Consider the following 72,089-nt stretch of genomic DNA (forward strand, 5'->3'; position numbering starts at 1 on the left):
CATGCTGGCATGTCTGATGGATTTGATCTTTATCCACCATTCAACTATTCGTTTACAAACTGTCTTCCATTTTATTTCCCCCTTGCTGTATGCTCCAACACCTACCCTTCACCTTGGGGCTGTTATTGGTTGCGGTAAGTTCTGTTCATCTGTGTCTAGAATACATTTGTTTTGATGCCACATTTTTGTGCCTCTTTCTTCTACATACTTATTTTGTTTTTTTGGGTTTGATAGCCTAGGTATAGGATCTGCTTTGGCATCCTAATTGTTTTTATACTGATGTGCTTTTAAAGTCTGATTTACATGCTTTTATGTTCATTGGTTTCAGATTAATAAAATTATCAAATATTATCTTTTTCGTCACGTTAGAATTTTGGTGAATTTCATTTAGTTATAATTTTGATGAAATTGATAGTGTTCATAATATTTCCAGGGCGCCTTCTCCTGTATGATTGCTTCCCACACGAAACAGAGTGCTTATTGAGTATAATGCTTCAGCACCATGTTTATAGGCTCCCGGATTACTATTCCCCGTGAGTATCTCCACTCTTAATTGAGAGCCACGAGAAATTGTTTGTCAACTTTGGATTCCTATCTGAGTGAAATCTGTTATGCATCAGCACCAGTGCTAAGAATGAAGAGTAGACTGACAGAATAGTCACCCTGCAAGCATGGAACAATTTAAACCAGTAGGTTTTTACTATTTCATTCATTTGACAGCTTGAGAATGGGCACCATACTGTAATCGGTAATAGGGCCTTGGAAGGGTATTAAAGGTGACAGATGCCACAACCAAGTATACTAATAAAATCCTTGATGTATCTCGGGGCACTGTGTACATTATCTGTATCTTCATATAGGTACAAAGGATTGCATTTGCACCATTTTCAAATTGTTTTATATTTTAGACCTGGTTCCATCTGAGAAATGGACCAAGCTGAGTATCATGATGTATATTTTGTATAACTACGACACATTTGGTGTGGGACTGGCTCTCTTTCCCAAGGGTAATAATCAAATTGTAAATCTCTCTTTGCAGAAAGTTTAAAGCCCTGGTTGCCCTTGTGTTGCACACAGATAGGGCACTCCTCAGATAATTTAATTACCCGCACCAACAGAATTCACAGAAATGGAAGCCTGAATCAGTTATATATGTTCTTTCAAAAATATATGGATTTAATAATGCAAATGAGTGCTTGGTTTATCTCACCTTTGGCACACATTTGAAACAAAATAAGTGGCTACATGCTAATTGCTTCGGCTCCACAACGACATCTGCACAGACTTATGGGTAGAAGTTTCAGATTTTGTTGTCTGTTGTTAGAATACAGATAAATCATTGAAATAACAATGTAAAAAAACGAATATTCTAAGTACCGAGGCATATAGAACAAGTAAGTTCCTTATCGATAGCAGATTTTGATGATGCTTGTGTTAAAACTTTGGAAATAGTGGGCATGTTCCCCATTGTTTTCTCTGTAGTATATAATACTGTTTTAATACCATTGGATCCATTAAGATTTGAAAATGGACTCTCTGGAAGGTTATGTCCATAGTTGTTGCAAGGAAAGAAACTCACTGATCATTACCTTTTTATAATAATCACCAAAACAAAACAAAGTAGCTTCTATTCAACTACTTCCAGGAACCCATTATTGACAGCTTGTTTTCTAAGTAAACCTTTGTCATGTTCTTTATTTTACAGAACTGCAGACTATGGATGATGGTCTCTACTTTTCTTGATCATCATTGTCCCGCTTAGGCTCATCTTCGTTATTCTCCAGTACCTCAAGCAGGTACCCAAGATGATCGGTTGAAGGAAACTTGTTGAGATCTGCATAAGAGGATGAATGAAATTACTTAAATGCAAAGTGACAGTCTCTAGAGAACATGTCTTGAATAAGTGGGTATCCTAGGTTTATCTTTTGATGCCTTGGATTCTATTTTAGACTGTGGGAATCCATTAGTGAATCTATTCTCGAGGGGGTGAGAAACAACAATAGGTAGTGATGTTGTAGGTACATTTGGGTAAATATCCATTTCTTTCTTTACACCAGCTCTTTCCTTAGGAAAATAAATGTCCTTTATAATCAAGCCTTCATAAAACTAGCTGCTATCATATTTCAGGTATCTGGCTCCAGAATATTTCATGTATGGCAAGGTTAATGAGAAGATGGACGTGTATTCCTTTGGAGTAGTTCTTCTAGAGCTAATAACTGGAAGAAAACCAATCAATGACAAGAATCCTAAAGGCCAAGAAAGCTTGGTTATGTGGGTAGGGCTCTAGTGTCCTTGCTTGATTTGTATTTGATAATTTTGGATTCTTTTGGTTTCTTTGTCTTGGTTCAGAATCTTAATCTCTTGTAAATTTCAAAATTTAGGCAAGGCTGCTTGTTTTGTATTTGATAATTTTGGATTCTTTTGGTTTCTTTGTCTTGGTTCGGAATCTTAATCTCTTGTAAATTTCTAAATTTAGGCAAGGCCATTACTGGCAGCTGGCTCTGTAAAAGAACTTGCAGATCCACTTTTGGAAGATGCTTATGACATGAGGAAGATGAAGAGAATGGTCATTGGTGCAGCATGTTGTCTGAGACAGGCAGCTTAGTTTCGACCTCGAATGAACAGAGTAATTACTCTTATTCTCATTAGTTGCATATATATGTTTCAGTTTCTGATCTTATGTCAAATTTAGTTGCTTGAAGACATTTCCTTTCTTGTGAGGAGTTAGTGCTAGAATTGTTTTTTCCCATAACGAAGAATGACACATGAAATATCGAGTTGATATCCTTCTGACATAGAGTAAAGGGTGTTTAGACCTAGTGTTTAGGGTTGTAATCTAAACATTTGTTTAGTAGTTCAATTTGTAAAATCATCACCCTTAAACAGGTTAATCCTAAATGCTGATGGTGGATTATGGCAAAATACTCAAAGCCTCAATTGCCAATAATCTATTTTTCCATTAATGAAATATAATATTCTTTGAATATTAGCAAAAGAGATGTCTGCATGGCAGAACAAGCCCAATAGCGATTTAAGTGTATGTCTGCATGGCAGAACTGCATTGCGGTTGAACTTTTTCTAAAATTAAGTTGTATTTAAAGAAATATGGTGTCTAAAAAGCATAGAACTCCAAACATCAAATCTCTTTGCTCCTTGTAGGCTTGAACCAACATCTCTTCTAGAAAAATTCAACAATTCTAATTTAATAATCCTATCAGCCTCTCTTTGTACCTTTTGAGACAATTGCTAGTTCTAGATGGGACATATAACTCCAATGTGCTTTGTCCTCATTACAAAGAACACAAAAATATTAATACAGGGTATAACAACTATACCACTAGCACTGCAAATCATTTCTGCTCAAAAAGGGGGATTTAAATCATGCAGCAGCTTAAGAGGGGCAGGGTCCAGCTTCAAAAATAGCCTTACAATTGGACTAATCAAAATAAAATCTGATTCGCTTCATAGGCGTAGAGTAAACAGGTAGCAATGAGGTAACGTGCAAGTGGACAATTAAATCCTATTCAGCACAAGACCAGCCCTCGGCATACAATGCAATTGAAAGTCTTGTGTTATGAGCTCCGAACAAGATCACAAATGATATATTATTCACCAAATTTTAATCTTCCACAAAGAGACAGATTGATCCTCTCTGATTTGTCAAGCAAATAAAAAAATACCAAAATTATGCATAGAATCATCTTTGAACTGTAAACACTACAGTATATAGTAACCTGGGAAAGTGATGAAGCACTCAATACCATACAAAAATAAAATTCCTTAATAGAAGATTCCTTAATAGAATAAAACACCACTGAAAATTGTCAAAAGCTGCCAAATGAACTTTGCCAATCTTTTAGATTTACAGAAACAAAGTCAAAAAACCTCTTCAAAGCTAAGTGCTTACTACCAGCCACATCCAATAGAAAAGGTTTTATGGGGCCTGATAAGATCAGAACTTGCTTGACCACGGTAAGATAAGCACCGTACCTACCTAATGTATAAAAGAAGACTGATAAGCTGGAGGAGGGGCAAGCAGTCTACTGCCAAAGTGATGGTTGTTGTAATTAGTAGAGGAATTGTAAGAATCGGAACCCAACAACGAAGGCGCCATGTTATCTGATGGATACATATATGGCCTTGAGAGCGAGACTGGAGTCCTATTTCCAACACCATAGCCTGCTCCATTAAATCCTTGGTTTGATCTGTCATATGCATTTTGGCCCTATAGGTTGTAGGATGTAACACCTGGAGCTGCACCAGAATATTGTACTCTATCCAAAGACCTATAAAAGCTTCTGTCTGCACCATTGGAAGAAGCATAAAGAGTCAGAGTTCTTTCATCTGCACTTAACGGAGGCATACATACACCAGCATTTCCTCCATTAGCACGAGGACGCTTAGGTTGAGACTTAACAACACCTGCTGACCTTTTTCTGTCAGCCTTAGCTTTCTCTAGCTGAGCTACACGCTTTTGAAGAGGATCTGGTGAGAACTGCAATTCAAGTTTGTGCTCCTCAATGCACTTTATAACAGCTCTATAAGCAGAAAGCTCTTTTGTATTTACTTCATTCTGTAGCAGCAAATAAAAATATTGGTCAAAAAAGGAACTTCCGATATAACCAACAATACCAAGCCAAAATGATCATCACATAACAAGACATTTTGTATAACAGTAATACAATCGTACTTGTGCAATAGTAGAGTTATTCCCGCTTTTTAAACATGCCTGAGAAGCTTTCTTAGCATCTTTCAGATATTCCTTCAATAAAGGAACAGGTGCAAACTTCTCTGTCAGCCCAAATGCATGAGAAAAGTTGACTGCCTCAATTTTTTTTCAACAAAGGAACAGGTGCAAACTTCTGTGTCAGCCCAAATGCATGAGCAAAGTTGACTGCCTCAATTTGTTTTCCACTATTGACCAGGGTTTCTACAACATTTGCATGAAATTGTCACAAAATTTTCAGTTAATCTGAATATGTCACAAACATTTGAAATACCAAAAGACAGTTTACTGTAAAAGAAAAAACAATACAGACAACTTCAACGGATTTGTCAATAAAGATAACAACTATGCCAGCTTGAGAGCATTTTCGTAAGTAAATAGTTCCCCACTCATGAAAGGCCTTATGACACTTTACCATAGCTCATCATCTTCAGCTGCCTTTATTAATATCAACAAAATAACTTACATACAACTTTCTACCTCATAAAAAGATGTCTACCTAGTAGAGGCCACTCAGTATCTGCCTTGCATATGAAATGTTGAGATATAAAGAAAAGACTACCAACCCCGTCAACTTAGAAACCCGTTCACTGGACTAAACAAAAAAAGTTGGGAAGGTTTACTACAGCCAGGATTACCAAAATTTATCTTCAACTCAATCAGCCACAACCAAGTATAATGATAAAATCCACCAGTCCCTCAAAAAAACCAAGCTAGCCATGAATGCCAGAAAAACAACAAAAAGCCTATCTACCAAAATGGATGGAAATTTTGCCAGCCTAGCCACTGAGGCTAACATTACATAACACCAGCAAACCAAGCTGGAATTTTTGATTAAAGTCCAAGGGAACGACAGAGTTCAGGTGTCTGCCTGCACCGTGCAAATGCAAGAACAAGCTTGCATAAGTCATCTTTATCAAACTCCAACGCAATTCCAAAAGTAGCTAGAAGTTGCAAGAAGGCCTGGGCCTCCAACGAATTGCCATTGGCAACATCTCCTTCAAGGTTTATCTTCGACTTCCATTCATGTGCAATGCTTTTGGCTTTCTCCTTTATATTTAAGGGCAGAACTGGATGTTCAACACCCAAAATAGGATCTTCCAAAATAGGTACAAGAGATTCCAGTAATAATGTACAGGCCCGGCGTAGAGCCGGGAGCCCGGACTCTTTCTTGTCACTTGACTTTTGTTCAAGAGAATAAAACCCCTCCAAGGACTCCAACACTAACCGTGGTGGGTCAGTTGCAGAGTTTAATGTAGAGGGAACCTAATTTCAAAGCCCTATTTCCAATTGCAAAAGTCATTAAGAATGGGAAGAAAGAATTTAGGGATTATAATATCTGAAAATTTCTATTTTTAAAGTATTATAAAATGAGTTTAGATATTTATATAACAATAATAAGTGGAAATCAGAAAAAGAAAAAGAAAAGAAAAGAAATTGATTGGAGATAAACTTTTTATAATTTTGTAAATGTTATTGAGTTCCAATGCTCAAACAAAATATTTATAAAAGGTAATTCATTGGTCTGTGGATGAAGCAAGCATTTGGAGGCTAATTCGTGAAGTCTGACAATAAAAGAGGTGAAATTAGAATGAGTAATGATAAGACAGACATCCTTGTATAGAAATTGCAATGAGGTTCTTCTTAAGGTGACTTAATTGTATCACATTGATTTTGACATGACAACATCAGCAAAATGATATAGAAGTCGTTGCAACTAGTACATCTGTGTTTTGTGCATTAATCACTATATGAGATTGAAGGAATCTGGCGCATTCTCGATCAGAACTATTGCTTGATTGACAACAACATGAGTCTTGTGTTGTACAACAATTGTATAATTGGTGCATTAATCACTGTATGAGATTGAAGGAATCTGGTCGCATTCTCAATCAGAACTATTGACAACAACATGGGCCTTGTGTTGAAAAACAATTGTATAATTTGATTGTGAAGGATTTAAGGAGAAGTAATGTCGTTTTTTCTGATCCTAGCAAGGATTAGCAAATATACTATTTATTGGTCCCTGTGGTATACATTGTTTGGACCTTGTTTTCTCCCTTAATTGTAAGTGCATAAAAATATTAGATTCATAGGACAGGGTACCGTTAATCATGTGATCCAATGATCTTGGACGTTTTTTATTGAATTCTTCAAAACTTATTTCCATTTGATCTTCCAAAATGTGAAGATAGTTTTATTGGTTGGAACAATGCTACAACTTACAAGTTATAATAACAGAGATTCTGTTTTGCATAATGCTTTCCACCTTGCAATATTTTTGTGGATATGGTTAAGCAATATTCTCTTCGAGTAAAGAATAAATTATTGTGTGTAGAGTCATTGGGTTTACTATAGTAATGATCGTAACATTTTGTAGTCTTTTGCTTGTTGTTATCTGGTTTAGTGGTTGAGACAGTGCAATACCATGTTAATGACCCACAGTCAAACTTAGAGATCAGAGCCCTCAATTATAAGTTGGTTGAATTTTATGAGATTTATATGCAATATTAATTCAATAATTAAAAAAAAATATAGACTTAAGCACCCTAAATAAACTTCAATTTATACATCTTTAGAATCTCATTTATGCTACATATCTGCATCTTATGTACATTTTCCCATTCCCATGTCGGAATTGTTCCTCAATTTATGCCTTACGGCGTTTCCTTTGCAACATTTGGTGCAAATTCTAGTTTTTAGATGCGCGCACAATTTAATCATTGTGTTGCGTTCAATTCTATATCAGTTATTGCTTAGTTCGGCTAGTACAAGAAATGGTCTTTTTTTGTGTTTTGCCGTTGTCAATTTGGTTCAAAACTTCTGTATGAAATTTTAAAAGTGGTTTAGTTTGTAAATATTGAATAAGAGATGTTGAGAGTGTTGAATTTATTTATTATTTCAAAAAAAATATTCTGTAGTATAGAATTAAAGAGTCTTGTTTTAATAAAAAAAATTTACGATTGTGAAGTTTTTTTTCAAATTCCCCTTAGAGAGTCTTGTTTTTTTTTGACACTATTGGAAATACCTTAAATCTCATTCTTAGGAAGATAACCCATATCCTCATTTAGCAAACAATTTTGAATCTAGGCCTTAATATCTGAGAGAGCTATATTGTTTTTTTTAATTTCTAAATATACAAGTCATTGTTGTTGCTACTATGTCCTCAGATTTTTATGGAATTGAAATAGATGGAATTCTAATATAATGTGGTCTTAAGGCCACCGAACATCCTTTATGGCTTGAATGTATATAGAATATTTTAGCTATTGGGAACTTACCTTAAAATATATGTGATCCTTGCTCATAATGGAGGCCATTATCCTTCTTAGCATAATATGGATTTTTGGAAAGAAAAATACTTTAGAGGTGCATAATAGCCATATACCCTTTGGTTCTTTGAAATCTAGGTAAATAACTATCCCCTAAAAATCTTTATTAGAAACAGATATTGAATGTGCTTCATTCCCCTCCCATTTTATTTTTTGGATTATAATATTTTAGTATTATTTTCTAAGGTTATCTTTAAGAATATTAAATCATTTTGCTTAAGAACCACACCACATCACCTTTCTATTTTGGGGAGTCCTAATGCCCTTTACTCTTTTTAGTTACCTAATTGATATTCATGATGTAATTTATTATTACATGTGTGTCTTGCATATTACATCATTCATACCCATTGGTGCTTTAACACATAAGCTCTTTGGTTGGAATACATAGTCAGCTTGGCTTTATGTCATAAACCTTCCATCTAGCTATTTTTTTCTATTGAAACATAACGGACTTATTGATTTAGGTAGGGATCCCTTAGTTCATAGACAAGAATAAGATATCATGCATACTAATTCTAAAGAAAAAAGAAACAATGGTCAGAGAATAAAACATAAAACATATATACACAAAGATTTTGTGGTTGATCCAAAAAATGGAACTACCACATTGATTTTTCAATGCTACAATACATATATATATATATATATATATATATATATATATATATATATATATATATATATATATATCTCAATCCATTAACCCATGGTAGTTCCCTTGAACTAATCTAAAAAATGCCATGGACAGAAAACCATCATGACCAAAACCACTTGCAAAATCCATACGCCCATCTAATAAAATATAACACAACCCAACATTTATGTTTTATTTTACCTAAACTTTCAATAGGGTCACATACTAGAATATTCCAAATTTGATCGAACCATCTTCCAAACTTGATGTCTCTTCCATAAAATCCTCTAGTACACTTTTCTCTTTAAAGTACAATTTTTTAGTATAAGGTATCACTCATTATAGAGACTCTTTGCACTCATTATCACTATGTGCCACACTCCATTTATCAAAAACTAATCATCTTTTCATTATCTAGGACTGTAAAGAAGGATCTAGAATCCTGGTGATCTAGAAAGATCTGATCTAAAATCCTCCATGAATTTGGCTTCACACTTAACAAAAATAGGCATATTGGAATAATGATAACCCAACTTACACTAAATATAAAAATATTGGTTTTGAAGATTGGCATCACCCAGTTTGATATTCACTTCTTACGATAAAATATGTGTGATTCATCCCTTAATTCAAAATTCTAAGACCACGTTACAATTTTTTTCACTTGTAATTTCAATCTTGACCATACTAGAAATCGATATTCTTTTTTAGTGTTTCCCTCATTTTGAATTAAATGTTATGTTGTATTAAAATAAATATTAAGTTCCATCACTAGCTACATAGGAAGGTCATAGCAGACTCCTCTGCCTATATAAGTAAAGGAGAGATGGTATGCCCACATTGGTTCTAACAGAAATCTTAATTTTCGTCTTAGTGTGATGTCAGTTATTTTCTTGACATGTTTTAAGTTTTATTTTTATTTTTGAAAAATAAGAGGTGGAATTTGAATTAGGGATTTTGTTGCCTTGATATTCGTGAGATATTTAATATTTACTATATATGATGTATAACAAAAAAATACATATTTCCCTTTTACGTCAATTATAGAAAATCTACTATAGTAAAATTTTGTGTCTAACATTAGGCCTTCATCATTTTAGTCTTAGATACTCCAATTTGCAACCAATTGATTTTGTTTTTCCTTCCTTGGACTCCCTGCAACAACTTGTACTCAATTTTTCTTCGCACTACAATTAGAGTTAAGAGTGGAATCACCTCTTCTCTTATTATACATTTCCCACACTTTCTCCCTTGCAATTGAAGGTTTTCCATAAGCTCAATATTGAACTGAAAACTTTGATACCAAGTGTCTACCCTCTTGTTGTTTTTTTTTCCATTGAAACTTACTAGACAAATTCATTTATATCTCTTCCTTTATTGGTAGGAATATGATATCACCATTGTCATGTTAAAGTATTTCTGTTTTATTTTACCTGTGCTTTTGATAGGGATGCATACTAGAAATATCCATATATAGAATACATTTACATTAATGTTAAAAGGATAAATGTTTTAACTTTCACTCCCATTTTATCCTCTAAGTGATCAAATTGATATTGGTGAGTCTAGTGCATCATATTTGTTTCTCTTTATCTCTTTACCTATTAGTATATGGATGAATGGAGACCTTTATAGTTGGTGTGTTGTCATAATGGATGTATTTTTGGTTATATTTCCTCTCAAGCATAACTCTTTTATTAATTTGGTCCACACATTTTCACATTTTATTTATTTTTTGCAATCACTAGTCTAAAACTTTAACCGTCTTGTGTTAGTTCACAAAAACGTTGAGCTATGTAGCTTATGGTTAAGAAGGCTCAAGAAGTAATATTCCTTGGCCCTTAAAATTTGATGCATTCCATTATAATTTTTCATACCTTGATTCCTTCATGATAGAATCTATAGAACCTATTTGTCTAAAAGTTACAACTATACATGTGTGTTTTACCCTAACATGTGTATTAGGATTCCAACTTATAGTATATTATAGTTGCATTGATTAAATTGGAATATTTTCCAAGGTCCCCATCTATCCATCTTCCTTCAAGAGAAATAGTTGAGTTAGTTCTCCAACCAGTGCTTGTACACTAGAGCTCAGACTATTGCTACTTAAGGCAGTATAATTAATAATTGTATATATCAAATTTACACATAGATAACTATGTATCAACATACCATGGTAGACTTGATAATGTTACTGAAACATACCATTGCAAACTATGACATGGATTTGTACTAACAATGAGATGCATTAAAGTATTGGGTAGGTATTTGTGTGGGGTTAGGCATACTCCAATAAGCCCCTATATTTTTCGATCATATCAAAACAACTACCCCTCGTGTTCCTCTATCAATTTCCTAAACACTTCCTAGGTAGGTTCCTACATACATCTAACTTTTATTTAAGTTGTTGATAATGAGTGGGATGAATCAAACACACACCTATAGAGCATGTTATGCTCAAGTGCTACCACACTTATTTCAAAGGAACAATCAAGATCCTAAAGGAGACATACAATGGTTGGGATTTGTTTTTGCAAAACCATAGTGATTAAGGTGAAATGAGTTTAAATCTCTCTCTCTCTTATTATTTCATTGGGTACTAAGTTATATAAGATACCAGAGGTAGCCCCACCTATCGCCATCTCTTTGATCTCTCCTAAACAATGAACTGAGGTCATCTCTGAGAATAGGAAATTTGATTCCTTTCTCATTCACTCTCAAAGTAAGGGGAATGTTGTAGCCACGTCCATGGCCCTCGCCAAGGGTTCATCCAAGGAGTAGAAGCAAGCATGTGGATACACTCATGGAAGAAGAATACAGGGACATCTTCTCGTCACCCATAGGGGTACCCTTCCATTGTGAGGTCAAGCATTTAAACAATCTGAACCCGGGAGCACCTCTACCCAACGGACCAATGTATCGCCACTCCATTATGGAAAATGAAGAAATCAAGCAGCAAATCAAAATGTTGTTGCAAAAAGGGCAGATTCGGCCAAGTTCTTCGCCTTATGGGAGCCTGATTGTACTTGTAAGAAGAAGGATGAGACGTGGAGGTTTTGCATTGATTATTGGGAACTAAGAAAAATCACTTTCGTGATCAAGTATCCAATCCCACATATTGATGACCTCCTACACTAGCTTGAGGGGGCCAAGTATTTCAGCAAGATCGATCTAAAGCTTGGTTATCACTAGGTTCCAATAGATTCCACATATGTATGGAAGACAACATTAAAATCCAAGGAAGGCCTTTTTGAATGGTTGGTTATGCCCTTCACTTTGACAATTTCCCCTACTAATTTTATGAGGCTAATGCATGACATCTTGTAGCCTTTCAATAACTCATTCATGGTGGTTTATGTGGATGACATCCTCATCTTGAGAAAGTGTTTGGAAGAATACTTGCATCACATGTAGCAGGTCCTTCAAACACTTTGGTAGCACAAACTTTGTGCAAACTTGGAGAAATCCACCTTTGGCATGAGCGAGGTCCAATACTTGGGTTACATCATCGATGAGTGTGGCCAGCCCCAACCTCTATAATAGAGCATCACAACTTTTTGGGCCTTGCAATTTTTTATCGGAGGTTCATGTCAGGATTCTCCCAACAGAAGGTGTTCGTTGAGTTGAAGCACAACCTCTACTCTACATCAGTGCTCATAGTACAAGACCTACAACGACCATTCAAAATCGAGACAGACACCTTAGACTATGCTATTGATACAGTCCTCAGCCAACATGGGCATCGAGTGGCCTATCATAGTGAGAAACTTTCCGATACAATTCATAATTACTCTTGGGCATCGGAGAAGGTATGTTATTTTCGTTTATCTTGTTATATTTTCTTCAAGATTCAAAACCTTTTCACATCATGAGTTACGCATATGGTAGAAAATATGATAAAATATAGAAGGTTTATATGGAATATGAAATGACTAATAATTACCCTTTTTCTATGTAGGAAGAGGAAAAAATAGAGGACTGTCATCCCAATGGAAACAACTAGACCAAGTCAATTGTTGTCCCTTTAGCAGGGAACTACACTCAAACAAGGCAATCCAAATTAGACTGTGAAAAAGGAAAAGGAGATCTCGAACAAAAGAACAAGAAGATAACTGCAAGTTAACATCTTGACGAATCCCCCGGGATCCTTTGATCCTGAGGGATTGCTATCTTAATGATCTTCTGCATTGTTAATATTGTCATTTGGCTGTTATAAAAAGGGGTAGCACTATTAGCTTGGGGGGAGAAGACTATTATTATTTTTATGAAATTATTTTTGGTACTTGAACTTTGATCATCGAGTCTCTTTGAAGAGCGAGTCCTCGCAACTCCGTTTCATATTTCAATATAAAAACCTGGTTGTTTCTCTATCGTTCATTCTGGAGTAGCCTAAAGTAGTGAGTCCCTAGAGGCTAAGGGCTTGGCCATGGTGAATCACTTGCTCATGTATCATATTTCTCATTCATGTGTGGTTTGATTTCTTTCTTTCACTCTGCTCAGTAATCTAAAGCGCTTTACTGTTTTACATATCAGCTATGTTATACTTGATTAAATATTACTGTTACTCACAACAAGAATGCTATGTTATCATTCTAACTCTACATCACATTAGTGTTCCCCCCGACAAATCACATAGCATTGTTGTTCCTTATAGATTAACCGAGCTGTATTTTCTTGAATCAGTACTACTGCATGATTTACACTTAAAATCGTGGCTGTTTAATTGGAATTACTGCCTTGTTACCATTGTTGTTCTAAAAACATTGCCGTTCGGAAACAATTTTTGTTCCATTACAATTGTTGCTATTCTACAGATGTGATTCAGGTGTACTGTATCGAGATCTGATTATTGTTCCTTTTACTGATTAAGTGTGTTGCGTGTTTAACTTGGGTAGCTATACATTTCGATTTCAATTGTTGCTCTATACTTTATTTCTGAGAGTTCATTGTTCCATTTCTGATTGATGTTCAAATTGGAAGCTATTACTTAGTTCCCGTAGATTATAATTATTTCTACATTCATAGGTTAAGGTGATGTTGTTCAATCTTATTCATAAAGATAGTTGTTGTTCCATTTCTTGCTATTTGAAGATCATCATTGCTTTGGTGTGTAGAAGGTTTGAAACTGTAGTGAACATTGACCTATGCTATCTAGTTCCCAGTTTGATGATCCTTCTTTTGATTGCTTCTTTAATTGCATCAGTTTACAGAGGGAAGAGTTACTGTTACTGTACCCTCGACTGATAAATTATTGTAGCTTTCTGAACACATGATTTGAATTCCAGGTTTCCTTCCGCAAATAGGTTTCATTTCAAGCATCTATTTACTCTTGTATTGAGAGAACTATACTACTAGCATTACTCTGACAAATGACCACCTTAAACTAAGTACACTCTTTGAAATAACAAATCGTTCCTCGATTGACAATTAATGTAGGCTAAATAGAGGTGAAAAAGACCCTTCTTACTGCTTGACATTGTGGCAAAGTTGTTATAGAAATTTTTGGGCACTGAAACCCCAATCATAAATGTCCATAAACCAAGGGCTTCTAAGTCCCTAAAAGTTTTGTTCAAAACTAGACCATCTCACCTGATCCATGGTCAAAGTGCGCTGCATCCCACCTAAATGCACACGAGAGGTGCGATGCATACTGAAAAGCCCTTCTATGAGGTGCGATGGGCGAGAGTGGACAAATGGCAGGGTCAATCTGCAAGGTGGAGGATCATGGAATCTTCCAAAAACTTCTCCTGTGACACTTGCCTCTCTGCATTTCCCCAGGGATGAGTAAGAGATCATCAATCTCCAAGTAGAATCAAGAACTATCAGAGAGAGGACACTAATCAAATCTTAAAAGCTGACTCATCCCCCTTGCAAACATCTATATATGGATCCCTCATCCCAGAGATCCAGGGGCTGGAATTTTGTATCTTGTAAGGAAGTGCTGCTGGTTTCTTGGTTTAACATCATAGTGTTGGGTGATCTAAGATTTTCATGAGGTGAAGAAGCGCTTTCTTGCTGAGAGGATGATGCTGGGTCAGAAAAATTGGTTGTAATCCTCTTTGTTATTCTTGATTATTAATAAAGCTATTCAAGTTTTCCTCCACATTCTTGTATGATTGATGATATATGCATTTGTGTGGTCAATATATATCTGGTCCTATATTGTTTATGATAGTAGATCTATGTTCTTGGATAGTGTTACGCTGCTTTGATCCTACAGGTGCTCTTTGAAGCTGGGTAGACAAGGAAGCAAGTGGCAAAGATCTATCAGAAGGGAGAGAAATCAAGCAAGGAACCAAGCACAAGACAGAGGTTGGTCTCCTTTATTCCCCTCTTATCTACTTCCCATAAAGGAAAATGAAAGTGGTTTTAGTTTGTTTGTTTCTAAGGTAGCTACCAGCCTTAGTGGGACTAGCAGCTCTGCTTAGGCACTAGATTTCCAGTGGGGAGCAAGTAGATTGTTTGTTTGTCTATATTTGTTTGCTTTATAAGCTTACACACGAAGCCTGAAGTCAAGCCAGCTAGCCTTCGAACTGCATTTTCTATGCAAGTGCAAAGTAGATCAATGCTGCTTCATTCTATCTATGGGTTTTGTTTATGAACTGAACAATTGATTTACAAACTCTCTAATTGCCCTTGTGGTGGCTCTAGTAACTTCCTTAGATCTACCCTTGTGATTTATTTACTGATTACCACTTGCTCGGCCTAAATCCCTGACCTGAGCTACAAACTGTGACCTGGAACCCAGTTGAAGTCTCGTCCCTGGACCATCGCACTGTCTCTTATTTGGAATCTAGATGCATCGCACTTCCCAAGTGTAGTAGGTGTGATGCATCTCACTTTCCCTGTGTTACAGGTGCGCTGATCAGACAAGACCTCTTCTGCTCTTAGATTTTGGTTTCTGTGTTCACTCTTTTCAGCTCTATTCAGGAGTTTTGCTATCTGTAGTCAGTATACCTCTATTGGAACCCCCTTCCTTACCATTATTCTACCTCCATTGTGCAAACAACTGTAAATGTTTTTATGTATTGTGATCCATTTTCAGTTCTCTTTTACAAAGAAGTAGCGTAATTGAACTGTCGTTTCTTGATTTGGAAGTGTCGCAAGTGTGATTTTCAGTCATAGAAGAGAATCCAATTGTTCTTGATAGTCGATTACATTGTTACTCTTGTATTTTATTTGAATTGATAGTTTTTCAAGTGTCGAAAGCAAGTTTTCAATTCCAAATCGCAATGTGTCGTCATTGTTTTCATTTTGTCTTGAAAAGAAACTTGTTAGTAATGTCACTTTGAAAAATAATTCAGATTTGCACTTAGCTTTCTTTTTATCATTGACACATTAAGAAGGCTGAAAACAAATACATGCATGTACATTTGCATTTAGACTATTTGTTGGTTTGATTTAGGACAGTGCATATAGTGTGTGCTCTTTTCTCTATGTTGAAATAATATCATCTCTCTTTCCTTAGTAGCTAGGATTTTCATTGCAAAAAGAAGATTAAACGATTGTTTATCATCTTCGATTGCATTTTAGGAATTGTACATCTACATCATGCGGTGAACCTGAAAGGCAAATTTCTTAAGTAATATCAACTGTAAAATTAATTTAATGAATCTAAAAATGCTTTGGAACCTAACTAACAACATTTAGAAGTCTAGGCTAGAGACGTATTCCGGTGTCGTAAAGCCTGGTAACCGTTGCTTTCATTGCTGGTTGGGTGATTCCTCCACTTTGAGACGATAAGTGCTAGTACGGACTTGTGCTCCCACGTACCATTGAGTATATATTGGGAAACCACAATATGCTTTATCCTTTATCCATAGGAAGCCGTGTCTGCCACCCTATTGATCGCAATGCACTGAACAGAGCATTCGAGAAGATTGACTGCCGTACCGTAAAAAGTATTCTGCAGTTTTGTGATTGGTTTGGTAATCCCTCTGTCTAGATTTCCAGAGTAGTCTCTTTCATTCCTTTTCAGACTCCTTAAAGGAAAAGGTCCATCTGAGCACTTGTCACTTCAAGCTCATTAAAAATCGAAGGCGACTAGAGTCATCTTTTGTTTTTTCTCGACTCTTAAAAATTGAAAAAGCAAGTTGTGTCAAAGCGTCTAAAATTTATTTTAATCGGAATAAACATCACCTTTCCTACATTGGTCTTAGGTTGACAAAAATGGAGTCCACCAACCAAGGGTTTCCCATTGGAGGAAATCCTAGTCCTTTCTCCTCTTGGGGAGATGTTGGTGCACCCCATATTACCACATTGTCGATTCTGGGATTGACAATCGACTTGCGCATATGGCTCTTCTCGACCTCCGTCGTTCAGAACATCGTGATTCCTTAACAATCAAGTCAGCAACTAAATGATACCAAAGTTACGCCCCAACCTTCTACTTCATGCAGTTCTCCCTCTCCTCCTTCCTCTTCACTTGATCAAGCTGGTAAAGCCAAAAATCAAGTAACTGAGAAGAAGAAAGAGAAGAAGAAGAAGGAGCCAGAGGCAAAAAGGGGCGATCAAGCATCGTCTAGCAAAAATCCACACACTGCACCGCCCAGGCCTAAATCGCCATGTGTCATTTGAAAAGGAGACCACTATCATTGAGATTGTCATTGCATCCCTCGGATCTTAAGGGACTGGTCTCCTCGTTTGCACAATCCGGTGTCATCAACCTCTGATGATCATGTTGAAAATACACCATCAACTAGATAAGGTGAAGCCCCTGGACAAAAAGGAAAATGTAAATTTCCTTGTAAACTGTGTGAAGGCAATCACGTCGTCCACCGTTGTCCCTTCTTAGACAAGGCTAAAAGAATTTTGGATGACCATCCGGTTTCACCGTTACAACTTCCTCCTGGATATAAGAAACTCTTGCCGAGTCCATCACTAGTTGAAAATCCGGCTGACAGACCATTGTGGTCGGCCGACACATCTATCATTGAAGATAAACCATCTGAATCCATGTCACACGGAATCAGTCAAAAGTGCGGACACAACCGACCTTCCTAGAAGTCTAAGACATTCTAATGACAAACAAAACAAACTAGAGCTATCCTTCTCTAAACATGCATTATGATATGAGAAATCAAGTGTTTTGTTCTTACCTTTGTCCAAACGCTGTTGTAGAAGTCCAAGCTTTGTTGATCTGGATGAGCTCCTCCTTTTCTCCAAAACCTGCAATCACCAACAGTCAAACAATTAAATAGCACCTGATTATAACATAAAACAAAGCATATTCAACATATAGACCAAGGAGTACATGAAATAACTCATAAACAACAAGTTATTGAGAAGAATGGACCAATTTGCATTAAAGGTAATCAAAAGGAACCATTACAACCTGAGCCTTGGTGTTGTGCAAGCTCCTTCCAGGTTCCACAAGAGTCTTCCTTTACTTTGACAAAGCTCACCCGCTTCCAAATAGAACAAGCAAAGATGGCAATCTCTCCTCACAAGCTTCTAAATGGGAGTCCTAATTCCTGCAGCATTTACCTTTAGAAATGTATAGCTTTCAACCTCTCTCCTTCTGGCCCAATGCCTGTATTTATAGTGTTCAAGAGGAAGTTAATCAGGTCCACCATCAATGGGATAATCCCCTCTTTGGATGGGATAGCTCCCCTATTGATGGGATAAGTTCCTCTTTGGTAGGAGTGCATGAACCATCTGGAGGTGCTCAATACACGTCGAACAACCTTCTAGAACGCTCTAGAAATAACCACAAGTGACTTTTTAAAGATGAAACTTGCGCATTTAAACCTTTTCAGGGGGACGCACCTGTACCTTTACATACAGAGCATCCAAAGACGCAGCTTTTGTGAACATTGGGTGCATCCCCGCAGGTAAGGTTGAGAGAACCTGCGTCCCCAGAGATAAATACATTTAGAAAGACTTTCTCTCTTTTTTTGGAGTTTGACATGGAGAGCAAAGGCATAAGACTTGCCTAAGAGGGTAGTATGACTATTGATAGAGCCATCCTAACTGTAAATAGTCATGGTGACATTTTTTAGTGTAACAGATTGCCCCCTAAAGTGCAAAGCCTGGAATAGATTAGGGTTTTGTATTATCTAGGAAGGGTGAAGCGCTTTATCATTTCAAGGATTATCTCATGGAGAGCCTGGTCAGAACCTGCAATTTTCAACACAAAATACATGTATAAGATTATATCATCATTGAGGTAGGCATTCCCATACTCAGATTAAAACTTTAACTAACAGACTAACTACTCTGATACAGGAATGATCTTGCAGTACATTATAATCATAGAATTTTGTAGACACAGTATGGACGCAGCGATCTGTTTATGGTTAGTCTACTTAGATAATGAATACAAAACTCCTCGCAGCCTGGATGGTAGAGACTAGATCCAGGGTCTTCATCTCTACTTCTCGAATTTGTACGATTCTAGCCATGCGAATAAATGAGTTGATGTCGAACATGGTAGAAACCACTTGATTACCGGTCGATGATGTAAATTGTTAACAAGCGTGAGAGAGACCACCAGTAATGTCAATGGTTCTCAAAGTACCCAGTACAATCCATGAGATGTGAATGAATGATTTGATGTCGAACATTTCACGGAATCCTTCGATCGAAAGTCAATGATGTAAACTGACGTCAAAGGCGAGAAACCTGCCATTGATGCATGCAGATTTCAAGGTACTGACGATTTCTAAGTCATCTCTCTAGATAATGTGCTGATGTCGATAGAAAGCGACCCGTTGCAGGCAAGCCCACAACATGAAATCATTGTTCAAGTTAAAGAAATGTTGTTGTAAGGACTGACTCAGGGATGGTCAAATGGATGACACGTATTTTGCAGATGAAATTTTTTGCTTGCAGACCTCTTGAACACATAACGACACGACAGATGGCTTGGTGCTGAATAACTCAAAGTTAATCCCCGGAACCCGGTTAAAGACTTTCAAAGTGGTTTGATCAACTGTGAGGTAAAGGATTTCCCAACCCAGGTGAATGAAAAGTGTCGTGTTCAAGAGTGGTAATAAAGCTTCTTCTGAGACAAAAGGTAACAAATAGGCTCATTCTTCTCTCTTTTCCCCCACCATTTCTGGCAAGTACCTCTTTATTTTTAACAAGCTTGAGGAGGATAACATATGCTTGATTATAAGCTCATCCTTCAGATGAGTCCAACCTAGTTTTGATTCGAACCCTAGGAAGGAGTGGTTCGTTCCTGTTTGTAATTGAACAGGTCCTTTACTGTGAAATGTTTAACGAGCCCAGTATAGGAGAAACTCGGCGTTTTTCAATTTTAGAGAGTCTGAAAAACTTAAGAAGACTCCAAGTTGAACTTTTTCGTAGATTTGTGTCCCTCAAGCCCGAAAAAGTATAAAATAATACCTGGGGGAACCGCTTGATCTTGCGACCTGTGTCACTGACCTGAAAAGTAAAAATCGATCAAAAACACGTCGTTTTATTTCCGTATCGAGTTTGAAACGACAAAAACCCGGCAATCTTTTCCTGATTTTACGGTCAGAAAAGAGCTATAAGGGGACCGTCTTTTAATTCCGTTTTAACGAGTGTAAAAGAAACGCTCGACAATCTTTTCATTTTTTAGGAGTCAGAAAAGGGCTTAAAAGATGACTCTGATATTTTGGTTCGTGAAAAATGACAATTTTCCCTCTAAATCCCTTTGTCCTGCACAAAAGCGACACATTACTCATACATGTTTAAGATAGGCAAAAATACATCGAAAAACATCTTTCCATGGTGAAAAATGAACAAATTCATCCAAAAAACCTATAAAAAGACTTTTTACCATGTCATTTTTACCGTTTGACTGTTGAGGTTGAAAAAGGAGCTTTTGGCAAGAAACTTCCCGTGGTAGCTGCGGAAAATCCGACCGTCAGAATCGAACGCCGTCTCTTCCAGGTATTTTACAACATCCTACTCTTCAATTTCATCCGATTAAAGTTGATTTTTAGGTTTTAGTTTTGTTTTTTGGGGGGGTTTAGGTTTTAGAATGCGCCCCTCGGTGGATGCAGGTGCCCTTCAGGTGACCTGCGTCCCCCGACTTTTTCCTATACAGGAAAATGGTCGGGGGACGCATCCCACCTTCAGGCCAGCTGCGTCCGGACGCCCTGTGTTGTAAACGCGGGGTGCATCCTCCGTGGAAGGCGGATTTTAAAACCCCAATCTCCACAAATAACCATTCAAATTTCCTCAAATCAGTTCTAATCATTGTTTCTTGGTGTGTAGAGTACTCACCATGTTGGATTGGAGAGAAAGAGAGCATGAAGACGTTGATTTAGCTGCAATTGAACATCAACCTTCCATTGATGCCCTAAAAGAATGTGGGCTATATAAATACTGGGCCATACCTGGCATGAGGGCTCAGGTAAGATTCTTAGAATGACTGGTTGAGAGATGGAACGTTCAAGAGCAATTCTTTTACATAGGAGGGCACCAGCTCGAGATAGAGCCCTCGGATGTATACTTTCTCACTGGATTGCCAAACAGAGGCGAGCAACTCAATCTAGCCGGGACTAGGCCGGGTGGCCAATCCCTTGTTAGTCTCCGGGAAGATTGGTGCACACCTGGTGCACACGATTCGAAAGGCGTGGAGATCAAACACATCTCTCTGCGCGAACTCAAAGTTAGAGCGTTCACGGTTACCAGAATTTGCGGGGCGGGCGCTTTACACATTGCTTCTAGGTCCCAAATGCGGATGGCAATTGACTGTTACCAAGGCACCATTTTCAACTGGTGTGATGCTGTGTCGGCTAACGTGAAGAGCCAACTGACTAAGGCAAAGAATGGACAACTGAAAACTTTTGGATATGGGCCTTTAGTCGTGAGCTTTGCCTTAGAGAGAGTTCCGATGCTGATCTCTCAGCAACTCACTGTTGATATCTTGGGTCCTCGGGAGCCAAAGCTGGTACGATGGGTTGCGGTGATGGCCCGGCATCCTGACGAGGGTGCGGCAGTTGTTCGATTTTCTGATAGTTACTTTCACTGGTTGGAAGACCAGGTTTTCTCGATCCAGGACTTTCCGTATGCCAGAGTAGATTTTCGAGGTGATCTGGACATGGTTCTTCCACAGGGAGAACAATGGGATGACAGACGTACTTTATTTTTCACAAGTTTTCAAATTATGTATTTTTTTTGTTTTTTATATATATCGTCTCAAAACTGACAGTAAAATTTTCAAAATGCAGATGTTGGTCCACAGCGCCCAGCCAACCTCCGGCCTTTTGAGAGGAGACATCCAGTTGCACCGGTACCGGCCCCACAGGACGCGGCGGCTGCAGAGGTACTAGCTGAGTTGGAGCATGATCTAGAGCGTTTGACGACGGATATGCCTGAGACTACTATGGATGATATTCCTATCAGACTTCAGCGCTATGTAGTCGCGGTCCCTGGACCGTTTAGGAGATTTTTGTGCAAGGTAGCCCGTGCAGTGGTGTCGTATAGGGAGCACCACCAGTGATTGGCTAGTCACTTTGTAGACACATGTGACATTTTTGACTTTTTGTACTTTATCATTTTTGCCGATCATAAGGTGTTTTTCAACCTATTGTTTAGTCAATTTAGTGTTGTCTAAATTTCTAGTATTAATTGTCAACCCGGGGCTTGTAAGCTGATGAAGTGAAGGTGTATTATATGTACTTAAGTAACCTCTTAGAGTTTTCTTATCGTTGGGGGTGTTGTTGTGGTTAATTATGTTCCTAAGATGGAATGATGATTTATAAACAAGTGAGTGATGGTGTGTGTGTAGTGTGAATCCTAAATGAGTGAGAGTGTGTGATTAGTGATTTCTAACTACCTGCTTGAAAGGAAATGCTTGAAAGAAATAAATGACTTGAAAGATCTTGAAATAACTTTGAAAGCAAATAACCACTTCCAATGGTACTAGACACCATTCATGCAGCTGCAAATAAAAGAAAGGAAAGTCACTTTTAAAACCAAAGATAAAGATTATCTCTCTCTAACTCGCTGCTTCAAACACATGTACTGTGTAAAGCACGGAAAGAAAGTAGCTTAAGTTGAATTAGAAAAGTGATTTAAAAATGAGAAAAATCTGATTTAAAGACTAGTGATAACGTTTTGCTCTTTCTAACTCTCTACTTCAGCCATATGTACTATGCAAAGTATGATTAGAAAGTAGTGAAAGAATAGTCTAAAAAGCTCTTAAAACCAAAAATCTACTTTAAAGACTAGTGATAACGTTTTGCTCTTTCTAACTCTCTACTTCAGCCATATGTACTATGCAAAGTATGATTAGAAAGTAGTGAAAGAATAGTCTAGAAAACACTCAAAGCCAGCTGCAAGTTAGTGGTATTCTGATCTTAAAAGATAACAATTTATGATAGAAGATCATTCATGTGTTAGTAGCTCTTTGAGAAATAAGATTAAAAATCAGCTATAAAAACAAAGGCAGCAACTTGAATCTGTCAACATCAAATACCATTAGTTTGTAAAGCAAACACACACACATAAAAACAAATCCCGGGCTAAAAGAAACCTGCAAATAAGTAATACTGATCAGCGTGAAAGAAAAGAAATCAAATAAATGAAACTATACATGCTTAAAGGAATGTTGAATGAGAAAATAAGTAAATACTGAACATAAAATACTTTACAGAGGCTAAGATGAACAGGGGCCCTCTATTCATTCAGCCACAAGAAAACTCAGAGATCTGGAAGCTTCAAAACAGCACTATGTCTATTCCTCCATTTGCAAAAGTGTACAAAACAGAGTGCTAGAATAGCACTCAAAAAAACAGAGTTCACAATGCTCTTAAAATTAACACAAGTTCAGAAATTACAACTGATAAAAAGTCTATTGAGCGTACGCAGACGCAGCTATTTATAGGCATTTCTAGGATAGCCTAACACGTACAGCTACTAACTGAAAAACAACTAACTGTAATGCGTAATTATGGTTCCTGGACACATCATACGGCTGCGTGGATGAGCTGGTGCTTCTGTCGTCATGGGCAATGAATCCCATGTTGGATCATGTCCCCTACCATCTGCAAAACGTGGACAAGTCACCGTTTAAGCTGACGTGACCTAGTAGCTCACAATCACCGTTAAACAGCCTTTAGTTGACCGTATCTTGACCAGCTTTGACCAGGGGTAAAGATGACGTGGATGGCTAGAAAAATGGGACAGGAACCTCGAGCACGTTGATACCTAAGTGCCCATGTGGCTCATCTGGAAAACTGACACGTGGAACCTTGCGTTTAACAAAAAGGCTGCAGGATCATCAGATAGCTGCGGGATCATCAGATAGCTGCGGGATTCCTGCAAGTAAGTCAAAATCTAAACAAACAGTCATCCATTAGCAAAACTTGCTTGATCATGCTTAATGACACCTAATGTAATGATCTGGGTGGTTTTATAGTGAAAATGAGGCAAAAGTGAAGAAAAGATGAGGAAAAACTGAGGAAAATGGTAGACAAGTAGGATTACAGTAGAGGCTCTACATACCCCCACTACGAGGGTATTGCATGTCCTCATGCAATGAAAACACAACTCAATCCACCTGCTGGGATGCCTCTGCTAAGACATCCAATCTCCTCTTCTTCCTTTGTGTAGAAACATTAACTTTTGGTCTCTTGAACATGCATCTGAATTTCAAATTGATTAAGGCTCTGTTTAGCCTTCGGCATTTCTTCTTGAGTCTGCTGTATTTCTTCTGCCACATGCCCATGTGAAGCAGGGTGTTATCTTGGATTGCTTTGGCAATATCAGCTTGCTGCTTCATTTCTTCATTTTTCTGCTTAATGTGGCGGTTTAGCACCTCAAGTTCATAGATCTCTTGTTTGAGTATGTCTATTTGCTGCTCATGAGGTATGATATTACTTGGGCCAGCAGTGTTCTGCTCCAATGTTTCAAAATAGTTGTACACCTCTTGTTGAACTGGGTCAACAATTGGTGACTTCCTTGGACTGTATTCATGCTCAATTTCAGTTTCAAACTCCGGCTGAAATGGACTGTCCTCCCTTGGAGGAGTAGCTGCCTCACGTTGTGGACTATCCTCAAGGTCTGTTTTTATAGCACCCTTCTCAGGTGTGCTTAGATCAATGAAAAGTGTCCTTGTGGCTTTCCCTTTATTCTGCAATCTGCTACTCCTTCTTACAGTGGCAACACTCTGTGTTTCTCTTTGTGCCTTTTTCCTTGGTTTTTGTACTTTTACTTTCTTGGAGAGGGCAATTTTCTCATGGAGTTTAGCTAACCTTTGTGCTAAGGGCTGGCTATCTCTTTCTTCATCACTAGAATGCTCTGGAGTCTGATAAGTTTCTTGAATTATGGATTTTCCCTTGTCTTGCTTTTGTTTCTTTTTATCTTCTCTTCTCTTTTTGGCAGCTTCTTTGGCAAGTTCAGAGAGGGTTTCTGAGATAATCTCTTGAGCACTGTCCACAGTCGGTTCAGGCTCAATCTCATGTTCAGGATGATGTACTTCTATTTCCTCTACAGTCTGTCCTTGGACAGTTCCCTCTAAGATATCAGTTTCAGAGGTACTTTCTTTTCTTTTCCTTCTACTTTTCCTAGGTACAGAAGTTTCTCCAGGTTCTTCAAAATGATTTCTTACAAGAAATTTCTCCCATGTGTCTCGTTTTGCTTTTAATTGTTCCTCCACTAACAACTTAACAAGACTATGATGACAGAGGTATGCTTCAATCTTTCATGGATTCCATTGGGCCATGGAACACATTTTCCTAAGGCTTTGGAATAGAAAGTAGGGAAGATTTATATCATGTTCTCCTTGAAATTGCAGCATAATTTTACCATGATAAACGTATAATACCCCAAATATCCCTTCACACGTGAAAAATTTTTGCACTAACAACAGTAGAATTTTCCATTCTTCCTTAACATGAGAGATAGGAATTCCTTTTGTGAAAACACTTGTATCCATACCTGGGTTTTTAAAAATCCGCTTCCATTGTTGATCCTTGACTGCCCGGTTTTTGAACCACCGTTCTCCGGTTTGTGGAAGAGATGTAGCCTTTGCTATGCTTCCCTCACTGACTGCAAATGTTAAATCACCCACCTCCACTTGACTGTCTTTATCTTTGAATGACCTTGCAAAGGCTTTTGTTACTTCTTTGTGGTAGCCTTTAAACTTCTTGATGCACTGTAGCCAATTGGCTTTTTGCAATGCCTCCTCAACTTGAGGATATGCCTCCAAGAATTTCGAACCTTCTGGTTCAGCCCTTAAAAGTTTTCCCATTGACTCTTCAGCTCTGTTTAAAACACGACTTTGATGGTGGCTTTACACAGTAAATCCTCGGTTCTTGTTCAGAATTTTGTGGAACAGAGGATATATGGGTTTAGCAACAGCCTTAGACACAGAGAATTCACGGCTTGAACAGAGTTAAATGGTGGATAAACAGCATTAACACAGTGAAACGGTGGCTAGCGGTCGTAATACAACCGTAACATACGTTTACTGGCTATACGTATTCACTGTTTCTCAGAATGAGCAGAGAGGAAAAACAGAGTATGGTTTATGGAGGCAATCGTAGTGAGTGAAACGGAATGAGGGAGATGAGAGAATGGGACAGCGTGAAATGGAGTGTTATGAGCGTAGAGGGTTTCAAAATAATGAGTGAAACGGCTAGATTCTCAGATTTCAGTTGTAGGTTAACACATGGCTGTGGGATGAGGACTGAGAGAGTCGTAATACGGTAGGTTACGTCATTAGGGTACGAAAACCTTAATGACAAAAACAGCCATATGTGATTTCAAAAATCGTGGGTATCATGAACTGATAGACGTGGAGGATTCGTGGATATGTGGTCGCGTGGTAGAGAAAATGGGTAATCATTACAATTAGTGGCCAAAAAGACATAACCCAGAAAATTCTGCGTAATGAAATAACTATAGGTTTAAGATTTTAAAACATACCTCAGATCCGCATTTGATTTGCCTTCTAATAATTTGCCACTAACCCTTTGTCAACTTTATTCATGACTCTTTCCTCCTTGTTATTGGTGATTTCTGAACTGTGAAAAATTTCTCAAACAGACTGTATTTCTTTGTGCAGGTGCAGAGGGGCTGCAGAAAGGCTAAACGGCTGCAGAATTGCCAAATAGCTGCGGGAACTGCAATAGTGTCCTCCAGCTGCATAAAATAACCTTAGTTGTCTGAAAAAAAACTTTTATTAATGAAATAAGATGGAATGAATGAATGGATGAATGGGTGGAAAACAGTGAGGTGAAGTGAGGATGGTGAGATGGAATGAGATGGTGAGATGGAATGGCGAAGTGAGATGAAAGAGAGAGAGAGAGAGAGATTTTTTTTTTTTTGGAAAACATGAGGTGTCAGGTGACCCTGATTTTCACCTCATGTTTTCTGCATGAGACTGCCAATCAGAGATTGGTTTTCAGGCTCATACATATATTATTTTTTCTCTTCTTTTTTTTCTCTTTTTTTTTTTTAATTTTTTTAATTTATTGAACTGAAATTGAAAGAAACAGAGATTAGGCTAATGGAGGAGAAGAATTCTTCTCCACCAGCCTTATTTCAGAATCGCCTTGGAACAACTTAACAAACTCCTCTTTTGAAAGTGGCTTGTGGTAAACTTTCAACCGGTGGCCATTCACAATAAAGGGAGTTTGAAGTTCATCAATAGTCTTCACTCTAACTGCTCCATTATTAAAGACTTCATCAATCTCATATGGCCCAAGCCAATGAGTTTGAAATTTTCCCTTGAAGTCCTTAAATTTGGAATCAAACAAGAGTGCCCAATCACCCTTTTGAAACTTCTTTTCTTTGATATGTCGATCATGCCATTTGATTCTTTGGTGCTGAACTAGATCGGTCCTTAGAATTGCATCTTGTCTCATTTCATCTAGTTCATTTAACTGGTCCATTCTGTGCTTCTGGGCTTCTGATAAGCTCATCCCCAATTGGACTGCTGTCTTGAAGGTCTTGATTTGGAACTCAATGGGGAATAGGACTTCCTTCCCATAAACAAGTTCATAGGGAGAATGTCCTGTGGTGTTCCTCCACGTGGTTCTATAGGCCCATAAGGCTTCAGGAAGCCTTTCTGCCCAATCTCTTCTATGAAGATGAACAGTCTTTGTGATGATGCTCTCAAGAACTTTATTTGTCGATTCTACTTGACCATTCGCTTGCGGATGGTATGGAGTAGATGTTCTATGCTTGATCTTATACTCCTCCATCAGCTTCTCCATCATCCTTGATGTAAATTGGCTCCCCTGATCTGTTACAATTTCTCTTGGGACACCAAAACGAGTGAAAATATCCTTAAAAAGAAATTGAACAACTGAATTTTCAGTAGCAGAAGTCAATGCTATAGCTTCTACCCACTTAGTAACATAATCAGTACAAACCAATATATATTTGTTTTGCTTGGATGGCGGATTAATTGGTCCAACAAAATCTAGAGCCCATTTCTCGAAGGGTTCGATGCATACCTGTGGCTGTAGTGGCATTTCATTTGAAAGAGTTGGTCTCCTAACTCTCTGACAGCTGTCACACCTTTTAACATATTGCTTTGCATCCTTAAAGAGAGAAGGCCAATAATATCCTAATGAAAGGATTTTATAAGCAGTCCTCTTATCAGCAAAGTGTCCGCCACAAGGTTCGTCATGACATGCCTTAAGGATGTCAGGCATTTCATCCTCCCGTACACATCTTCTGATCATCAAATCTGGCCCTGTTCTGAACAATTCATTAGAAATCCAAGAATAATGTGAACTATCCTGAATGATTTTCCTTTTCTCATTAGGAAATAAATGTAAAGGTAACTTTACAGTAACTAAATAATTAGCAATATCAGCATACCAAGGGGTTTTGGTAGTTACTGCAAACAAATACTCATCTGGAAATTTATCCTCTACAGGAGAGTCCTCATTAGTGTTTTGGATTCTAGACAAGAAATCAGCTACTGTGTTCTGTTTACCTGGTCGATCTAACACAGTTATGTTGAATTCTTGTAAAAGCAAAAGCCATCTTGTAACTCTACCATTAGTGACTGGTTTGTCCATGAGGTATCTAATGGCAGAGTGATCAGTGTGGACAAAGGTTTCATAGCCGGTTATATAGTGTCTAAACTTGTTTATAGCATGAACAACGGCTAGAAATTCCTTTTCAGTAACAGTGTAATTTAACTCAGTAGGAGTCAAATTCTTACTTGTGTAATAAATGGCATAAGGGACCAAATCCTTTTGTCCCAAAACAGCTCCTAAAGCTGTATCTGAAGCATCAGTAGAAATGTGGAAAGGGAGTTTCCAATTTGGACCCCTTAGAATGGGTGCTTCAGATATTCTAGTCTTTAAAGCTTCAAAGGCAGATTGACATTCAGGATCCCACTTAAATTCACAATCTTTAGTAAGTAGTTTGAAAAGAGGGGATGCTATCTTAGTGAAGTTTTCAATAAATCTTCTGTAATAACCAGTAAACCCAAGAAAACTTCTAACATCTCTTTGGAAATTTGGAACAGGTAACTTAGAGATGACTTCGACTTTAGATCTATCAACTTTGATTCCATCTCCTGAAATATGATGTCCTAAAACAATCCCTTCAGTAAACATCATAAAACACTTTTCATGACTTAAAGAAAGATTTGTTTCCTTACATCTTACCAGTACTTTTTCCAAATTTGCCAAAGCTTCTTCAAATGTGTTACCATAAACTGTGAAATCGTCCATGTATACCTCTACACAATCATGAATCAGATCTGAGAAGATTCCTAGTACAGCCCTTTGAAATGTAGCGGGTGCATTGCATAATCCAAAAGGGAGTACTCGGTAGGCAAAAGTTCCCCAAGGACAAGTAAAGGTGGTTTTGTCTTGATCTTCAGGTGCTACCTGAATTTGATTGTAACCACTAAAACCATCCAAGAATGAGAAATACTTTTTACCTGCTAAAGTGTCTAGTACTTGATCAATAAAAGGTAGAGGAAAATGATCCTTTGAGGTTGCCTTGTTCAATTCTCGATAGTCAATGCAAACTCTCCATTTACCATTCTTTTTGGGCACTATAACCAAGGGAGAAACCCATTGGCTATCTGAAATGGGGTAAATGAAGTTTACCTTGAGCAATTTCTGAAGTTCTTCTTTCACAATTTCCCTAAGATTTGGATTCATCCGTCTTTGTGGCTGCCTAATAGGTCTGCTGTTTTCTTCAATATAAATGTGATGAATACAAGTCTTAGGGTCGATTCCTTTCATGTCAGTGTATTCCCATGCAAAGGCAGTGGAATGTTTTTGCAACAGTTTAGTTAATTCTTCTTGTTGTAGTCTTTCCAAGTTCTTGTTAATGTTTAATGTTTTTCCTGGAAAGATTTCAACTGTAGAACTACCAAACTCTTCCATTGAGAAGAGAGACATCTGTCTAGAGGAGAGATATTCAATGTCTGCATCTAACTGAAACTGTGAAGAGTCATATTCTAAAGGTATCTCAAAATTTTCTAATGTATTTAGAATTTGACTGTCCTCACTAATCTCAGAGATGGTTAGAACAGGTTGAAGAGTATCCTCATCATCAATCCACTCATCTTCTCCTATTTCTGTTATTTCCTTTGCGGGAGGATACAAGTTGAATTTCTTGGTAGAATTACCATCTGATATATACATGTCCCCAGACCTACAACTTATGAAAGCATCAGTTGTGGCCAGCCAAGGTCTTCCTAAAATAAGAGGATGTCCTCCTAGATTGTTCTTGGGAGTTAAAATCATAAAATCAATTGGATACTCCCAAGAGTCTAGTGAGACTGGAATGTCTTCTAATACACCATCAGGTTTAATGATTGATCTATCTGCAAGTTGCAGCAAAGTAGGTGTAAAGAGAAGATTAGGAAGCTTTAACTGATCCATGGTCTGTCTACTCATGATGTTGATAGCGACTCCTAAGTCAATCAGAGTATTTGGGATTTCAACCCCATTAATATGAGTTTTAACAATAGGGCTACCGGGATCCACATATTTTTGCATGCTAATCTTACCCATCATAATGTCTGCAATTTTTCCAACTGGATGAATCCTTTTGGTATCTCTGGTTCTTTTTATTGTTTTTTTCAAACTCAACTCCTTTATCGTCTTTTCTAGAATGGGAATCTCCTTAATGGTTGTTAACAAGGGAATCTTGATACAGACATTTTTCAATTCATCTAGAAAGCTATAGTCAGGCAACCAAATCTTCTTCTCCACTCCTTTGTCAATTTGCAATCTTTCAGGAAAAGGAGGAGTAGTTGAAGATGTGGGTTGCTCAACTATGGGAGTTGATTCTTTTTCTTTTTCTTGAATGCTTGGGTTTTGAAGGGATGCTTCAGAACCCTTATTGACTTTGAGAGATTCTTCCTCGGAAATGCTTGGTTGTTGAGCACTTGTAGAAGGTTGGTCTAGGATTCTACCTGATCTGAGTTGTACCTCATTGAGAGGAACAACCATATAGGTAGGGAATGGTTGACCTTCCATGAGTGGTTGACCTTCCATCACATAAGCGCTTTGAGGATTCCTATTATTGGGGTTTGGTTGAGGCTGAGAAGGAAGTTGATTTGGCCTTTGTTGAGATTGTAGCAAGAGTTGAGAATTTTGATTTTGTGGAGGAGGTTGTTGTTGTTGAGGGAATGGCAATGACAATTGTTGACCTTGATTTGGAAGTTGGGGAGCTTGCTGATTTTGAAAGGATTGAGGATATTGATAGAATTGGGCAAATCTCCCATAAGGATTTTGCATTTGCATGCTTTGCAACCATGCTTAGAAAGGATTTTGTGGTTGTGACCAAGGTTGTTGCCAAGGATTCCAATTTGGTGGGGGTTGGAAATTCATAGAGTTGTTAAACCCTTGATTTTGCTGCCCCTGCCAAGGTCTTCTTGCAAAAAAACAAAGAGATTCAAGCGTACTTGGATCTTCTTGAAAGACTGCTTTGAGGCCAGGGATTGAAGGACATTCCTTGGTCTCATGGGTTTCTGAGCAAATTACACAGGTTTCCACAACTTGTGCTTCCAAGGGACATTCCCTTAAAGCATGCTTCTTTCTACACTTCGGGCAAAAGATAGTCATAGCCTCGGTTTCTGCTTTTTGTTTATTTTGAATCTTAAGGGTATCAATTTGTTCACTAAGACTCCCTAAGATGTCAGTTTTAAATTCATCTAGCATATTACCAATTTCAGCCCTACTTACTGATCCTGTTGCAGATTTATTTGCCCTAAGGAGAGAAGGATCTCTAGGCCCTTTTTGAGTTTTTGATTTGCCCCTTGAGAGATGGATACAAAGTTCTGCTATATCATTGAGAGAAAGTTGAGAAATATCCCCCTTCCCCATCATGTTTAAGATATCTATCCATTCATCCCTAATGGCTTTTAATAAGAGGGCTTTTAAGGTCTCTTCATCCAAGGTACTCATTTTTGCTCTTTTTAAATTATATTGAAATCTTTCAAGTAAATCTTCTAAGCTCTCATCTTCTTTTTGCATCATTTTAAAAACCTCGTCCTTGTGATTAGTAGGCATACAATAGTCCAAATACCTATCCAAAAAGGTTTGTTTCATTTCATCCCAGGTCCTAATGGATTGAGTAAGTAACCCCATGAACCATTTCAAAGCTTGATCTTTTAGTGTTGATGGGAACAGTTTGAGTTTCTGAGTATCATCCAGATAGTCATAGGTTCGACACACAACTTAAAATTCAAACAAGAATGTTTCAGGGTCCTCAGTTCTTAACCCATGAAAATTTGGGAGGACGGATGGTGATATGTTTTTCATGGTGGCTCGGGAATCCTCATTAACAATGGGAAACCCAAATGAGTTATCCCCATCTCTATTTCCTCCAATGGGACCTCTACCTCCTCCATTGTTATTGTTATTTCCTCCTCCTCCTCTACCTCTACCTCTACCACCTCCTTCTTCCTCTGCCATGATGATTCTCCTAGGGATTTCAAAATCTTCTGGTTCTTCTACAAAGGGTGAATGAGAAGAGATTTCTCCTTCCTCTTCAGGTGAGTCTATTTCCTCAATTACAATTGGTTTTCTTGTAGGAGAAAGAGAAGAGTCTCTTCCTAGTTCAAATTCAATAGAAGGTGTAGGAGAGTCAATTCTTGGCTCTTGAATTTCAGGAATTCTAGGACTAGGAGTTTCGGTTGGAGATAAGGGAGGTGTCTCTTGTCTATCTCTTGAAGCAGATGGACTTGTAAAAATTGAACTTCGAGCTCTAGCTAAAAACCTTCCCCTAGAATCTCTAGCACTATGCATGTCATTTTTTTATTTTATCTTCAAGTCAAGTTAAATAGTTCTTTTTCTGATCTTCCAGGTCACTCTAGGTGCAAGAAGAGAGCATACTCAAGAAACTATTAAATCAATAACTTTCTCCTTTCTGATCCTCCAGATCACTTCAAAGTGCAAGAGGAGAGCATACTTAGATAGGCTATTAACTTCTTTTCTTGAAATTTTATGTTTTTTTTTCTAAGAATATGGCTACTTAATTTCACTTCCCAGGCAACGGCGCCAAAATGTTTAGTCAATTTAGTGTTGTCTAAATTGCTAGTATTAATTGTCAACCCGGGGCTCGTAAGCTGATGAAGTGAAGGTGTACTATATGTACTTAAGTAACCTCTTAGATTTTTCTTATCGTTGGGGGTGTTGTTGTGGTTAATTATGTTCCTAAGATGGAATGATGATTTATAAACAAGTGAGTGATGGTGTGTGTGTAGTGTGAATCCTAAATGAGTGAGAGTGTGTGATTAGTGATTTCTAACTACCTGCTTGAAAGGAAATGCTTGAAAGAAATAAATGACTTGAAAGATCTTGAAATAACTTTGAAAGCAAATAACCACTTCCAATGGTACTAGACACCATTCATGCAGCTGCAAATAAAAGAAAAGAAAGTCACTTTTAAAACCAAAGATAAAGATTATCTCTCTCTAACTCGCTGCTTCAAACACATGTACTGTGTAAAGCACGGAAAGAAAGTAGCTTAAGTTGAATTAGAAAAGTGATTTAAAAATGAGAAAAATCTGCTTTAAAGACTAGTGATAACGTTTTGCTCTTTCTAACTCTCTACTTCAGCCATATGTACTATGCAAAGTATGATTAGAAAGTAGTGAAAGAATAGTCTAAAAAGCTCTTAAAACCAAAAATCTACTTTAAAGACTAGTGATAACGTTTTGCTCTTTCTAACTCTCTACTTCAGCCATATGTACTATGCAAAGTATGATTAGAAAGTAGTGAAAGAATAGTCTAAAAAGCACTCAAAGCCAGCTGCAAGTTAGTGGTATTCTGATCTTAAAAGATAACAATTTATGATAGAAGATCATTCATGTGTTAGCAGCTCTTTGAGAAATAAGATTAAAAATCAGCTATAAAAACAAAGGCAACAACTTGAATCTGTCAACTTCAAATACCATTAGTTTGTAAAGCAAACACACACACATAAAAACAAATCCTGGGCTAAAAGAAACCTGCAAAGAAGTAATACTGATCAGCGTGAAAGAAAAGAAATCAAATAAATGAAACTATACATGCTTAAAGGAATGCTGAATGAGAAAATAAGTAAATACTGAACATAAAATACTTTACAAAGGCTAAGATGAACAGGGGCCCTCTATTCATTCAGCCACAAGAAAACTCAGAGATCTGGAAGCTTCAAAACAACATTATGTCTATTCCTCCATTTGCCAAAGTGTACAAAACAGAGTGCTAGAATAGCACTAAAAAAAACAGAGTTCACAACGCTCTTAAAATTAACACAAGTTCAGAAATTACAACTGATAAAAAGTCTATTGAGCATACGCAGACGCAGCTATTTATAGGCATTTCTAGGATAGCCTAACACGTACATCTACTAACTGAAAAACAACTAACTGTAATGCGTAATTATGGTTCCTGGACACATCATACGGCTGCGTGGATGAGCTGGTGCTTCTGTCGTCATGGGCAATGAATCCCATGTTGGATCATGTCCCCTACCATCTGCAAAACGTGGACAAGTCACCGTTTAAGCTGACGTGACCTAGCAGCTCACAATCACCGTTAAACAGCCTTTAGTTGACCGTATCTTGACCAGCTTTGACCAGGGGTAAAGATGACGTGGATGGCTAGAAAAATGGGACAGGAACCTCGAGCACGTTGATACCTAAGTGCCCATGTGGCTCATCTGGCAAACTGACACGTGGAACCTTGCGTTTAACAAAAAGTCTGCAGGATCATCAGATAGTTGCGGGATCATCAGATAGCTGCGGGATTCCTGCAAGTAAGTCAAAATCTAAACAAACAGTCATCCATTAGCAAAACTTGCTTGATCATGCTTAATGACACCTAATGTAATGATCTAGGTGGTTTTATAGTGAAAATGAGGCAAAAGTGGAGAAAAGATGAGGAAAAACTGAGGAAAATGGTAGACAAGTAGGTGTAGAGTAGAGGCTCTACACCTATGATCGAAGACGATGTATATTTTTTGACACACTCCTATCTATATATATATCACTATTACCGGCTTATCTTGTTTAACATGTATGATGAAAATGTTTTTAAATTTACTTGCATGATTATCGTAAATGTCTGTCCAACACTCGAGAAGAAATTGCATCTGCTAATGTATTTAAGGACCTTGGAATATGCTGATATTCAATGTAATCAAATTCACGTTCCAAGAGACGCACTCTCAAAAACAACCTTAATAACACAGGATTCCTAATGGCATAAACTCTATTAAGTTGTAATACAACAAGTTCAGAATCTAACCTCACTATCAAACGTCGAATTCCAAAATGAAATAGATTCGTATAATAATTCAATCACTGCACTGTATTCTGCAATGTTGTTCGTTGTTTGACCGAGGCTTACCCCATGCATAGAAACTAACTCGTCAGAGGGTGAATAGATAACCCAAGCTGCGGAAGAGATATTCCGTGTACTACGACAAGCACCATCAGCAAATCCAATGTATGTTTGGAGAGGCGTCGACATCTGCAATATCAAGAGTAAAATCAAGATAAGCCAGAATAACGACGAAAAAACACACTCGCTAAGCTAAGCACACTGACTAACTAACAAACATACTAGCTAGAAAGAAAACCTAACCTAACTAAAACTTCTCCATACCCACCATTTAAGCATAATACCTCTTTAAGTAAAATCCATTTATGGGTTTACCCAAAGAGTCCCCATCAAAATCTACCAACTCATAAGCCCCTTTTGCTAGCTTTCGCTTTACAATATAGGGTCCATACCACATAGGAACGAATTTTCCAGCACCTAGCTTATCGTTAGCTTGATCATATAATAGCACTAGGTCTCCCTCCGAAAAACTTCGAGGGGTCACATTTCTATCATACTGAGCTTTCATTCGCTTCGCGTGAGTCTCGATTGCCAATGTAGCGTCACGTCGAGTCTCGTCTAATTTAGCTAAGTACAGTAAACGTTTCTCCTCTTCGGAAGTAGCTGGGAGAAATTCGACAGCCATTTGAAGTGATGGGATTTCGCATTCAATGGGTAACACAGCTTCCAAGCCATAAACTAGTTGGAAAGGAGTGAACCCTGTTGAGGTTTTTACTGAGGTTCGGTATGCCCATAGCGCCGAAAATAACATGTTGTGCCAATTCGACCGATGAATACCAATGGTTCGTCGGATCATGATAACCAGAACTTTGTTGATAGACTCAACCAAACCGTTGGCTTGCGGATAATAAGGAGTGGAGCTATCGTGGCGCAAACCAAGCTGGCTTGTAAGCTCAGTCATCATGATGTTTCGAAAATGGCTCCCATGGTCAGTAATGATTGCTTGTGGGACGCCAAACCTAGTTATAATATTATTGAATACGAAAACTGCAGCTGTTTTGCCGCTTGCGTCGAATGTAGGCATCGCCTCGGCCCATTTAGTGAAATAATCAACCGCGAGGATGATATACGCATGCCCCCCGGCCGAGTGAGGGTTACAAGTAATAAAGTCGATACCCCATTTGGCGAATGGACCAGCGGCAATTATAGGGTGGAGAGGAGCAGGTGGTGCGCGCATCTTTCGATCAAACACTTGGTAGTTGTGGCACTTCTGGACTGCGATGATACAGTCTTTAAACATAGATGGCCAGAAGTAACCAGCGCGCAACACCTTCTGAGCTGTGGCATACCCAGACATATGACCGCCACATGCTCCAGAGTGACAATCATTCAAAACCCTCTCAGCCTCTTCGTGAGTTAGACAACGTCGAAAAACTAAATCTACCCCCCGGCGATAAAGTGTATCTCCAATAATTTTGTATTGCTGGGATTGAAACCGAATTTTTCGACGTTCCGCCTTTGAAGCTTCAGGCCGAAAGGTTTGGGTTTGGAGATAGATGATTATATCCCCATACCACGGATCTAAAGTACTGATAAGAAACAAAGATTCGTCCGCAATGGACTTCTCTGCCACAGTCTCTGTGTCAGTACGCGGGAAGTCACACATCAATTCCGCAAAAACTAAGGATTTCTTAGACTTGGACTTCTCAAACTCCAAGTCGAACTCTTGCAGGATAACGATCCATTTAGAGTACTTGCCCCCTAGCAGTTGTTTTGTCAAAATTTAAATCATAGGGTTGCAATCCGAAATAACTGTAGTTTTACGGAGAAGAATGTAGTGACGAAAACGCTGGACAGCTTGAACGGCTGCCAGGGCCAATTTCTCCACATGCGAATATTTTAGCTCAGTGGGATTTAAGGTCCTACTGAGATAATATATCACATGCTCCGCTCTGAATTCATCTTCTTGAACTAACACCGTTCCAATGGTGGAATGCGAAGCTGCGAGGTATAAGAAGTAGTCCTGGTTGTAGTTGGGAGGATGCAACAACGGTGCATGGGTCAACGCGTGTTTAAGTGCATCAAAAGATTGTTGGGAAATCTCGTCCCAAAAGAATTGAATGTTCTGTTTCAACAACCGTGTAAAACCTTTAGTGACCTCGGCGTAGTTTGGGATGAATCGGCGTAAAAAGTTCGCTTTCCCTTGCAAACTTTGGAGTTGGCGCAAACTCGAAGGAGGAGGCAATTTGATGATAGCCTCGACTTTCGAGGGATCGATGCGAATGCCGGCTTTTGAAACAACAAATCCCAGCAATCGACCTGTTTCTATACAGAAAACACATTTGTGGGGATTCAACCGAATTCGATAATGCCTACACCTCATAAAGATTGCTCGTAGGTGGACAAGGTGATCAGCTCGACGTAAAGAATGAGCAGGCAAATCATCGAGATACGGTTGCACAATGTGCTTGATGTCGTGAAATACGTAAGACATCGCCCGTTGAAAAGTGGCCCCGACATTCTTAAGCCCAAAAGGTAATTTGCAATAAGCAAATGTCCCCCATGGACAAATGAATGCCGTTTTTGGTTGGTCGGCAGGTAGAATATTGATTTGATTATAGCCCGAAAAACCATCCATGAAGGAAAACATTTCACTTCCGGCACAATCATCAATAATTTGATCGATATAAGGCGTAGGATAGTTGTCTTTTGGACAAGCTCGATTGATATCCCTATAGTCGATACAGATTCTTATTGTTCCTTGTTTCTTATTGACCGGAACAATATTCGATACCCAATTCGTTAACGGGATCGGATAAATGAAACCTGCTTTCAACAGCTTTTCGACTTCTGCTTTAATCGCAGCCGCTTTTCGAGGGTGAATCTGACGCAACCGTTGTCGGACGGGTTTAGCATCCAGGTAGGTTTTTATTTCATGAACAAGAATGGCAGGATCGATTCCCGGCATTTCCTCGTAAGACCAGGCAAACACATCGCAGAATTCTTGGAATAGGGCCTTGTAAGTGTTATCACTTAGAACCATAGTTCATGTATGTAATGTTGTCCACAAGTTTCATATAAAAATCTTCAGCTTAGTGAATAGGTTTATATGTGTGTGTGTCACTTTGAAATTTGAATTTCAAAAGGTATTGATGTAAGTCCGTGTAAAAAATCGTTAGATACCCTCTATCATTGTCAGTTAAGGCATGTCTTGTCTTGATTGCGTCATTAGTACTTTGCGCAGTTTCGCAGCGCAGTCTGTTTGGTCAATTTAGCTGCGCAATGATGTTTCCGCCTTTTCGCAGCGTACTGTTTACCAGCCATTTCGTAGCGCGTTTTGTTAAATCTTAACTGTTTGCGCTACGAAATCGGGGTTTCGGGGTTTTGGTAGCGCCTTTTTCTTGAAATGTCAAATCTGGGAGGGGTGAGTCATAGGTCCGTTCACGTTTGTCAGTTGATGTCCTCTCCAGGTCATGATAGATCATCATTCCGCCATAAGGTCCAGGATCACGCATATGAATATCATCTTAAGGGATTTTATGAGGTATGGTTGTGTCATAATGTGTTTTCATAATGTGTAAACATGTCTGCTGTATGACGAGTGTTTTTTTTTTAAAAACGCAAAGAAGCCCGAGTTCTCATTTAAAGGGATCATCGCAAGCGAGTCTGCACTCCAAAGTCGAGATTGTTTTCGAGCTGTAGCTGCTATTAGTTTCCTGTGTGAAGATATTCGAAGCAAGATGGAAAAGAGGGAACATCGATCCGGTAGGTGCCTGAGAACAGAGCCAGAGGGGCTTGATGTTACACTCAGAGATGAAGGTGTAGCAAGAGCCTTTCGATATGCTGGTTGCTGGAGGTTCTGCGAGAAGTTGAAGGGAGGACATGCAGAGGTAACGAAGGCTTTTGCATTGAATTTTACTGGATTGAATTCAAAGGTGTCAATGTTAGAATTTCCTGTGTCTCCTGAAGCCATTTCTATTGTCACTGAAATTCCGAGGGGAGGACAAGAATGGTTCAAAAATTTTAAATTTGACATGAGTCCCTATAAAGAATTTTTGAAGGAACTGTATGTAAATGAGGACCTCACCAAAGCGGTGCCAAGGAGTTACGTAAAAGAACATTATGCTATGCTCCTTACATGCATCCAGAAATACCTAACATGCGAGGGAAGGTACAACAAAGTTTATTCTTATCACTTCAAACTTTTGTTGCATTTCACAGGTAAAGCTTCAATAGATATCCCTTTCTATTTGTTCAGAAGCATTAGTAAAATGTGTGATAAAATCCAGTTAAAGAAAGATGGTTGTGAAACATCCTTGTTTCACCATGGTTTGGTAAAGTTGCTGGTGTTGGATGGTTTGCAAAAGATTGGCAGAGATTGGGATTCTTTTGTTTTTATGGCCGGCTTTCAAAGCAAAACAGGCCTCACTCCATTGCCTGTGAGGGAAAGGGAAGAAAGAATTGAAGAACCTACTCTGGCTGAGCTCAGAAAGGAGGTGACAGACCAAAAGAAGCCTAAAACCAAGTTAAGGAAATCAGAGAAGTCTGTGGTGGCAAAGGAGACACCTAAATCATCAGCAAAGGAAACACCTAAGTCATCATCTAAGGAAACACCTCAGTCATCAAAGCAGAAGATCCAGAAAAAGAAGGATGAAGCTGGACCAAGTGAAGTTGAAAAGATTTCAAGGGTAAAAACCAGAGGTCAACTAAACAAGGAGAAAGGTAAGTCAATTACTGTGGAAGAAAGCCCTATGTCAAAAGGAAGTTTAAGTGACTTACTTGTAGCTATTGAACTTGAACAAGATCAGCCAATACAGATTGAACCAATAGAGTTTGAGCAAGATCACCCAGTGCAGCCAATGCATATTGACCTCACTCAATCTTCACCCGAAAGTACTAAGAAACCAAGAGCTTCAAAAAGGTTGAGATTTGAGAAGCCTAGTAAAGAATATGCTTTCAAGCCACGTAGGCCAGTCACAAGAAGACAAATGAAAGAGGTGGAGAAAGCGCAGAAAGAGGAGGCACCTTTAGAAGTGTCTAGTACAGATGTACTTGAGGTTTTGACCAGAACAGTTCATGCAGCCAGGAGTAAAGACAAGAGTAATAGGGTCATCATCAGCCAAGGTGGAAATGTCATTGCTATCAAGCAACAGGCAGGAACAACACAAGAAGAAGTGCCTCAGATTAAAAATGTTTCTAAGGAAAGGGCAGTGAGATATGCAAATTATAAAAAGGCTGTACTAAAAGGCAGAACAAGTCTAATGAGCCAAAATGACTCAGTGTCTGATGCATATTTGTGGACAGTGCCAGCTCTGAAGCAGGCAAAAACCATGAAACAGCTGAACACAAGCCTAAGAGCAGAAAACAAGGCTTTGAAGAAAGAAGTTAGCAGTTTGAAGAAGAAGCTAGGTAAACTAGCTGATTAATCCAAGGGGAAATTTGCTTTTCAAGTTTTGATAAATTTTGGTTGCCATCATTTTGAAACTTTTTGGATCCCTTACACCTGTACAAAGTAGCTAAAGAAATCACGAAGTTAAGTCAACAGTGCTTTAAGATTCATATGTTCTGTTTTGATTATCTACAGCAGTTTCGTAGCGCGCTACGAAACTGCTGTAGATGACTGTTTTATGAGAAAAAATGAAATTGATGCTGAGGTCAGCAAATCTTGAAAAGGATGACTCGAGGGCAGTAAGGAGACTATACAAAGCTATCCAGATATTCAAAGGGTGACAGGTGTGAGTGTTGAAGAAAAAGGTGAAATTTTTTGTTTTTTGCTAAAAGTCTTCCTAAAGTTACTTTATAACCGAATTGTTAGGGTTTTGGTAGGGTTACCGAAATTTTGGGTGGTACACCTGTTCAGTTCACAAAGCGTCCAGATCATGAGGCATATTGGATTATGCGTGGTTATTAAAGGAATTAAATGGCTTGGAGCATAGTCTTTTAGTACATGAAGACTAATGGAAGGCAGGGACCGTGAAAACAGGGCACATATCCTCATCAACTAATGAGTCATCCACACAGCAAGTATCCGAAGCTGCTCATTCAGTGAATGTTTCTCCAGCATGTCTTGGCCATTATAGAAATGGTACAGGTGTCAAAGTTCAAGAAAGCATCAATGCACACGAGGAGATAGAATTAGAGTTTCAATAGGAATGGGACTCTATGTATTCACAGCGCAATACCTTTGTATTTAATAAGTTTGTTTAGATATAGATAAGGCAATTAATGATAGGATTTCGAGCTCCCCTCATGCTGGAGGAGGAGTCTCAAGTAGTTGTAGTTTTGTTTTCCTATATATAGAAAAAACTCTGATGTAAAAAAGGTTGGAGATTTTATAAAAAAACAGAGTTTTTATCAGCTTGTGTAAGAAGACTTTGACAGTAATACAAGAATTACTTTTTCTTCCCAAGATTCATTATATGTTTAAGGCTCAGAACATGTGTGGTTTTGTCATTATCTTGTATGTATTTTACAGCTCACTAAATATGCAATCACTCTGAATTCACCTAGTGCTCAGACTTCCTGTGCTTATTTATGAGTTGAGTTCTTTTTGGAGAGATGTTTTGAGTGTTAAACGTTATATGCCTTGGTTTCTATGATTAAGTGATCAATAGTTTACTGCAGAAGTGTATGACTCCATGAGCCCAATGGAAGAGGTGTTGTTTTGTATTTCCAACCAGCTTTATTTTCATAAATTGTGTAAAGAGTTAGCCATCTGTTGTTATAATTGATTCTTATCAAAAGTATGTGAGAGAGCCCTCTCTGACTAAGGAGGCTAATCCTTAGTCTAAAGTCTGGTTGAAATAGTTACATGAGATCTTGCTAGGTAGCAGCCCTTAGTACTGATTTTGTGATAACAGTAAGTTTGGATTTCATCATCTGTACATGCGGCACCTATATGAATGTTCTCCTCAATTCCGGGCTTCACTGAAATATCAATGGGAATAGTACGAGAAATATTCCCTAAATTCAACTCTGAATCAGAATGTTTCGTTGGATCCTGAGTGTCTTTGACATATTCAGCGGTAAAGATAGATGAAAAATCATTTTCAAATGCTTCATCCCTAGGTAAAAACGAAGATCTGTGATGGAGATCCTCCCATGGTAGATCGTCTACACTTAGGATTTCGCAAAGTTGTTCGTCAGATGACACGACTTCGGGAAACGCTATCCGCTCTAAGGTTGAGGTGAAAAGTGATTCTTCACTGACCACATTCATTTGGTCGATCTCGGTTGAATGAGAGTCGGTAAAAGACATGAGAGCTTCATAAGCAATTTCATATGGACTCAAGGGCATAGCAGCACCAAATGAGTCTATCTCAGAGTCAGATGGGACAATCCAAGGATCATCATAAATAATGTTTTCTGATGTAATCATATGAATTGTTGCAAATGAAGGTTCTACGCTGAGTGGAGGGAGAGGAAAAGTTCCCAGTAAACCGGAATCCCTAACTAAACCTACACCAACGTCCCTATAAGGGATTGTCGTCTTACCGACATGCTGGATACTCTCTGAAGAGGTTGGGTCGGATGAAAAGTATATCAGCTGATCAATAGTCATGATCTTACCGTTATGTGGAAACTTAATTACTCTGAAGACCGATGAAACGACCGCTATCATAGCATATGAGCAACTTCGGCCCAAAAGAAGGTTGTAGTCTAGAGGGGCATCAACCACTTCCACATCCAGACTAACGGTTTTACCTTCTACCCCTATAGGCAATTCCTGTAGAATACCAAACGGACAGAACCCACGGCCATCAAAGGCCTTAAGGATGGTGGGGGATTGGTTCAACGAAGGAGAACCAAGGGATCTCCAACATTGAATCGACATAATACACGTAGAAGCTCCCTCATCAAACACAGTCCTATGAATAGGCATGTTTTTTACTATCACTGGAATTTGGAAAGCCATTTGATGGGGGAGACGCGGTGTACTATTTTCTAGATCGAAGATTATTAGATTCGGGTCCTGAACATCAACAGCTCCTATAGCCGACAAAAGAAATTTTCGTTGTGTTGGGCATGATTGCAGCACTTCTAACGCTGACATTGCTGAGGGTGAAACAGCTAAGTCCTCAACAATGTTGTAATTCTGGGCCGCTCTCGCATGTGGATTGAAAGCAGACCTTCTAAGTACACCCTTGGCGGGCGGTTTAATTACTAAGTCCGGGTTAGGTTTCTCGATCTGTAGTGGATCGGAACCAGGAGCTGAGGTTGATGGGTTAGAGTGAGAAGATTCTGCTTCCTTACCATCAACAGGATTTTTACTACCATAATCTTGCGATCGAGTCGCAATCCTCACATGAGACATCATCAAAATGGGTTCTTCACTGGCATTCGAGGAAGAACCTATCATCTTATTCTCCTGCTCCGGAAATGGATTTTTTAACACAGCAGGAGTGGGAGAACCTTTGACTATTTTCACAACCTCGGCCCGATGAGGGAAATCTCTCGTAAAATGATCCTCTTCACAAATAAGACAAGGATATCTAGGTTTGCGCTTTTCGTCATTGGTTTCCGACTTTTCGGTTTTCTCCTTCAGAGCCTTGTCTGCTTTAGTCTTCTTCTTTCCTTTCTTCTTTCTGCCGTTTTTTTATTTGGCCGTAGATGACTCTACAGCGTGAATATCGGCGGTAAGTTCAGGAGAAGACTCTCCTGTCGGGGAATCGGGCAAAGTGATAATAGGAGTAGTTGAAGCCTTGGAAGACTTCTTCTTGCTCTTTGTATTCACGATACCAATCATACCATCAGCGGCATGAGATCCCGAAGGAGCAGCAGCGATTTGATTCGACTTTGGAAGATCCAGAATCTTCTCGTGTAATGTACCCGACTGAGTGTAAACTAAGTCAAGGTATTGCGCCTGAACAATGACTTGCTCCTCAGTAACTACTCCGGCCTTAGCTACATCTTCAGTAATCCTTGGTAATAATGATTTAACAAACCATTCAGCTAAGATTTGGTCCGGGATAAAAACTTTCACTAGCCTTCTTCGACGTCTCCACTCATGAATGTGATCGGAAATATACGTGGAGGTTGATTGTTTTAGTGAAGTTAATAACTCCGTGCCATTATCGTATCTGACCGACAACTGAAAGTGAGTTAAGAACGAGGTAGCTAACTGGCTAAAATTGTAAAAAGAGGCCCGTGGTAACTCAATGTACCACTTTGCCACGAGACCAATGAGTGTACGCTGGAAAAGATGTAAGCGGATCGAATCATCCGAGATAGAATTTGAAGCACACCAGAGGTGGTAAGTCATCACGTGATTGGAAGGATCCTCTCCAGACTTACCTTTGAACTTGGGTATATCGTTGGGCAACTTATTTGGCATTGACGGCCAGAACGGAAGATATTGAATTGGATCGTTCGTTAGGCGCGTCAAGTCTGGTAAATCCAAAGTTGCGATAAACGGTAACTGCCGGTTAGGATCTCTAAAACTCTGGGTCACAATACCGGCCCCAGGAGGAGGATATCCAGGATAACTAGGAACAGGAGTCGCATTTGGGATATTATATCCTCCTGGAAAACCAGGATTAACCGGACCGTACTGGGGTTGCTGAGGTTGTTGATAAGTGTACCCAGGATACGGTTGATACTGGTAAACCGGTTGTTGGACAGCTTGCCCAGGTTGGTACTGTCCCTGGTACGGAGGTTGAAAAAATTGAGGTTGAGTAGTGACAACCGTACTTATACCAGGCTGGCCTACAGGCATCTGGACCGTGGTTTGAATCGTAGATCCAGACACCGGTAAAGATGTCTGAGGAGTGGTTACAGAGACAGTAGAAACCGGAGCCGTAGATACTCTAGAAGTAAGTATGGTAGATGTGGCGGTAGTTGCAGCAGCCGTTTGAGATGGAGTACTAGGTGCAATTGGCGGCTGAGTAACTACTGAAGCTACAGAAGTTTGAACACTTGACTGGACAGGTTGCGGTTGCTGGGGTGGACCAGAAACTATGCGTTGTCCAGCTTGAGGTACCAACTGTATACTTGGCTGCAACACCTGTTGACCCTGTGACGGATCCCACACTAACATTCCAGGGTATTGACCCGTAACAGGTTGAGGATACTGAGATCCATAGCCGGATTGAGGATAGGATTGATAATTGTAAGGTGCAGTTCCCATACCTTGACCATATGATTGACCTTGAGGTGGTTGATAACCTTGACTTGAGTATTGACCTTGAGGTTGATAACCTTGAGGTAAATACGGATACTGGGGTTGACCTTGACCTTGAGGTTGGTACCCTTGAGGTTGATACCCTTGGGGTTGATACCCTTGGGGTTACCATCCTTGAGGTTGCCATCCTTGAGGTTGATATTGATACTAAGGTTGACCTTGGGGTACATATTGAGGCTGGGGTTGACCTTGAGGTATGTATTGCCCCATAGGAACGTACTGACTTTGAGGTTGCCCCCCAGACACAAATGAAGTACCTTGAGGTTGCCCCCCAGGCATTAACTGAGGCTGCCCCCCAGGCGGTAATTGGCCACCTTGAGGTTGGGAAACGGGAACTGAACCTGACATCATGTAAATGTCTCCTACACCCAATGGTACATTACCACTGTTTCCAACTAATAACCCATGATCAACGGGTTGAGGAGATGCCCCCGCAAAGGTACCAGAAAGAGATTGATACCCAGTGGGAACAGAAGGACCGCCATGTAAAAAAGATTCAGGACTTTGAGTAAACATGGACGACTGACCAGACATATTTACAGGAGTATGAATACCTCCAGGTGGAAAAGGAGTACGAGGTGTGGAAAAACCTAGCCCAAAGTTGTCTAAATAATTTGTTAACGAAAGGTACCAAGTAGTACTTCTAGGAGGACTGTAAAAGATAGATTCACGCTCTCTTAGATCAATAGTAAGTTGATCTTCAAGGTTAGAGACGCCTATTTCTTCCTCTGGAGCAAGTTCTTCGATAGCAATCAAACCAGTAGGAAGATTTTCGGTGATAATTCTTTCTATTCTCGGTGAATCAGGAACACTAGAAGTCAGAGTAACAGGTTCAGATATTTCTGGTTCTTCGCCTGTATCACTAGCAGACGAAAAACTACCAACAAGCTCAGAAACTGTAACAGCTTCGGGATTATAACCTGTCTCTAAACTTTGGTAATCTGGATGGACCACCAAGGAAGATTCTCCTTCTTCAGGTGAACCTACTCTACTGCCACTAGGAGGAGTTACAAGGACCTTCAACCCTTCGTACTGACCCGGAACGTCTTCAGGAGACCCACCCCGTGATCTACGGAGTTTTCTTAACAAATCTGTTCCGGTAACAATTTCAGGTGACTTGCCCCGAAGTCTACGGGACTGTCTCGGTAATTCCGCCACAGCTAAAAACTTTTAACTACTACACACGAAAACAAAATAAAATTTCAAATCAAACCACCTAAAGTCTCTAAAGAACCAAACAAATTTGAATCACACGCCTAAAGAATCTAGGGCATCAAACCAAACACAAACAGTAGCCTTCCAGACCGAAAGCGCTAGTTGGTGATTAAGCCCAACATCGCTGGATTCAGTACAGAAGTGGTGGGTGGAACAGTTACCCCGGCAACCTGCTTAATGAATAGACTGGACCAAGTTCCTCCACTTTAACCGTCTCGAGTGAAGTGAACCCCCCAGAAAATCCAAGTGAGTCTAGCCGACGTCTGCTCCAGGTACAGTGGGATCTTCCCTCCACCGTCACCTCGGTAGAATCCTAAAGATAATGGTCACTAAGGTTACCAACCGCAAAAAATGCACCTGGGGGAACAGTCTAAACTCCAACAGCACGCAAGGGCAGAGTAGCAAGCTCAATCCCCTTGCCGGCTCCTTGACAATAATCCAAGGTTTACCGACAAGTGACCCCTGGCTCCTCGACAATGGTTAATTCGAGGTTTACCGTTTGTAATACGTGCGTGTCTGGCGTCGTTCCCAACGAGGGGGGATTGATCCCCTCACTGGTTCGGACACGAGCTCATGCTTCTCCTTTAAGAGGAGCTTTCCCAGAGTACAAGTGAGACAATTGGATTTATTCTATCACAAGATAAGCTACTTGTTTGGTTTTGTTGTCTTGGAGAGTTAATTACTCACCTACTCCAAGACACTAGCCTGATCTAAATTTGTGTTTCAGAGCCCTAGTAAATAAAAGTTACTAAGTCGATTTTACTTTAAGCGTTAATTTTATGGTTTTTCTTTAAAGACAAAAGGTAGTGGAAGTGAAACCAATGGTGTGTAGACTCGACTCAAACCACTAGAAAGATGCACCTAAGATGATTTACGCTACTTTCCTTTTTCAATGAAATTCTTAACTAAGAGAGTTGAGAGAATGCAAATTTTAGAGAAAACCACTTCCTTAGAAAAGACAATCAAAGAAACAATTCTCTTTTTCTTTTCAAGCATGTAAACATGACCACTCTTTACGTGCACGAAAAAACTCTTTTTCTTTCAAAACTTTTCAAAGCTACTTGAAACAAAACTTTTCAAAGGAGATGTTTTTGCATTTTCTCTTTTTAATAAAGCATATAAACCTATCTTAACAAAAAACAATTTCAAAAGCTATAAAATCTATGAAAACTTGACTTACAAGCAAATCAAAAGAGAAATTACTCTAAGTAAACCTAACAAGGCAAAAGCTCACAAAGATGATTCTAGGTTGTTTTACTTGATCAAAATCAAATCAAGGACCAGCTAATGCAGAATCAAAAGACTAGTCAAAACAAAACTCAAATGTTTTTGTTCTTTTTGTAAAATGGAATTCAAGGCTTAAACAACAAGCACTTCGAAATTTGCCCAAAGAAACAACTCAATAGTAAGTTGTTCTCATAGGTAGACTTTGTGACAGGTCTGACTTCTTAGAATGCTGACAAAACCAGAGAGATCTAAGGCTTGACAACTTCTACCGCCAAAGTCACTACAAGACCTACTCAAAAATCAAACCCTAGGGCTTACACCTCGATGAAATCCACTAAAACACTCAATGCTATCGAAACAAGTTCAGGTGAAGATCTTTGACAAGGGACTAATGAATCTGGGTAGTAAAAACTAAGAAAAAACAAAATCTAAGAGCAAAAAATGCAAAAAATGGAATTTTCTCAAATTTTAGCAGGGGACGCAGGCAACCCGTTAGCACAGGTGCGGGCACGCTCTGTGCACACAGCAAAAGTGCGTCCAGGGACGCACTGTGCAGCACTCAGAGGGTGCGTCCTACTGAAAAACTCAAGAAAAACCAAAATGAATCTAATCCTAAGCTAACCCACCCACAAACAAAGTCATAGAGCCAAAACCAGAAAAATAAACCAATTTTCTCAAAGCAAAGTTCACAAAAAGGAAAAGACTTTTCTCATCAATGGAATCCCCAGCGGAGTCGCCAATTTGTCACACGGAATCAGTCAAAAGTGCGGACACAACCGACCTTCCTAGAAGTCTAAGACATTCTAATGACAAACAAAACAAACTAGAGCTATCCTTCTCTAAACATGCATTATGATATGAGAAATCAAGTGTTTTGTTCTTACTTTTGTCCAAACGCTGTTGTAGAAGTCCAAGCTTTGTTGATCTGGATGATCTCCTCCTTTTCTCCAAAACCTGCAATCACCAACAGTCAAACAATTAAATAGCACCTAATTATAACATAAAACAAAGCATATTCAACATATAGACCAAGGAGTACATGAAATAACTCATAAACAACAAGTTATTGAGAAGAATGGACCAATTTGCATTAAAGGTAATCAAAAGGAACCATTACAACCTGAGCCTTGGTGTTGTGCAAGCTCCTTCCAGGGTCCACAAGAGTCTTCCTTTACTTTGACAAAGCTCACCCACTTCCAAATAGAACAAGCAAAGATGGAAATCTCTCCTCACAAGCTTCTAAATGTGAGTCCTAATTCCTGCAGCATTTACCCTTAGAAATGTATAGCTTTCAACCTCTCTCCTTCTGGCCCAATGCCTGTATTTATAGTTTTCAAGAGGAAGTTAATCAGGTCCACCATCAATGGGATAATCCCCTCTTTGGATGGGATAGCTCCCCTATTGATGGGATAAGTTCCTCTTTGGTAGGAGTGCATGAACCATCTGGAGGCGCTCAATACACGTCGAACAACCTTCTAGAACGCTCTAGAAATAACCACAAGTGACTTTTTAAAGATGAAACTTGCGCATTTTAACCTTTTCAGGGGGACGCACCTGCACCTTTACATACAGAGCGTCCAAAGACGCAGCTTTTGTGAACATTGGGTGCATCCCCGCAGGTAAGGTTGAGAGAACCTGCGTCCCCAGAGATAAATACATTTAGAAAGACTTTCTCTTTTTTTTGGAGTTTGACATGGAGAGCAGAGGCATAAGACTTGCCTAAGAGGGTAGTATGACTGTTGATAGAGCCATCCTAACTGTAAATAGTCATGGTGACATTTTTTAGTGTAACAATCCACACCAGACAAAATTCAAAAGTTCGAGGAAGCAGTTGACCCAGTCTTGCCTTCAGAGGATTCATCTTCATATGATACAATCACTGGAGAGAACAACAATGACACCATCCAAATTCTCTTCGTAAGAAAAGTCTCCGATGAACATGGAGGCAGTCTACCTGCTCTTTTACCCTAGGAAGGAAGTTTTTCAAAGTCATATCCGGCCGTATATTCGATTCCACCTCCAAGTAACCTAGTTGTTTCCTTCGATTGGAATCTACTAGGTAGACCCCGCTTACCGGCTAGTGTGCCATTTCAAATCATTGCTCAAAAATATATAATGGTCATGGCCGGTACCATCATAGATGAAGGGGCTTCTGTGACTATCCTTTCCTCAACTGCTTGGAAATCACTTGGTTCGCCAGTGCTTTTGCCTGAAATGAGAAATCTAATAGGCTTTGACAAAGGAACTAGTCGATCGTTAGGGATCCTTCCCAATGTGCCGATAACTGAGAAGGAAAAACGTTCACATGAATGTAATGGTAGTCCAAGGACCCCTGGATTATAATCTACTCCTTGGACGTGACTATATTTATTGCATGGGAGTCGTTGTCTCCTCACTCTTTAGAGTAATGTGTTTTCTACATGAAGGAAGAGTGGTCAAGCTCGTAGACCAGCTTTCATTCCCCGGTTCACACATAGCAAATAGTCAAATACCATCCCTGAATGGTCTTTTCATGCAAGGAATGTCTCATCAATCCCCAATCCGTCCACTTGATGAGCGCGAGTGATTCGGAGGACATGACTGAAACCCAGGGGGCATGCACCCTGGTCTATTTCGACAGGAAAACCTTGGGTATAGGGTAGCTTTCTGTTAAGGATATATGACTAGTTTACGAAATTAGACTAGAATAAGATTCCTTCATCAAAGTTGTGTGAGTGGAGCCAGTTGCAGCACTCACCTTTGTTTATTTCGGTAGACATCGCCGAGGAAGTGTTTTACCTGAGGTATGGATAGAACAATCTTTGGTAACCTGGAAATTTTTCCCTATACTTGGGGGCATATGGATAGGTCCTCTAACCCTTTAAACTCGTAGGCTTTGTCGTTTCCTAACTTGCATAAATAAAGGATGCGGGGCAAAGCTTTGAAAAAATGCCATTTTTTAAATGAGACATCCTTATTATACGACTAGATCGAGCAATTTTAACGTAGAATTCAAGCTTGTTAAAAAATAAACATAAGCAATGAGCAAATGTTCCCCCAGAGTTTAAGCTCATTAAAAAATGAACCAATTTCTGGTAAATAACCATCGTGAATGTATTATCATCAGCCTTTGAAGCCTTGGTCATGTTCTCATCATCACCTCCACTCTATATTGGTTGATCATTCACCTCCATTTGATTGTTTATCCTTTTTGAGGAACAGTTATGAAGAGTGATCCTGTGAGCCATCCTTGTGACACTTCCGTGATTTGAAAATTCCAAACCTTACCTGGAATTAGCTGCTACCCAAATTTATCACTTGTTCCTCAAAAAACGAGTCTCCTTTAAGCTCTTTTCAACTTACTCGTAAAATATAAAAAGATTGCAGAGCAATTGGCCTCTCCAGCTCGTTAAAGTGACTAGAAGTGCTATCCCTCCTTTAGATTTTAATCTTTTTGGATTTGAGGGATTATTACACAAAACGATCGAGCACTTGTTTTGTTCGGCTCGTTAAAAATACCGAAAATTCATCCCTTTTGTATTGTTTTATACTTTTTCGGACTCAAGGGATTAAATGACGAAAAATGAGTATTGGAGTTTTCTTTACATCCCTTTTTCAGACTCTCTAAAATTGAAAAGGACCGAGTTATCTTTGTCGTTAAACTTGTTAAAACCAAATAGCGACAAACTTGTCCATACAGACAAGAACGAGTTTCACTATCGCTAGGCTCATTAAAACATAGCGATGGGTTTGCCCGAAGGGAAAATTATAGAACAAGCATATGTTATCCTCCTCAAGCTTGACAAAAATAAAGAGGTACTCGTCAACAATGACTGGGGAAAATTGGGAAGGAAACTTGAAGAAACTTTATTGGTAGCAAGTCGCTCTTGAACATGACACTTTCACTCCACATCCGAGTCAGGTTGGGTTGTTCCATTCACTGGTCATATCACCATGCGTCCATCACGCCACCCATATTTTGGGTTAATGCTACTAATCCATCAATATGTGTCGCCAGTATGTTCAAGAGAAGTTGCTCAGAGAATTCACCTGTGTCTCATCCACTGCAATACATTTACGCTCCATTCTTTCATGACCGCCACCCTGAACCTTATATCACCAGATCGTTTTCACCTCCATTAAAATCATTTACTCCGTTTCATGTCATTGATGTGGGATTCACTAAGGCCCTCCTATGACAGATCGCTTCTTGTTGACATCAGCTCATTATCCAAGGAGTCGATCTAAGAACAACCCTTTCAGTACTTTGAAGCTTGCATGCCTCAATGGCAAGTTTCTCACTTCCGGCGACAGGTTTACATCAATGGCCTTCGACCGAAAGATTTTGCGTGGTGTTTGACGCCAAGTCCGTTTATTCAAACCACGTGAATTTTACTTTAGTACCTTGAGGGTCATCATCATTATCAGTGATTCCTCTCGCGCCTGTTAACATCTTACATCATTGGCTGGTAATCAAGCAATGTCTTTCCATGTTCGACTCCAAAACATCTCTCACATGGATCGACTTGTACTTTGAGTGAAGATCGGACGAGATTGAAGACCCCGTATCTAGTTTCATCCATCCGAGCTGCGATATATGTTTGGGAAAATAAAGACATCAAATGTACATCATTACTACACAGATAATCATCCAATCCAAGGGATGATGGCTCTACCAGAAACATGAGTCTACACTCAGACGATTGTCTGTCTTATGTACATGAAAACGAATTTATAAAGTTGAGCATGGGAATGCCCGCCTCAGCTAGATCATGAAAATATTATGAAGATAATGTATTGTATTGTATCTTATTACAGGTCGCCTTCCAGCTTGAAAAACCTTCAGATCCTCATGATAAAGCATTTCACCCGACATCAAAATATTAACAACCTCATGCTTTAGGGGGAAACTGTTATAGACATTTTTGGGAATTGCAACCCCAATCATAAATTTTCATAAACCAAGGGCTCCTAAGTACCTAAAAGTGTTGTTCTAACCCCTAAAAGAATAGGGTCAACAGATTACAACATCTCCTAGAAGTTCTCCATGAAAAACTACTCAGAACTGGTCAAGACTGGACCATCTCACCTGCTCCATGGTCAAAGCGTGTTGCATCATACCTAAATGCACACGGGAGGTGTTATGCATACTGAAAAGCCCTTCTATGGGGTGCGATGGGTGAGAGTGGACAAATGGCAAGGTCAATCTGCAAGGTGGAGGATCATGGAATCTTCGAGAAACTTCTCCTGTGACACTTTCCTCTCTGCATTCACCCAGGGATGAATAAGAGATCATCAATCTCCAAGTGGAATCAAGAACTATCAGAGAGAGGACACTAATCAAATCTCAAAAGCTAACTCACCCCCCTTGCAAACATCTATATATGGATCCTTCATCCCAGAGATCCAGGGGCTGGAATTTTGTATCTTGTAAGGAAGTGCTGCTAGTTTCTTGGTGTAACATCATAGTGTTGGGTGATCTAAGATTTTCATGAGGTGAAGAAGGGCTTTCTTGCTGAGAGGATGATGCTGGGTCAGAATAATTGTTGTAATCCTCTTTGCTATTCTTGATTATTAATAAAGCTATTCAATTTTTCCTCCACATTCTTGTATGATTAATGATATATGCATTTATGTGGTCAATATATATCTGGTCCTATATTGTTTATGATAGTAGATCTATGTTCTTGGGTAGTGTTATGTTGCTTTGATCCTACAGGTGATATTTGAAGCTGGGTAGACGAGGAAGCGAGTGGCAAAGATCTATCAGAAGGGAGAGGAATCAAGCAATGAACCAAGCGCAAGACAGAGGTTGGTCTCCTTTATTCCCCTCTTATCTACCTCTCATAAAGGAAAATGAAAGTGGTTTTAGTTTGTTTGTCTCTAAGGTAGCTACCAGCCTTAGTGGGATTAGCAGCTCTGCATAGACACTAGATTTCACGAAAACAACCGTTGCCGGGGAAGACTGTAGCCATTTGTCTCTTTTCCAAAGTAGTGTAAGAACCTGTTAGGAAAGAATTTGGTTTTAAAAACAGAAGGTAAGAACCTGCGTACGAAGTATGTAATAGCTCTGCTCCCCTGCCCACTTTCCTATATATTTGTTGCAGTAGTTGATTCATGTGCATGACTAAGTAAAAAAAGCTACAAAAGAATCCCAAACCTCTAACCAAGCCTGATAAAGCTAAGGGGTCGTTGACCCTTGGCCGATCAACATTTATAGGGGAAATCCTTAAGAAAGCAGAATCTCAACCTTCAGTAGGGCCTAGAAATGTCACTTCTAGACAACCTACTAGTTCCCTTCAGGCCACAGGATCACCATATGTAGCCTTTGCTGAGGTGCATAGTCATACCGAAGATAAGGATTTTCAAGAAATTGAGAATTCTAGCCCAAAATCATTGCAAGAAGGGAACCTTAGCAACCTCTGTGAAGTGGGGAGGAGAAACCGCGGGAACTGAAGAACCAAAATCCCCTCTTGGGATAATTTCTCCATTAAGCAGCCCAGATAAAGGAAGTGTTGTTAAGGCCATTCCTATTAAAGCCAATCCCCCTCGTCAGCCTAGGAATACCCTCCTAGATATCGCAGAAGATTATTGGCACATATTTGACCAAATGGCCCAAAACCAGCCAAACACCCAAACTTTGACACTGCAATATCCCATTGTGGACATTGCAGCTAATGCTCCTACGAAAGAAATTCCTCTCCAGCATATCCCTACATTTCATGGCCTTACATCAGAAGACCCTGATGCATTCTTATTTGAATTTGATGTGTTGTGTAGAGGTTATGACTATACCACCGACCCGAGAAACTGAAATTATTTTCCTCTACATTAGAAGGAGTTGCTTTACTATGGTTTATGGGTTTGGGTGGTGGTGTTATAAATAATTGGGATCAAATGAAAGAATCTTTTCTAAAAAAATATCAAGATTATTGTAGGTCGAGAGAGTTGAAATATGAAATATTTCAGATGATGGCTAGACCAAATGAAACAGTAGAGGAATATGTCGAGCGTTTTCAGTATAATCTTCAAAGATCTCCTTATGCATCATTACCCTTACCTGATAATGTATTGAAAACTGCATCAATTAGAGGAATGAAGAACAATGGATTGAAACATTAAACATTATGGGAAAAGGAGATATTTACCGGGAAAATTTTGCTGACATTATTAATTTATGTATCAGGAGTTCAAGAGGTAGCACAAGAATAAAACCAGCAGAACATGATCAATTTAACATAATTTCTGTAGAAGGAGTAACTCATGCAGAAATTGGAAACTTATTAGAAAATTTTAAAACTGACGTATTAGGGACTCTGACAACACAACTTGATATTATGTAGGCCAAGCAGAAGCAAGCAGAGGCAGAACAAAATTTGGCAATCTTCTGTTCTAGGTACAGAAAGAAACATAGCCACAAAGAATTTCCATTAGATGCGGTTCAAGCCTATGCCATTTGTATAAAAGGTCATTCTACGGAAAGCTATCCCTCACTTCCTGGATTGAAAGTAGTATACAAGGAAGTAGAGGAAGAGCCAGAATCGGTATACCTACTTAATCAACGTCGTCAATGGCAGCCACAACAATCAGGTATGTTCTCTGATCCAGCTTCTTCTTTTCAGCCTCCATAATATCATGCTTAGCAATACAGTACTATGTGGCAAAATCAATCTCCATTCTCAAATTTGTCACAACAACCATTTCCTTCATCATCACCATGGCCGAATCCATCAAGTCAACCCAGTTGGCCAAATTTTCCCTATACCCCACCACATTGGAAAAATAATGTATATCCACCACAATGGTCCCCCCCTAATTCACATAGTCAAGCCTGGCAGACAAACTAGCAAAGACCGATGAACCAACTAGTAGGAACCATTCTACTCCCTCAACCTACACTGCCAACATTACAACAAAACTCCCAGTCTAGTTTAAGACCACATCTCCCAGCCCAACCCAACCCTAATCCCAATAACGGACTGGTCCAATCTATTCAAATAATTGAAACACCAAACGTAAGAACCGATCTAAGGGAGTGTAATGACCTTCAATTAAGATCTGGGCGCATCATTGAAATGGAGGGAGATAAAATTGCTCAAGTTGAAAATCAGTTACCTATAGAACAACCATTACAAGAAGAGGATGTGATCAAACAACAAACTCATAATCAAGTAATCACATCTCCTCCATTCCAAGAACGATTAATTATACCTCAGCCTACACAACATCCTAATTTTGACATTCTGGGAGATCTTAAAAATCTGTGCATAAAAATCCCACTCCTCAAAGCCATCCAAGACATCCTAATATATGAAAATAACATCAAGGAGCTATGTATAAAAAACTGAGTAGAATAACAAATAACCTGACAGTCCAAGTAGTTGGCACATTATCCGACCTATTATCAAGAAGAGAAACACCCACTAAATATGAAGACCCAGGAAACATGATAGTAATAATACAAATCCATGGGAAAACTTTTGAAAATTCCTTAGTTGATTTAGGGGCTGCAATTAATAGCCTAACAACCACCACCTGTCAAAAACTGGGTATTACATCAGTATAACCAACATCCACTTTATTAGAACTAGCCGACCGATCCGTGGTTAGACCAAAAGGCACAATACATGATGTCATGGTACCTATTGATTCTTGGGAGTATCCTACCAACATTCTGATAATAAACCACAAAAACCGACTTGATGGACATCCATTGATTTTAGGCAGACCTTGGCGTGCAACTGCTGACGCTTATATTAGCTATCGGCAAGGCAATATGACCATAACTAGAGGGGCTAATATCAAGAATATAGCCTTGTATCCTCCAGCCCAGCCAAGTGTCACAATAATGAAAATTAACAAGCATCATGTATTATACCTCACTGAAAATATTAGATCTCCATTAACCATAGAAGACACCCTCGATTTCAAAGATCAAACAGAGCATGATGTTATTAACAACTTTCTTAGCCAAGCTAAATCTAGATCCCACATACAATGCCAGATGATAAAAGTAGCATTTGAAAGTGAATTAGAAGAGGATCCTCTCAAAGATACCCACGATCAAACAATACCTACTACCTATATATCAAATAGAAAAACTATAGAAATTGAGCTGGGAAAAACTTTAAAGATTAATGGCAACCTGACTCCAAAACAAGAACAAAAGCTAATTCAGCTACTGCGAAAACATAAAGAAGCATTTGCATGGGATAATCCTGACATGAAAGGAATTGATCCCCAATTATGTACACACCACATTTACATATAAATGGATGTAAGACCTGTTCACAAAAAACAAAATATAATTTCCAAAACAAAGATGTATTTACAGAGTTATCTAAAAATTTAAAACACTTTGAATCATCAATTTGGGAAAAATTTTCAACTTGGGACAAAAATGAATTTTCTAAGTAAGGTGAGGTGTGAGCATTGAAATTGCCGAGGAAAGAATCTATTGAGTAATTGCCTATGATACTGCTATTGTATGCTATTGCTTCATTCTCTCCTTCCAATTCGGTCACTATGTATTTTTGGTGCAACTCTCGTTCAACCTTTATTTGATTGGGTTTACCGTTGTAGGGTAACCACATGTGCGACCAGTCGGTTGAGAAATATCCGTGGAGTTTTTCGGACCAATCCCTGCTAAGAATTAAACCATAGAATTCAGGGATATCAGCTACTAGAATGTCGATAACCTGGCATACTTTGGGGTTAGACGAAAATCTTATGGTCACCTGGTTAAGTTCACCAATCACTTCGACTTGAGATCGATCATGTTGAACTATGCGCACTGCGGATTTCTGTGGCTGAACATTCAATTTGGCACATATTGATTTGGGTAAAATATTCGTTGAAGCACCAGAATCAACCAAGCAATTGTGCATGTTTTTATCGAAAATTTCATAAGTGAGAAGAAAAGGAGGAGTATGAGATCTTGATCTTCCTCCAATCAAGGCAATGTCATTTGGATCAATCTTATTGATCATGTTGGTTGGAGGTCTTCCCATGTTGTGGGAAGCTACAACTGTAGGTAAAGATGTAGTAGGCACGACATGTAATTCTTTCATCATTATTTTCTGTTGATGTTTCAATTTGCTCAATTCGTAAAGAGTGATATTAGCCCTAGTCTTTTTCATGTCATCGATAATGTTATACTCCATTTCATCTGACACTATCAGTGTTCTTGATGGACGTGCTTGATCTGATTGGACTGGGCTAAATTGGGTCGCTCTAGCAGTTGTTTTCTTTGTTGCGACCTTATCTTTTGTTGCAGGGCTTGTGCCTTTCTGTTTGGGGGTAGTTTGGGGAGGATCAAGTTGATTTTTGCTTCGTGTGCTAACCAGAAATGCTTCTTGATCTTCTTCTTATGGGAGGATGAAATCCCACATTCCTTGTAGTTCCACAACTTCTTCATCATCGGTCTGCCCTTCAGTGGTATTCTCTTCTTCTTCTTCTTCTTGAGATTCGATGTTTGAGACAGCATTGGGTGGTTTCATCTCCATGGGAAGATTTCTTTTAAAAGATCTGTAGGGTCTTTTTGAAGAAGTCTCTGCTACTTGTTTTCTTATGTCAATCATCTCATTGGACATGGCCTTTAATACTTTTTGTAATCCTTCCATATCGAAAGGATCTTTCGTTTGCTTATTCTTGGTGTCTTCTTTGAAAGAGATTTTCTTAGATTTGCGTTCTTCTATTGCAGATCTCTTTTCTAGGGCGACTACGCATTTTTCTACTGCTAATGCCTCAGTCAAGTTTTCGACTAAGGTCGTCTTGTTTGCCCTATCTACGAAGATAGCCAAGTTTGATGGTAAGGCTGTGATGTACCATTCACATCTTACTTCCTTGTTGGGTTGAGAAGCAGCGGGAATTTTGTTGAGGATCTTGTTGAACCGTAATTGAAATCTTTAATGGGTTCTCTAGTCTTAGCTTTAAGATTAGATAGGTCATTAATCAATGTTGTTGTTGATCTGTCATCGCCAAACTTGGTGAGGAATTGACTTTGAAAAATGTCCCAACTTGTGATGGACCCGGAAGGTAACGAAAAGTACCATGACCCGGCTGTTCCTTGCATTGTCTAAGGAAAAAGCCAGACGACAGCATCCTCGTTGGTAACTCCGTTGAGATTAACAGAAAGCATGAAATTATTGATATGCTCTTCGGCTAGCATGCCTGTTTCTGAATTGAATTTGGGTAGCCATTTCTTGGGATGGGCCGGTATTGGGCTCAGGGGTGGAGGCATCAAAACCACTCTAGGATTGCTCCATGGAGACTGGGCCATCGTTGAGCCGCTAGTTAACGAAAGTGCAGAAGACGGGCCCTGATGCTGAGGAGATGAAGATATTATGATCTTTGATGATTGAAGAGGAAGGGTTGTGGAAGATGGATGAGTGATTTGGGATGAGGATGTGGGTGGTTGACTTCACGGTGAGGGGGTTGAAATGGACGAAGTAGATGAAAGAGTCTCACGGTCAGACTCTGGTGGTGTTTTCCTTGCTCTTTTCCTAGTAGGGAGAGGGAGTTCACTTGATTGAATACCAAACTTTTCACTCTTCAATCTAGTCAGGGGATGAGCAGGATTGTACTACGAAGTCACGCTGTTGTGAGATTTATCAGACCTCTGAGAAAAAATAGAGAATCCCTGGAGTTTACGAATCAAAGTTTGAATTTCAGGGGGTTCAATGATCAGTTGGTCTGATATATTAGGGTAAGTAGCAGCGGTGGATACTCGAGCAACTTCTAACTCCAGGTCTAACCGTATTGGAGAAGTCGGGGGAGTCGATGAGGGTGATTTACTCTCAGAATCGTATTTGGATTTTGACTTAGTTGCCATTCATAGTTCGTGCCCTCCTTCTAGCGCCAAATATGTTGAGGGCCCCGAAATCGGGTCAGCAACAAGGGGGATACCCACCTGGTCCGGAACCTGGTTGGCGGCTCCTTGCCCGTTTGGTGTAGCGGGTCCGACTGGGGATGATTGGACCAACTTCCCAATTTAAAGGATGTGTGAGTGTGTGTAGATTTTGATGATGCTAATCTAAAGGTAATTTCAAGCTAATCTAATTCTAAACTCTAAGCTGACTCTATGATACTGTAATCTACCAAAAACAACACATCTAATCTATACTAACCCGGGGTAATATTCTTTCATCATGCGATCTAAAAAGATTTCATACAATAACTGGTAATAAAGATCATTCAACTATCATAAGAATATAAATCAATTAAGATAAACCATTCTGCATAAGAAGTTAGGCAAAATAGTTGTGAACAGCATATCGCATGATAAGTTATTCATATGTTAAGTAAAAACAAATGATTCCACCCTACAAAAGTGCCAAATAGTAACCCAGACATTCATACATCAACATATAAACAAATCAGTTGTATATCACTCTGAGAATATGAGCAGAAATTAATCAAGAGATAAAAGTACCATTTATGACTGATTTTACTCACAAACTCCAAGCAATAATGATTTATCTCTACTTAATTCTAACATCTAATAAGAGTACAGAAGTGCAACATCAGTAGCAGACATTAAAATGCAAACATAAATAAATCTCGATCCATCCATTCATCAAAAACCACCTCCGAGGGTGCAAAAGTGCATGTTCTGAGGACAAGGTTTTTGACAAATTTCCGGACCCTTATCCAAATGCCATGAGAAGGGTTAAATACTACTAACTAACTAATCTTAATTACACAAATTTAGGGAACGACTTCAAATGACCGCCCTTTTACTAAAGCAATTTTATTTCTAAAAATTGAATCTAATTTCTAACCGTTTTTGTATCTGCTCCTTAGTGCTCTAAGCAATGTGAGGTTCGCCTGGAAAGAGTCGGATGGTTGTCTTTTCCTTTTGCTCGGGCGATAAAAGTAGAAATAAAAGTAGGTTCTTATAGAACCTACAAGAATATCACTCCACGGTAAGAGGGAGACAAATAGCAGTCATTGACGATATAATTGTAGAAGTTTCAGGACTTCCAACCATTGGATGTGTGTGGACTCTGAAGAAGATAAGACTGCACAACGCCATCAAAATCATCCAATATGAAGGAAAAAACATGACTTGAAGTGGGAAGCGAGTTCTACCAGCAAATTTGGGAGAATCATGGGCGGAATTGGCAAATATCATTCAGAATTACATTACCTGTGAAGGCAAAAAAGACATGGTAAGACAATGCCACCTTAAGCTTTTAGCTGTATTAAAACAGAAATGCACTGTGAATTTGCCTGCATTTTTAAATTCTTTACTTACATGATGTTGCCCGAAGCATGAAAAAATACCGCCATGTAGAATCGGTAGTAAGTCATCACAGGTTGGTATGATTGATAGTTAGCTACAGTCTTGCTCAGCAATAGAGTAGCTAGGAAGAGCTAATTTTTACAATAAATGGGGGATTGGCTTTTCCAGCCCCCAAATGAAAGCATACTACAAATACATCCAATAGACCATTGAAACAGGGGAAGTCTGTTAGATTGGCATGGATCAGAGGCAGGCTGGAAAATTCCCAAGGGAACACCAGTCAACTGGATGAAGTAGTTGATTTAGGGGATGAGCAACCCCCACAATTGGAAGGAGGAGAGAACGAAAGAAAATCAAACCATGAGGAAGAAACAGAAGGAGAAATCAAACAATTTGGGCAGGTTGAAGAAGAAATAGAGCAATGTGAGGAAAGCCCGTTGCAAAATCCACTGCGAGAGGATGGATTGGCCCAGATTCTGGCCAACATGGGAGCATATACTCAACCTCCCAACCCACTAAACCTCCACACTAAAGAAGAGCCACATGATCACTCAGTTCACGATAAGAGTGCATCTGAAGAGTTATGTGATGAGGAAGAAGAAGAAGAGAATCATTCTAGCCATGATGAAAGTGCATATGGAGAGAAAAATGATGAAGATGAAGAAGAGGAACAATTTGTTCCAACTCAAAATACAGCTGAAGAATTTGATGAGGAAGAGAGGGGAGAAGAAGAAATTACTCAGGAAATTGCAGAACAAGGTAGGGTTTCTACCCCCGAACAACCCAATTAGCAGAATAATAACGAAGTACCCCAGGAGAAAAATCAAGAAATTCTTCAAGAAGAAAGTCCAATCCCGAGTGCGCGAATGACTGTTCCTTCCAGTCAAATGGAGGAAATCAAAAGATTACAAAAGTAACAACAAATACTGCTTAATGTAATCGTGCGACTTCGAAAACAAATTGGGATTCTGAAGATGAGGAAGAGAGAAAAAAAGACCTCAGTGGTGAAACCCCTTAGAAAAAAGGTCAAAAGGACTCAAGTCCAGCCTGCCATTCAAAATCAAAAGGAACAACATTCGGCTGTTACTCATTTCGAAATTCAAACAGATGACATAACATCCTGTGATAAGGAAATTCAGACATAGGCGTAGTCCTCTGAAGCAGTTCTAACCATAATTACGGAACGACACAATAAGAAGATTCAAGTGAACCTTCCACCTACAACTATTAAGTGGGATAGTGACCTGAGGAAAGTAACCCTACGAGAGCGTTTGATGCAAGCTCAGCAAGCAATAGAAAGACGTACAGAACAAACTGTCCCGCGAGAGAAGTATGAAGAATTACAATAGTAGCTAAGGAATGTCAATTTATCCGAAAGTTAGGTTTTCAAAGGATGGTGAAAGGAAGAAGAAAGAGTTGCAAAGGTAACTCATAAGCTAGACGTAGTTATCAAACAAATGGATACCTTATTCTCTTTATACATTGACGTCCTAGCATGTAGAGCGCTTGCTAAGAATTATGCCTTATTTTTAATGGAAAGATATTTGCAATTAAAAATTAAGGCTGTCAAAGCAGGAGCCCCTATACAAATTAACACATTTGATGATTTCGTAAATTGTTGTAAGCACTATGGGGTAAAGGTTAAGAGATTATTATCCGAATTCTATTTGCATAACCTTGTGTTAGATCATCACAAAATCACGAAAAGCCACCGTGAAAGAGCTACTTGGAACGGAAGATGAACCCTAAAGGCAGAGCCGCCGCCTCCTCGCCTTCGGCCGCCGTCCGGCCTCTGGAAGGCTCTGTTGATGCAGGTGAAATGCGATATACTCAAGGACCTCCGCTCCAGTTCTTTGTTGATACTCCAGGTCTCCACTGCGTCACCTTCGGCCCTAAAGATGCCAGATCTGGATCTCTTACTGTCGCATCTTGTGCCAGCTGCCTCCTACAGAATGCAGATACGGCGACTGAGAAAGAGGACGCAGATCTTTCTCTTGTTTCTCCTCAGACCTCTGTAGAATGCATGAACGTTGTACATCCAATGGACGAGCCCGCGTACACAGAAGGCAGCCTGCCTAAAGAAGCCAATGTTGTTTCAGAAATTTCATACTCGGATACCCTTCACAGTGCGAACCTGAAATCGAGTTCTCTATCAGAATCTACGGCACGAAAGAACTCCTTTGCATCGGATCTGGGCTGGAATGAAATCTACCATTGGCAGAAACCTTTTTCTCCTCCTCTGCCTCCAGGGCGTCAAGAGTTAGGAGACCCTACAGCCTCTGGCCCCGTGCTGCTTCAGAATGTTTCTGGAAAAAAGCTCTCTGCCCCCTTTCAGGCTCAAATCACACATATCTCAGGCAAAACCATTATGCAATGGGTACACCCTTTAGATCTGGTGCAGAACCTCAAAGCAAATCTGGAGCGCAGACTTGGGATCCGCACAGCCCTAAAGAGACTCATTTTCCAAGGTAAACAGCTCGATGATCCTCTTCCTCTCTCTTTTTACAGCATAAAAATCAACAGTTCTTTAGTGTTTTTCTTTTGCTTGAGAGGTGGAGCTGCAGGGCAATCCTCTTCTGCTCCTCCATTCTCCTAAAAAGATGCAATCCGCTCTGAGATACCTGCAACCCCGGAACCTCCTAAACCTAAGCCTTTTTTGGTGGATAAATTGGAGGAGGTTCCCTCTGTTGATATATCCTACTCTGATCTTGCAGATGACACCCAAAAATTTGCTGAAAGGGCCATCATCTGCAGATTCAATGGGCTATGGCCACGCTCAAATGATCTTTATGACTGGATCAATGACAACTGGACTGACCATTGCAAGGTTCATTTATGTGCAAAGGGTTATTTTATAGTGTTGTTCGATAACCCAGAGCACTACGAAAAGGCCTTAGAAGAAGGCCCTTGGTTCATGGGTTCAGCAGGCCTCTTCTTAACTCCATGGTTCCCAGACTTTGACCCAGCCTCTGCAGTCTTCACTAAAGCCCCTATATGGATCAGACTTCCAAATTTCCCAATACACTTGTGGCGCATAGAAGTATACAGGCAAATAGGCAACACCCTGGGCTGCTTTTTAATGGGAGATTACAAGATGGAACGGCAAGGTCTCTATACATATGCTAGAGTATGTGTGGAGCTAGATTTAAGCAAGGGATTGCCAGAGAAAATCAATCTCAAGATCGATGACTCGGTTTGGACCCAGTTTCTAGATTACGAAAACACTGCCTTCCGATGCCGCCATTGTCACCTAACAGGGCACCTGCAGAACTCATGCCCTTTGCTGACAGCAAGAACGAAAAAGGGCATCTTCGCAAAATCCAAACCCAAGCGTTGGACTCCCTGTCCAGTGCCACCAGCTTGGAGCTCTAGCTCCCCAAGTAAGGAGGTTGAGGAAAGTGATTCAGATCCTGACCAAGAGCCTCAGCCAATGGTTCCGCCCACGGAAACTGAGGGGTACACCCATGTCACAACAATCTCTTAGAAACACGCCCATGAGACTTCCTCCTCTGAATCTGAAAAGGAGTTCCTGAAGATAGAGAATTCCAGTCTTCAAGTGGTTCTAGCTCATTCTCCCCATGAGGGCTGGACAAAAGTCAAGAAAAAGAAATGGAAAAGCCATTGTGTTGAAGTTTCTGCCCCTGTGGGGTAAAAGTCAGTTAGTCAGTCTTTACTTTCAAATTACTTGATGTAGCTGTGAGATTGATTCCTTCCTCCGGGACCGAGGTTGATGGATCCATCATTTCCGGTCTACCGGTCTCTTGCTTCTCTTGATTGTACTATACTTTACTTAATAGAATTAGTCTTTACCGAGAAAAAAAAACCTTGTGTTAGATCAAGAAACAAAGTAGAACCTCGGCCCTTTCATTGGGGATATTCAACTACACACATTTATTTCATTTTGAGTTAATCAAATAAAATGGCTTAAAGCCTATAATGCCTTCCAAAGACAAGAAAATGGCTTAGATTTATGGGTAAGAGCTAAGCCTAGAAATCCATTGCAGTTATGGAAGAAACATGGAACCTCATGAGGACTCCAGGCGTGATTGAAGCATTAGGACCCATTCATAGAGCAATAAATCGACAAGGGATAGAATACTTCTTTACCATCAAAGACCTTGCCATTTCTGCTGCTAAATTTCGATATCATATTTCTAATCCGAATATCCAACATAGGGAACCGTTTAATTATGAGAACTTTAAGTTAGCTGCTAATCGCTTGGGCCTCTATGGTGATCTTATCTTAAGGGCAAGGCCATCTTGGTTAGGTTATAGGTTCGGGAGTCCGGTCATTTGGCATCTCGCACTAGGATACCAAGCCTTATACGAAATGCCTGAGGGCCAGACAGGGCATATTTTTGAACACCTAGCTAGACATCATGGTTGTAGACCTCCTCATGAGATCCCGTCTCCAGCCTACTCCCTCACCATCTTACATGTCAACTGCAATGCTTTCATGAGGTCATGAAAAAGGGTAAGCAGGGGGGTGTGTTGGGCACTGGAGAAGTTATGTTATTTTTGTTTACCTTGTTATCTTTTCTTCAAGATTCACAACCTTTTCACATCATGAGCTAAGCATATGGTAGAAAATATGATAAAATCTAGAAGGTTGATATGGAATATGAAATGATTAATAATTACCCTTTTTCTATGCAGGAAGAGGAGAAAACAAAGGACTATCATCCCAAAGGAAAGAATGAGACTAAGTTAACTGTTGTCCCTTTCGCAGGGATCTGCGCTCAAACAAGGTGATCCAAATTGGAGTGTAACAGCCAAAAAAAGGAAAAGGATATCTCCAATCGGCACAAAAGAACAAGAAGATAACTGCAAGTTAACATCTTGAAAAATTTCTCAGGATTCTTTGATCTTTAGGGATCGCTATCTTAACGATCTTTTGTATTGTTAATATCATTGTTTGGTTGTTATAAAAGGGGTAACACTGTTAGATTGGGAGGAGAAGACTATTATTATTTTTATGAAATTTTCTTCGGTACTTGAACTTTGATCATCAAATTTATTTGAAGAGCGAATCCTTATAACTCTATTTCATATTTCAATATAAAAACCTCGTTGTTGTTCTATCATTGATTATGGAGTAGCCTAAAGCAGTGAGTCCCTAGAGGCTAAGGGCCTGTCCCTAGTGGATCACTTGCTCTTGTATCATATTTCTCATTCATGTGTGGTTTGATTTCTTTCTTTGACTCTGCTTAGTAATATGAAGAGATTTACTATTTTACATATCGGCTCTGTTATACTTGATTAAATATCACTATTACTCACAACAAGAATGCTATGTTATCATTCTAACTCTGCATCGCATTAGTGTTCCCCCGACAAATCACATAGCATTGTTGTTCTTTACAGATTAATTGAGTTGTATGTTCTTGAATCAGTACTATTGTATGCGTTACTCTTAAGATCATGAATGTTGTTTATTTGGAATTACTGCCTTGTTACCATTGCTGTTCTAAAACCATTGTCGTTCTGAAACAATTGTTGTTCCATTACAATTGTTGTTATTCTATAGCTATGATTCATGTGTACTGTATCGAGCTTTGTTTGCTACTCCTTTTACTGATTAAGTGTGTTGCATGTTTAACTTGGGTAGCTGTACATTTCGATTTCAATTGTTGCTCTATACTTTATTTCTAAGAGTTTGTTGTTCCATTTCTAGTTGTTGTTCAAATCGGAAGCTGTTACTTAGTTCTCGTAGATTATAATTATTGTTGCATTCATAGGTTAAGGTGTTGCTGTTCAATATTATTCATAAAGATAGTTGATGTTCCATTTCTTGTTATTTGAAGATCATCATTTCTTTGGTGTGCAAAAGGTTTGAAACTATAGTGAACATTGACCTATACTGTCTAGTTCCGAGTTTGACGATCCTTCTTGTGAGTGCTTCTTTAATTGCATCAGTTTACAGAGGGAAGAGTTATTGTTACTGTACCATCGACTAATAAATTGTTGTAGCTTTCTTAACACAAGATTTGAATTCGAGGTTTCTTTCCACAAATAGATTACATTTCAAGAATTCATTTACTCTTGTATTGAGAGCACTATACTACTAGCATTTCTCTGACAATTGACCGCCTCAAACTGAGTACACTCTTTGAAATAACAAATCGTTCCTGGATTGAAAATTAATGTAGGGTAAATAAAGGTGAGAAAGACCCTTTTTACTACTTGACATTTACCCCACCTATGATAAAGATATGTATTCCATCGTGTAGGCTTGCCGATAATGGAAGCACTACATTCTAGAGAAGGATAAGTACTACATGAATGGTAAGTAAAATAACAACCTCGGTATAAGTACAAGACAATATTATTGATATTTTATCCTCATCATATTATACTTAATAACAATAAATAAATACACACCTAAAATGAAAAATTCTAAATATAAAACAATAATATTAAATATACATAAAATAAAATGAATTGAAAATACTATTATTATTATTATTATTATTATTATTATTATAAATTAATATTATTATTATTATTATTATTATTATTATTATAAATTATTATTATTATTATTATTATTATTATTATTATAAATTGTGTTAAGTAATAATTGATTTATTAAAAACCCTTAAATTACTCAACTAACTAAATCCATTCGACTTAATTTATCTATATAAATAGACTTTATATAATTTAAATAAAACATTCTTACATAAAGCATTGCCATGCCAAATTGTTGACACGTAAAATTTATATTAAATAATTATATTGCGAATTAAAAAATTATATATTTTCATATTACCAATAAATAACATAGTTTATCAATTAACTCCCTTTCTGGTCGGTTTGAAATTAGGTTTCCCAACATCCACACTATATATTTGACGGCACTTTTATATTTTGAGGTACCGTCCTCCATATTGTTTACTTCTTTGTGTGTGGTAAAGCTTTGGGTAAACTCGATCGATCAGGAAATCGGTGTGTATAGGGTGCCCTAATGGACGCTATTCCGATGGATGTCGTTCGGCAGTGTTTGCTAAGGATGCCTTATACATCACACGATACGCTGAAAGCTGTGTCCAATAGCTGGGAGGCTATGGTCCTTGGCCCTACGTTCTATGCTGACAGGAAGAAATGTGGGACGAGCGAGCAGCTTATTTGCCTGGTTCAAAGAGATATCAGGAATCACAGAGATATGAACTCTCACCCTCTCCTTGTAGTAACGGTTTACGACCCTGTGAACGGCACCTGGCAAAGGCTACCTCCAATTGATGATCCCCACAATACTGAAATACCAATATGGTGTCAGTGCGTAGCTGTGAATCGGAAGCTACTTCTCATAGGCGGATTCCAACCGTCCGATGAAAGTTTTACGAAGAGTATTTATATTTACGACTTTGAGTCTGCGAGATGGCGCCGCGGAGCTGACATCCCCACAGCTCGATCATTATTTGCCTGCTCTGTCTCTTCTTCCACCGGACTTGTTTACGTCGCTGGCGGGATCGACGAGCGTGGTAGCCCTCTTGCAGCTGCAGAAGCATATGACGTGGTGAAAGACAAGTGGACAATTTTGCCTCCTATGATCGAACCCCGCGGCCATGGATGCCGCGGTGTGTTCGTGGATGGTAAATTCATGGTGTTACGCGGAGGCCAACCTGCAGAAGTTTTCGATCCGAGTGAGGGAACGTGGAAAATGAGGGCACATTGGTGGAATTTCGTGGGAGGATTATTGAGAAGTTGTGTGATTTCATCTTCTTCTTCCGAGTTGCACGTGTTCACCGAACAACAGGTGGAGAGGTACGATGTTGAGAAGGACGTTTGGAGTGTTGTAGCTACTCTTCCGAATCCCCACCATCTGGAGCTTTTTATGTGCGCTACATTGTGGCGGGACCAAATTTTTGTAAGCGGAATGGGCCAGCGACCGTGTTCCAACCCAGAAAAACACATCTCTTATCTGTTCAATATGTCAACCAGGCAGTTCATGGAACTTCACCGTGATTGTGGGGAGGACTTTGCGGGCATGATCCTATCTGCAGCGACCGTGGAGATTTGAAAGTAATTTTTAGATGCGCGCCCACTTTAATCATTGTGTTGCGTTCAATTCTATATCAGTTATTGCTTACTCCGGCTAGTACAAGAAATGGTCTTTTTCTGTGTTTTTCCGTTGTCAATTTTGTTCAAAACTTCTGTATGAAATTTTAGAAGTGGTTTAGTTTGTAAAGATTGAATAAGAGATGTTGAATAAGAGTCTTGTTTTAATAAAAAAAAATTAGGATTGTGAAATTTTTTTTCAAATTCCTTCAGAGAGTTTTGTTTTTTTTGACACTATTGGAAATACTTTAAATCTTATTCTTAGGAAGATAACCCATATCCTCATTTAGCAAACAATTTTGAATCTAGGCCTTAATATCTCAGAGAGCTATATTGTTTTTTTTAATTTCTAAATATACAAGTCATTGTTGTTGCTACTATGTCCTCAGATTTTTATGGAATTGAAATAGATGGAATTCTAATATAATGTGGTCTTAAGGACACCGAACATCCTTTATGGCTTGAATGTATATAGAATATTTTAGCTATTGGGAACTTACCTTAAAATATATGTGATCCTTGCTCATAATGGAGGCCATTATCCTTCTTAGCATAATATGGATTTTTGGAAAGAAAAATACTTTAGAGGTGCATAATAGCCAGATACCTTTTGGTTCTTTGAAATCTAGGTAAATAACTATCCCCTTAAAATCTTTATTAGAAACGGATATTGAATGTGCTTCATTCCCCTCCCATTTTATTTTTTGGATTATAATATTTTAGTATTATTTTCTAAGGTTATCTTTAAGAATATTAAATCATTTGGCTTAAGAACCACACCACATCACCTTTCTCTTTTGGGGAGTCCTAATGCCCTATACTCTTTTTAGTTACCTAATTAATATTCATGATGTAATTTATTATTACATGTGTGTCTTGCATATTACATCATTCATACTCATTGGTGCTTTAACACATAAGCTCTTTGGTTGGAATACATAGTCAGCTTGGCTTTATGTCATAAACCTTCCATCTAGCTATTTTTTTCTATTGAAACATAACGGACTTATTGATTTAGGTAGGGATCCCTTAGTTCATAGACAAGAATAAGATATCATGCATACTAATTCTAAAGAAAAAAGAAACAATGGTCAGAGAATAAAACATAAAACATATATACACAAAGATTTTGTGGTTGATCCAAAAAATGGAACTACCACATTGATTTTTCAATGCTACAATACGTATATATATATATATAGAAATCTCAATCCATTAACCCACGGTAGTTCCCTTGAACTAATCTAAAAAATGCCATGGACAGAAAACCATCATGACCAAAACCACTTGCAAAATCCATACGCCCATCTAATAAAATATAACACAACCCAACATTTATGTTTTATTTTACCTAAACTTTCAATAGGGCCACATACTAGAATATTCCAAATTTCATCGAACCATCTTCCAAACTTGATGTCTCTTCCATAAAAGCCTCTAGTACACTTTTCTCTTTAAAGTACAATTTTTTAGTATAAGGTATCACTCATTATAGAGACTCTTTGCACTCATTATCACTATGTGCCACACTCCATTTATCAAAAACTAATCATCTTTGCATTATCTGGGACTGTAAAGAAGGATCTAGAATCCTGGTGATCTAGAAAGATCTGATCTAAAATCCTCCATGAATTTGGCTTCACATTTAACAAAAATAGGCATATTGGAATAATGATAACGCAACTTACACTAAATATAAAAATATTGGTTTTGAAGATTGGCATCACCCAGTTTGATATTCACTTCTTACGATAAAATATGTGTGATTCATCCCTTAATTCAAAATTCTAAGACCACGTTACAATTTTTTTCACTTGTAATTTCAATCTTGACCATATTAGAAATCGATATTCTTTTTTAGTGTTTCCTCATTTTGAATTAAATGTTATGTTATATTAAAATAAATATTAAGTTCCATCACTAGCTACATAAGAAGGTCATAGCAGACTCCTCTGCCTATATAAGTAAAGGAGAGATGGTATGCCCACATTGGTTCTAACAGAAATCTTAATTTTCGTCTTAGTGTGATGTCAGTTATTTTCTTGACATGTTTTAAGTTTTATTTTTATTTTTGAAAAATAAGAGGTGGAATTTTAATTAGGGATTTTGTTGCCTTGATATCCGTGAGATATTTAATATTTACTATATATGATGTATAACAAAAAAATACATATTTCCCTTTTACGTCAATTATAGAAAATCTACTATAGTAAAATTTTGTGTCTAACATTAGGCCTTCATCATTTTAGTCTTAGATACTCCAATTTGCAATCAATTGATTTTGTTTTTCCTTCCTTGGACTCCCTGCAACAACTTGTACTCATTTTTTCTTCGCGCTACAATTAGAATTAAGAGTGGAATCACCTCTTCTCTTATTATACATTTCCCACACTTTCTCCCTTGCAATTGAAGGTTTTCCATAAGCTCAATATTGAACTGAAAACTTTGATACCAAGTGTCTACCCTCTTGTTGTTTTTCTTTCCATTGAAACTTACTGGACAAATTCATTTATATCTCTTCCTTTATTGGTAGGAATATGATATCACCATTGTCATGTTCAAGTATTTCTGTTTTATTTTACCTGTGCTTTTGATAGGGATGCATACTAGAAATATCCATATATATAATACATTTACGTTAATGTTAAAAGGATAAATGTTTTAACTTCCACTCCCATTTTATCCTCTAAGTGATCAAATTGATATTGGTGAGTCTAGTGCATCATATTTGTTTCTCTTTATCTCTTTACCTATTAGTATATGGATGAATGGAGACCTTTA

General features: G+C 38.8%; 2 protein-coding genes across 2 annotated transcripts; one reads left to right on the forward strand and one right to left on the reverse strand.

The window, feature by feature from the left end:
* Positions 1-4,225: 4,225 nt before the first annotated feature.
* On the reverse strand, positions 4,226-54,529 carry LOC149242753 (FRIGIDA-like protein 3). The gene is made up of 5 exons (XM_089370993.1): positions 54,413-54,529; positions 5,604-5,992; positions 4,938-5,014; positions 4,691-4,821; positions 4,226-4,573 (listed from the first exon to the last, which is right to left on the reverse strand). The coding sequence occupies exons 1-5, from the start codon at positions 54,527-54,529 to the stop codon at positions 4,226-4,228; spliced, it is 1,062 nt and encodes a 353-aa protein (XP_089227119.1).
* A 13,685-nt stretch (positions 54,530-68,214) lies between these two features.
* On the forward strand, positions 68,215-69,270 carry LOC149242754 (F-box/kelch-repeat protein At2g44130-like). The gene has a single exon (XM_089370994.1). The coding sequence runs from the start codon at positions 68,215-68,217 to the stop codon at positions 69,268-69,270; it is 1,056 nt and encodes a 351-aa protein (XP_089227120.1).
* The last annotated feature ends 2,819 nt before the right edge of the window (positions 69,271-72,089 follow it).

The sequence above is a fragment of the Pinus tabuliformis genome, chromosome 8 (genome assembly GCF_031772625.1).
Source record: "Pinus tabuliformis cultivar Carrire ecotype Pingquan chromosome 8, CPIR1, whole genome shotgun sequence".
NCBI lineage: Eukaryota > Viridiplantae > Streptophyta > Pinopsida > Pinales > Pinaceae > Pinus > Pinus tabuliformis.

Excerpts from the sequence above, each read along its gene's own strand:
- LOC149242753 (XM_089370993.1), bottom strand. The coding sequence starts at position 54,529 with ATGGCCTTAACAACACTTCCTTTATCTGGGCTGCTTAATGGAGAAATT. Across the intron at positions 5,993-54,412 it reads ACTTCACAGAGGTTGCTAAG|GTTCCCTCTACATTAAACTC; the intron begins GTTCCCTTCTTG and ends CTTTGAAATTAG. Across the intron at positions 5,015-5,603 it reads CTTGTTCTTGCATTTGCACG|TAAACTGTCTTTTGGTATTT; the intron begins GTGCAGGCAGAC and ends TTTCTTTTACAG.
- LOC149242754 (XM_089370994.1), top strand. The coding sequence starts at position 68,215 with ATGGACGCTATTCCGATGGATGTCGTTCGGCAGTGTTTGCTAAGGATG.